At 40.2% G+C, this 58118-nt stretch overlaps 5 protein-coding genes across 10 annotated transcripts in view; 1 reads left to right on the top strand and 4 right to left on the bottom strand.

The window, feature by feature from the left end:
• On the bottom strand, window positions 3205-7820 carry LOC109849483 (importin subunit beta-3-like). 6 transcript variants are annotated; one of them, XR_002249111.1, is made up of 6 exons: window positions 5479-7820; window positions 5186-5389; window positions 4816-4840; window positions 4067-4130; window positions 3524-3631; window positions 3205-3437 (listed from the first exon to the last, which is right to left on the bottom strand). XR_002249111.1 is itself a non-coding variant. In XM_020419320.1 (6 exons), exons 2-5 carry the CDS (start codon window positions 5560-5562, stop codon window positions 3531-3533), a joined length of 414 nt encoding a protein of 137 aa, XP_020274909.1. In that variant the 5' UTR covers window positions 5563-7146; window positions 7230-7820; the 3' UTR covers window positions 3205-3437; window positions 3524-3530. The 6 variants fall into 6 exon arrangements, 5 of the variants coding, with proteins under 5 accessions (XP_020274909.1, XP_020274910.1, XP_020274911.1 ...); XM_020419320.1 differs by lacking the exon at window positions 4067-4130 and having other exon boundaries at window positions 5479-7146; window positions 7230-7820; XM_020419321.1 differs by lacking the exon at window positions 4067-4130 and having other exon boundaries at window positions 5479-5933; window positions 7230-7820.
• Window positions 17370-18235, bottom strand: LOC109850307. The gene is made up of 2 exons (XM_020420288.1): window positions 17669-18235; window positions 17370-17572 (listed from the first exon to the last, which is right to left on the bottom strand). The coding sequence occupies exons 1-2, from the start codon at window positions 18233-18235 to the stop codon at window positions 17480-17482; spliced, it is 660 nt and encodes a 219-aa protein (XP_020275877.1). The 3' UTR covers window positions 17370-17479.
• Window positions 19561-47339, top strand: LOC109850230 (plasma membrane ATPase-like). The gene is made up of 6 exons (XM_020420193.1): window positions 19561-19626; window positions 19716-19748; window positions 19835-19916; window positions 20035-20195; window positions 20279-20452; window positions 46587-47339. The coding sequence occupies exons 1-6, from the start codon at window positions 19612-19614 to the stop codon at window positions 46590-46592; spliced, it is 471 nt and encodes a 156-aa protein (XP_020275782.1). The 5' UTR covers window positions 19561-19611; the 3' UTR covers window positions 46593-47339.
• Window positions 50202-54960, bottom strand: LOC109846625. Its single transcript, XM_020415872.1, has 5 exons — window positions 54370-54960; window positions 52755-53507; window positions 52089-52171; window positions 50878-51196; window positions 50202-50294 (listed from the first exon to the last, which is right to left on the bottom strand). The coding sequence occupies exons 1-5, from the start codon at window positions 54958-54960 to the stop codon at window positions 50202-50204; spliced, it is 1839 nt and encodes a 612-aa protein (XP_020271461.1).
• The window catches only part of LOC109850028, a 3849-nt gene continuing 1159 nt past the window's right edge, over window positions 55429-58118 (bottom strand). Inside the window, exons 2-3 of the mRNA XM_020419923.1 lie at window positions 56538-57266; window positions 55429-55820 (exon numbers count right to left, since the gene is read on the bottom strand). Of these exons, the coding sequence (XP_020275512.1) occupies window positions 55692-55820; window positions 56538-57266 (858 nt within the window). The 3' untranslated portion in view covers window positions 55429-55691. The remainder of the gene's footprint in view (window positions 55821-56537; window positions 57267-58118) is intronic.

Here is a 58118-nt window from a genome sequence, read left to right as displayed (position 1 = left end):
GGGTGACTGGGATAGGGGAAACATCGTCGGAGGTCGAATAATACTCGCCACGACGCCCGTATACCGCATACGATGGAAAGGCTCCGAAAGGATACTCCACTGAAAACAAGCAATTAAGTGTTTGTTAGTTTCAGATATAAAAGGAAATTGAACTCATCTTACAAATTGGTAAGATAGAGTCATTACCTTATAAAGGGCGAGACGATTTGGCCACATCGTGCATTTATAAGATAGGGTATATCGATAATATATCCCTGCCTTATAAGGCACAATGCAGCGTCAAAACGCCCCCTTTATTTATTTTGAGATATGGTTTTGACCAAGCAAAACCCATCTTTAAAGCGTCGATCCTCACCAAGGAGAATCAAGGCTTTTCCCGATCGCCTCACCAAGGAGAGCAAAATGGGGTAAAAGGACTAATTTGCAAATTCTCAGAAGAAGAGGGTTAATTTGCAAAATTTCCATAAAGCGTCAATCCTCACCAAGGAGAATCAAGGCTCTTCCCGATTGCCTCGCCAAGGAGAACAACGTGGGGTTTAAAAAAGGGTCAATTTACAAATTTATAAGAAAAAAGGGTTTATTTGCAAAAAGTAGCTCACCAGCATAAGAGGGAGGCGCGCCATCAACCGACATGGCAGGGGAACGACCTCTCGAGGCGCGAGACATGACGGCCTGCAAAATAACTACCTACAAAGAAAATCAAGAGGTTAGATCTAGAAAAAATCACATTTTTACCCCCTGAAAGATAAGCTCGAGGCGACGAATCATAATCCTAACCCTCGCACGCAACCCCACGAGTTCATAAATTAAATTAAGCATAAAAAAATGCTAAAATTATGGAGATATACCTGAGGGGAAGCTCGAAGATCCAATAAAGATTAGATCTTGAAAAGTGCTCGAACCACGCGCTCGAGGGACCTGAGAGAAATTTCAAAAATGGCAGTTTCGAAGGATTTTTCAGTCAAGGATCAAAACGGAATTCGAATCAAGACAAATACAAGTTTTAGGAGAAAAAGATTGTGAGTAGAAAATCAAAAGAAGGAGGGGTGGCCGGCTAGGAAAGAGGGAGGAAAAAGAAAAAAAAAAATAAAAGCACGCTTTTATAGCCTTGAACCAGATCTGGCTGAACCAGACCAGACCGGGCTGAACCAGACCAAGTCAGAATGGACCAGAATGGACCAGAATGAGCCAGATTGACCCAGAATGAGCCAGATATGAGGCAGATTGAGCTGGACAGGACCAGACGAAACCAGAATGAGCCGTAATTGAACCAAATGATAGCCAGTTTGGCCAAATGCCAACATTGACCAAATTGAACCAGAATTCAAATTGAAGCCTGAATTAAGCATGGAACGACTTTTGATCAACCTACGGTTCATTCCTTCACCTATTTACCCCTCTACCATATATTTGGAAGAGTCGAGAGATTTTTGAACCCAAATACTGCCTTTTTGGCACATTTTTTTGAGCCGGTTGCAGATTATTCGAACCTAAAGAGATCCAATAAGGTATATGAGTATAACCTTTCCCTAATTTTAGTTGAGAAGTTCTGGAGAATATTTTCTAAAAATATTCTTTAAGATAAACTCAACAACACTACGCCGGACAACGCGTTGCAAATAAAGACGCGACAACAATCGATGTTTAGCTAAAAGTCAAGAATCAACCCAAGTTTAAAATTCCGACAACCGTCAGACAATAAATGCAGCACCGGAACTCTTACAGATATTCGACAAAGCACCGAATAGCCTGGGAAGATTGAAGGAATCAAGAACGGAGATCATTCCAAGTCCCGTTACACCGACTGAAGTGGACGATCATATCCAAAGTATCCAGACTCTTCTATTAAAGAACGAGACTGAAATACCTTTGGAGGGTATCTGTAGGCATATAAACATGCTTATAGGTCCCTAGCATAGCTCGCACAAACCGACGAACCAACGAGGCGACGAGATCGACGAATCCCACGCAAGCGACGGAATGCATCCATACGCATTCGGAATCAAGCCAAGTGTTAAAGAGTCACGATCATCAACGAGAGCGCGACTCGACGAATCACGATCGAAATCAAGATCAGTTTCGGCGACTCGAACTCAGAAGCGGGTTTACTGCCAAATCAGGAATCAGACTTACTACCAAATCAGATCAACAAATCGAAACAGAACCGAATCACAGAAAAAAACCGCGAAACAACGAAAAACAACAAACCCACCACCTAAGCGGCTCGGCCGAAGCCGAGCCAACTTCAGGTGGCTCGGCCCAAGCCGAGCCACCTCAAGGTGGCTCGGCAAAGGCCGAGCCACCTCAAGGTGGCTCGGCAAAGGCCGAGCCACCTCAAGGTGGCTCGGCCCAGAGCCGAGCCACCCTGAGGTGGCCGGCCCAGATCTGTGCCTAGGCACAGATCTGGGTGCCTATAAATAGGCCAAGGGGTTGTTCATTTGAGGGGTTGGAATTTCAAGAGCCAAAACTCTGCCGGATTGAAGAGTGAACTCAGAGCTTTGAAGACTTGAAGACTTGCACGTACAGATCTGATCCTCGGCGAGCACCTACGTCAGAAAAGGCAGGATTTCGAGAGGAGGCAAAGAACAGATCTGAGATCTACACGATATCACACTCCGGATCTAAGCTTGGTCTTAGATCCCGAGATCTGGACGATTGTTTCCTTCACTACAACACCTGAAATCTACCATAGCGGTCGAAAAACGCTATGGTATTATTTCATAGCGTTTTAATCAACGCTGTGTCAGAACCCGCTATAGTAGGTCTGTGGCTTTACATAGCGTTTCCCCAAACGCTATCAAAAAGTTTCCAACCATAGCGTTTTTATGTAGCTATAAAAGAGTATTCAATAGCGTTTCTATATTGCTATGACAAATATCTTTCATAGCGGTTGAAAAACGCTATTAGTTAGTTTCCAACCATAGCGTTTTTATGTAGCTATAAAAGAGTATTCAATAGCGTTTCTATATTGCTATGACAAATATCTTTCATAGCGGTTGAAAAACGCTATTAGTTAGTTTTCATTCATAGCATTTCTACGCTGCTATTGTCTTACATTTAATAGTGTTTGAGTTACTACAATGGCGTTTTAATGAATGTTGTCTTTCTTCTTTTAATAGCATTTCAGTAATTGTTTTCACTTCTTATAGCATTTCAGTTGTGCCTATAAACCTTTGAGGTTGAACTAGAAATAACTTCCAATTGTGACAACCATAAAAGCAAATATTTCATTTAAACGTTCAAACTGATACATAACCAAGTTGTAGCATACAGGAAGAGTCAACACAAACGTGCCAAAAAACAAATACTAGTCTTTGGATAATCCAACATGGAGTACAAGAAATTAACCATAGTACACAGAACAACAAAAACTAACTTTGTTGCATTACATATGACTTGGGAGACTCATCATCTTCAGAAATTGAGTACTAGTACTGCTGCAAAAACAGAAATTAACACCAAAATTACAACTATAACAAACATGATAAAGTAAAAACACACGATTGCAAGATGTATAACTTACCAGCTTTTCAAAGCATAACAACTTTGTAACTGGTCCATCTTGGGGAGCTTCTTGACTGACTTGCGTAAGGCCTTCCATGGCATTCACATCCCTCGCATAATTCTCCACCTAGAAGAAGTAGGTACTCCAATTAAACTGTCATTAATTAAGCTTTCATGAATTATGAAATTAAGTTCTACAAAGAATACCTTATCGGTTTATCGAGTGCCTGATGCAAATAAATGATTGATGCACATGTACCGAGATTAAAATTATCCTTAATTAATGGTTGTTTCATATGTTGAGGACTGAGTTGGCATTTCATTTTATATTAATTCGTTAAGTGGTTTTGGCTAAACATAAGTAATTACAACCAAATTGTATGACATTTATCTAAAAATCAAAATACTTGTCTAATTCCTAAGGAGTAGGAAACATACAAAAGAACACGATGAAACAACAAGATTAAGAGGAGAAACGTAAAAAATAGAACAAATATAGAAAACTAAAATAACAAAAAGCAGAAAAGGATAATACAGGTATATGACCGTGCGATAACTATACCATAATACTGTTCTTCCTTTTACGCTGACCTATCTTTGTAGTCTCACCAACCATCCTCGTTTATCTGACTTAGAAAAAATAAAGGTAAGTATCTATATAGTTAAACCTGGTTTCATATGTGAAACAAATTATACATATATCAAAATCACAAATAAACACGCGCAAAATGTAAACTCAAAAGAAACTGCTACCAGTACTAAACCTGAGATGCAACATGAATAAACGAGGATGGTTGGTGTCACTTTATTTTTATTGTGCTACTACATCAGTGAACTGATCAAAGTTAGCTGACTCGAATATTTTGGTGTCTTATCTTATCACAGTTTTTTTTTTGTTCAGGTTGAAGTAGCACAATAAAAAACAAAAGGATACACATTACATACGCTAAAGAAATTTGATGTTAAAAACTAAATTAGAAGAGAATGCTTCTGGATTGTGAGAAAAATATAACTTGGACCTCGTTAATACTTGATCCAGATCAACTTGAATTTGATGAATAAAGTCATTCTTGGATCATGGAATTCTTTGTTTAAGCAAGGCATAAACTCCCAAAAGGTTTAGCCTGAACTTGGATTTGAAGAACCATAAATTCCTCCATTAAAGCATGGAATCCAGAATGATTATCTTTGTAACAAAGTTTTGGAATTCATGCTTCCTCTCCCTAAAGTTTTTCTATTATGAAGGAAAGTCAACTAATGCAATCTGGAGTAGTAATTATTTAATATTAATAAATAGCAGTATTAACTTACATGCTTGTTCTTCATGAGATGTTTCCTGCATTTAAAAAAAGATTGATAAGGAAGAAGACATCATTTCATAAACATGTGCATTTAAACTAGGACATGTTATAGCTCACTTTATAAACTGAAATGAAATATGTGATGTTAGTTGTATTTGTATAACCCAAAGTATTGACAATTTAAATTCATGCTAGGGGTCTTATTGTCTCTCCCTCTAATTTTGGGTCATCCTAATTTATCTATGCTTTTGATAAAATATTGTTAAAGCTATGAACCATTTCATTGGGCTCTTTGGCATAAATCAGAAAAGAACTATGGCTTCACAATGTAATTACAAACATCTTTTCATAAGATTTCATAACAATATGAATTTACTTGCCTGCACACGAGGGTTCTGGAAATCATCCATCGCAGATGCCAAAGCAGGTAGCACCCTCTGGTGGTACTGCACTTGCAAATCCGGACCCAAATCCGTAGAAAGCTGTCCAATGGCATTAATCGCTGCCCATCTCACTCTTGGATGTGGATCTTGAAATGAGTTCAAGACCATGTGCACCACTTGCTCCAAATTCTTAATCGTGACCTACATAACAGACACAGCATAAACTATATACTATGTTTACAAAGAAGCACCAAGTTCTCAATCAATAATCAATTTAAACTTCCAGTTACCTTTGAACAACCTTCTGCAATCTGTGCAAGTGTAATCAAAGCAGCATGATGTTTCTGCCACTCGGGAGCTGCAATATAAGCCATCTATCTGCAACACACTAGAACTTGACGGATAGTGATCTCAAATTGGCGATAGCATATAGAGTTTACCCTGCAATCAATCCTATAAAATTTGACGGAGGGTAGCATGGCAGAGGGCTGAAAGGAGTCTTCTGCTATCGGCTCTTAAACCAATGAAAGCTGCAGGCTTGTTAAAGTCTCTTTAACTCATTAAAAAACATCCACACAAGTAATTAAGAAAAGTTATCTTTAAACCAATCATCAAGTCAGCAGCCAGAACAGAAGAAATCCAAACCCATGCTACAATGATCAACAGAAGCTTGCGTTCATCCAATATGTGTATCGAACTTCAAAGCAGTCATAATCATTCGCCTGATTCATCCTCTCATATTTCACTTGTAAAATTATCCAAGAGCAGTGCAAGAATTAGAATCCAAACTAAGACTAGGAATTAAAGGATTTTTTTTCCCATAGAAAAGGGCACTCTAGAAAACTTTAAGAGGATCTACTGACCATTTTCAGGCGTATACAAGGACATCTAGAACAAGTCCTATAAAGCTTCACATGCATCGTCAAGTGGTGTGAACCAATGATACTGAAGTAAGTTGGAGACATAAAAGCCGGCAACCCTCAAAAGGGATTAAAGTTTATGTACTGAAAAGTTCTAATCCTTTTTGTGAAAGAAAAGGTTGAAAAAAAAACGGAGGAAAAACAATATTATTAAAGATATGGTCCATAAACTAGCCACATCTAACCAAACTCATATATTACAGTCAAACGGCATAATGTCATTTGAGGATTTATGAGTAGGTAGGCATGCGCATTGAGATGAGGGTTTCTCTTATATTGATGAGGTTATATTGATGAATTATATACCAGCAAATAAATGACTCGTACAACAAGGTCAAGAACAGCAACAATAAACACTTTACCTCCAACAATTCCGGTGTCTCTACGTGGATGCCTTTCTTCTTATTACAACCATTCCGAATAGTAATTCCAATAAAGAAGAGCTAGAACCATGATAAACCAAGATTTTAAAGCTGTCTTAACATAAAATAGCAGTCACTTTTATTGTTTTTTCGAGGTTTGTGATTGGATAAGCAAAATGAACAAGATCACAATGGGGTTTAAGAAGTGCAAGGGAAAATGGAGGTTATATTGGAATCACTATCAATTATTTCCATCTAAAGAACAGAACTAGATATCCTATCAAGTCAAACTCCCAATGCCTTGTAATAATCACCAAATATCATCTCCATTAATCCCATTATTAGGGGGGGAAACAAACAAGGACCCAAAAAAAAACAGATGGTCAACAGCCAGTTCCTAACGTACAAAGTTAATCCAAGAAACAATTTTATCGAATGAGCTAAGTTTCATGCGAGGTTCTGTGAAAGCGCCCAGTAATCTACCTCAATCGAAACAACAATATTCTAATATGCGTTAACAGATTGCGTGCCTTTGTCATGTATCGAAACATGGATTCGTGCTGCAGCATTTATTTTGAATTCTGCTTTAAATTCATGTATCTGGTGGCATTTGAACATTAAAATCCTTCCCCAATGCGCCGCATCTCAGAGGAAAGATCAACTAATGCCGCGGCATCTTTTCCATTATTCAAACATAATTAACAAAAATATCCTCTACAAATCAAATTATACCCAGAATTCGAAGAATTTATTTATTACCTTTCTTGGCCAGCGGTGCCCCAAATCTGGGCCTTGACGGTCTTGTGATCAATCGCGAGGGTTCAAGTCTGAAACTCAACCCCAATGGTGGCTTTCGAATCCAGACTGAACTCGTTTCTAGAGAATCGAGCCAAGATTGAACTCCACCAACTCCCTCAACGAATCCCCGGCTCTCCCCGGATCCCCCGCAAAAGCCGAGAGCCCAGGCCTCACCTTCATCTCCGCCGTCGAGTCGAGATCAATCTCAAAAGGGATCGCAGATCTGGGTCGGGCCTTGTACCCGAACACGTGGATTCGGGTCCCGGTGCTGCCGGCGTCGATGACGATGGAGAATTTTGGGGAGGGTGAGAGGGGAAGAGGAGGAGGAATGGGGGGCCCCCAAGTGGGGGGCCCTGTTCGCAGAACCGGGGGAACCGCCTCAGCGGCGCCCCTGGATCTCGGATAGAGAGATCTGAGAGGAGAGATAGACGAGAGAGAGAGAGAGAGGGAGAGGGGGGCGTCTGAGGGAGCAGATTAAGGGCAGCGGAATTTTTTGGGGTTAGGGTTTTTTTTTCTCGGGGCGGGACCAATGAAATTGGGGGGAGGGAGGAGACGAATGAAGCCTGTTTTAATTTTCAGTCTCCCGCTTAAGTTTTCAAGCCGTCCGAACAAAAAAAATTGCCTACTATTACTCATAGGGGTGAGCACGGTTCGGTTCGGGTCGGTTTTTAGCAAAATTTGAACAACCGAACCGAACCACTTATAATTCAAAACCGAACCGAACCGTTGCAAATCGGTTCGGTGAGGTTCGGTTCGGTTTGTTCGGTTCTAACTTTCATCAAATATAACAATCAAAGGCACAACTATTGCTTGTCCCAAGAGATAATTTGTATATATTTGTTTTCATATGCGCCCAGATGCAAACCTCCGAGTCGTCGGAAGACTTGGACTTCTTGATGCAGTTGAAGGAGAACTCCTAACGCTCGTCGCCGAAGGGGCCGCCACGCTTGTGGGAGGGGGAGGGGGAGATGGGCATTTCGGGAAGAGGAGGTGAGAGTAAGGGGTCTTGGAAGAAGAGAGAGAGCGAGAGAGAGGGATTGAGGCCGAGGGAAATGGGAAATTGGGAATGAGTAGCGGCGGCTGTGATTTGGGAATGAGAGGAAATGAAGTTAGGGTTGAGGGTTTGGGACGGGTCGGGTAAACACAAACGAGTTTGAAAGTTTTGGGAATATATTCGGTCGGTTCGGGTCGGTTCGGTTTAAAAAGTTGTCAACCCGACCCGAACCGTCTTACTTTTAAAACCGTTTTTTTCGGGTCGGTTCGGTCGGTTTTTTCGGTTTGAACCGAACCATGCTCAGCCCTAATTACTCATAGCGTTTAAAAATTTCCAAACGCTATCAAAAAATAAGGTATATACCATCTATAGCACTTACAATATAAACGCTATCATTCAATGCTATAAAAAAACAGTTTTGTTGTAGTGCTTGGTGAACCAATCCTCCCCGGCTATTATTCCCTTCGTGGAATAATACCCGTATAATCGTGTAGATCCGACCGGACCTAGATCGCGCGGTGGTCCACGGATTAACCCCGACGCAGGCAAAGAAACCACAAAGCGAGCGACCGCAAAACAGGAGCTCGCGATTTGTTCGACAAATAAGGAAACAAAGTTGTAATTTTTCATTTCTTTTTATTTGATTTTCGTTGTAACCGGATCTTATAAAAAGACCGGATCTTTGTAATCGATAAACTATTACAAGAGTGTACAATGGAATCATTAATGAAGAAAGCAACGAATTTTCCCGCGAACACATACAACAAAAGTTGCATTAATAGATATATGGAAGGGAAGGATCATTAGGACTAATAGAATTAATATTAGTAGACAGAAGAAAAAAGTAGCGGGAATGTCTGAAGGCGCAGGTTAGAGGGCGATTTTTGTCCCGCTAACGTGCACCCCCGCTTTGAAAGGAAAAAAGGGGAAAATGGGGAAAAAATTCTTGAAATTGGAGTGCGAGCTTCGAATCCTAGCTCTTCTTCACTTGTTAATTCTTCTGATACTGTTTTCTTTGAAGATGAAGATGAATCTGATGTTGATCTGATGGGATCTACGGGTCCAATTGGTGAGAAGAAGAAGGTTCTACTGTCGGATTTATTGAACTCTGCTCCTGATCCAGTTCCTTTCTCCTCAAGATCCAATGGTTTTCAATCTCGATATCTTCAAGGTGAGTCTTCTAGTCCTGCTTGTAGTTCTGCTAAAGTTTCTTGGGCTGAAGAGGTTGATTCTTTGCCTCGGCATCAAGAGACGGGATCTGTTAGGAATCTCGACAATAATTTTGATCTTAAGTCTAGCTCTTCTGAACTGAAAACTAAGGGAATTCTTGATGCTAAATCTGATCTGGATTCTGTTGCTGACCTGAATGGAGTCAAAAATAAATTTGCAAATCAAGATCCTGTTACTGAGTCTCCCATGGAGAATTTGGTTTTAAAATCTTCAAAATCAAATTTAGTTGATGTTCCTCAATTGGAAACCAAAACTGAATGCCAAAATCCAGCTAAGAGTTGGGCTAGTCTTTTCACAGACAATGGGAAATCTGGTTCAGGAATGAGTTTAAATTTTGTTTCACCTGCATCCAATGATACTGTGATTTTTTATGAGGACGAATGGAATAAGGGAAATTCAATGTGGCAGTTCTCCTTAATTGGTCAAGTGTTGGGCCTAAATGCAAAGTTTAAAGTCATGGAAAATTTTATTCATAAAGTCTGGGCTCGTTGGGTAATTCCAGAGATTTGCATTCTTAAGCCAGGCATTTTCCTGTTCAAGTTCAAGAATAAGGATGAAATGAATGATATTCTTGTTAATGGACCATGGTTCTTTGGATCAAGACCTCTGTTATTAAAAACATGGACGAGTGGAGATGAAATTGAGAGATTAAATGATTATATTTATCCTATGTGGATTCAATTTCCTGCTCTTAGACTTAATCTTTGGAACTCAAAAAGCCTTAGTAAAATTGCAAGTCTAATTGGAAGACCTATAGCTACAGATAAACTCACAGCTAGCAGACAGAGGCTATCGTATGCTAGGGTTCTTATTGAAGTTCATATGCCAGCCCCTCTTCCTGATCAAGTCTCAATTCATGGCCCTAATGGTGTGATGATAAAACAAAAGGTGTTATATGAATTGAAACCAAAATGGTGTGATAACTGCAAGATTGTAGGGCATGACACAATGTTCTGCAGAAGATTTCCAAAGACTCAAAGATGGGTTCCAAAAAATGCACAGAATGCACAGAATGTTTGCAATCATGATAAGCAAGATGTTTCTGGAATTTGTGTTCAAGGCAACACTAATTCACTGAATCCTAGTTCAGAATCCACTCCTCATAACTCAGGAAATTTAAGAGAACATAGGCTTGAGCATAAGCCTGGGAATAGTGGACTAGTTGCTGACCAAATGCATATATCTGATACTCAGGATGTACACATTGTGGATAATCAGGGGTCAAAACAGGTATTCATATCTGATGTGCAGGTTACTCCAAATATTCCTGTGCATGTGGTGCATATGCAAAATCTGTTTTATGGGAGTGTGGATACTAGAAACAAAGGTCTTCAAGATGTAAATGCTTGGTCACAAGTGCAAAACAGTAAAGTTAGGAGAGGTTTCTCCCCAGGAACTCAAGATCCCTCTACAGTTGATAGAGGGGGGATGAGAAAATTATGAATTGGTACTTTTGGAATGTTAGAGGATTAAATAAATCCTCTAAGCAACACTTGGTGAAACATTACATCCTTTTATAGGTCTGATTGAAGTAAAGATTAAAGAAAATATGTTGCCAATAATTGCCAGGAAAATAGCACATAATTGGAGATGGGAGGCTAATGTAAGAGATACTAGTAAAGCTAGAATAATGATCCTTTGGGACCCAAATCTTCTGAATATTCAAATGATGAATCATATAACTTGTTCTGTCAAATCTCTGGATGGGAGGATCAATTGTGTAACTACAACAATTTATGGATATAATCAAGCAGAAGCAAGGAAGGAGCTGTGGTCAGAATTAAAACATATTCAACAAGCTATTGGTGATATTCCTTGGCTTATCAGTGGTGATTTCAATGCTATGGTCAATAATGATGAAAAGCTTGGGGGATCTACTTTATCTGAGGGTGACATAAAAGATCTCAGGGATTTTATAAGTGATAGTCACCTAAATCATCTTAAGACAGTTGGGTGTTTTTTCACTTGGAATAATAAACAAGACTCTAGTTCAAGAGTGTGGAGTAGACTAGATAGATCCTTGGTGAATGACTCATGGTTGCATGAGTATAATTCTAGTCAAGTAGAATATTTGCTACCTGGCTTTTCTGACCATTCTCCAGGCTTAATCTCCATTTGGGATGACCTTAAGCTGGGAAAGAGGCCTTTCAAATTTTTCAATATGTGGATTAAACATGAAAATTTCCTGCCTACAGTATCCAGCATATGGCACAATGAAGTTAAAGGATATAAAATGTTCTCAGTTTGGTCAAAATTGAAGCTGCTGAGAGGTTCTCTCAAGGAATTAAACAGGAATCATTTCAACAATATAAGTCAACAAGTCCAGAGAACAAAATTAGCTCTAGAAGAAGTCCAGAAAGATCTTCAAAGCAACCTTATTTGTCCTGTTCTCATTAACAGAGAAAAAGAATGCTTAGCTTTATATAACAAACTGCTGGATTGTGAACTATCTTTCTATCATCAAAAGTCCAGAATTGCTTGGAGTATCAAGGGAGACAGATGTACAGATTTATTTCACAAAGTCTTGAAGTCTAACAGGCATCACAATAGAGTTTTAGCTCTTTATAAGAATTCTGGAGAAAGGATGACTGATAGTGATGAAATTGCAAAGGAATTTGTGTTATACTACAAAAATCTAATGGGGAGAGCTACTGATACTATAATTCCTGATATGAATGTGATTAAATCAGGCCCATGTTTAAGTGATTCTCAAGATAATTTCTTGCAGAGAACTGTTTCCAAAGAAGAGATTAAAGAAGCTATTTTCTCAATGTCAGATAATAGTGCTCCTGGACCTGATGGGTATGGTGCATGTTTTTACAAATCATCTTGGTCGATTGTGGGTGATGAAATCACACAAGCAGTGGAGGAATTCTTCACTTCAGGAAAACTCTTGGGTACATTAAACTCAACCTCTATTACTCTTATACCTAAGATACATTGCCCTAAAACACCTTCAGATTTTAGAACAATCTCATGCTGTAATAGTCTTTACAAATTTCTTTCTAAAATCCTGGCAAATAGAGTCAAATCTGTTTTAGGATACTTGGTGAATGAGGCTCAAAGTGCTTTCATTAAGGGTAGGCAAATAACAAGCAATACTTTGTTGGCTCATGAGCTTAACATTGATATCAAGAAGGCATTTGATACCATAAGTTGGAAATTTTTGCAAGAAATGCTCAAGGGGCTTGGTTTTCCAAAAAGGATTATTGACTGGATCATGGTGTGTATATCTACACCCAAATATTCCATCTCCCTAAATGGTACACTGCATGGTTATTTCAAGGGAGAAAGGGGTTTGAGGCAAGGTGATCCACTCTCACCATATCTCTTCATTCTGGGTATGGAGTATTTGTCTAGGAGCTTAGACCTTTTGAAACAAGATAAACAGTTTAAATATCATCCTAGATGTGGCAAAATGAAGATCACCCATTTAATCTTTGCCGGTGATCTATTGCTCTTTGGTAAAGGAGACCTGTATTCAGTCAAGAAACTTTATCAATGTGTCACAGACTTTGGTAATATTTCTGGTCTTGAAGCTAATAAGGAGAAATCCTCTATTTTCTTTGGATGGGTTGATGAATCTGTAAAAGTAGCTATTAAAGCTCAACTATGTTTATCTGAAGGTTGTTTCCCTATTAGATACTTGGGTGTTCCTCTAGTTTGCAAAAGGTTGTCTTATGAAGATTGTAATTCTCTCTTAAACAAGATTACTAGCCAAATACATACATGGCAAAAGCACAGAAAACTCACATATGCTGGCAGATTACAAGTGATCAAGAGTATCATCTTGGGAGACATGGCAAAAGCACAGAAAACTCACATATGCTGGCAGATTACAAGTGATCAAGAGTATCATCTTGGGAGTTCAGATTTATTGGACTTCAAATTACATTTGCTGGCAGATTACAAGTGATCAAGAGTATCATCTTGGGAGTTCAGATTTATTGGACTTCAAATTACATTTTTCCAGTCAAGGTTACACAGAAAATGGATGAAATCTGCAGAAACTATTTGTGGGGGAGTTCAGATCAAACATCCAAAATTCCCTTAGTATCCTGGGACAAAGCTTGTCTGGGTAAAAAACGGGGTAGGCTTGGCATTTTCTCTGCTACAGTTTGGAATCTTGCAGCTGCTTTAAAGAACTTATGGAATATTCATGTTAATAGGGAATTAATGTGGATAAAATGGATTCATGGTACCTATTTGAAGCAAATGGATATCGGGCATGTTAAAGCAAGACCAGGGGACTCTTGGATGTGGAAACAATTACTCAAAGCAAGGGACAAGGCTTTGAATTTCTGTGGAGGAGTTGGTAATCTAATTCAGTTAATTGGTTCTTGTAATAGAGGAGGAAAATTGAAGTTATCAGCTGTGTACCATGCTTTAACTCCAGGCACCAGTAATGTTCAATGGCACAATACTATTTGGGAGAGTTTATGCTATCCTAAACACTCATTCATTAGCTGGTTAGCTATCAATAACAGACTGAATACCCAAGACAGACTGTTAAGAAGAGGAATAATAAATACAAATCATTGCACTTTGTGTTCTGCTACTTTTCAGGAATGCAGAAGTCACATGTTCTTTGAATGTGCTTATTCTAGTGATGTATGGAATTGCATAATGGATTGGCTTCAGTTCTCTTGGAGGTCATGCAATTGGGAGGTTTTGATAAACTGGTTCAGTTCAAGATTGAAAGGAAAAGGTCTTAAACAAAGGGTTAAGAGAATGGCTCTGTCAGCCACCATTTATGCAATCTGGAATGAGAGAAATATGAGAGTTTTTCAGCAAAAGAACAGGCCAGTTGAGCAGCTAGTGAAGGGTATTAAAGTTGATATTATGATAGTTCTTCTAAACTCAAAAATCTCTGCTGATTATGATGCCTGGATTCACTCACTATAGAGCATGCACAAACGTGCACGGATACTGCACACTAGAAATTCAGGCTCAAGTCTTCACTGAGGATTTCTAGAATCTGTTTTTGCATGTACAGATTTCTTGTTTCTGTTTTGTAATTACTGTGTTTTGGCTATAGCTCTGATTTCTTGAGTTTTAGCTACACATTTTCTGTTATCTCTCATATTGAGATCAGTGATGTATATACAACTTTCATATTTGGAGATGAATAAAAATTTTATTTACCAAAAAAAAAAAGAATTAATATTAGTGGACTGATCTCCGTTAAATTTTCTTTAATTTCGAGGATTAATAGATGGTTTAAGTGTTTTTTCACAGAAGTTAAATCTCATTTTAGTGAAATGCTTTGGAGGTTTAATGCCTTACAGTTTCCCCTTAATTTGTGCTTCTTTTAGCTTTTAAATCCTTCGGTGTTTAGATCCCAAGCAGAATGTTCTATTGTTGTTGTTCTATAATGCAATATATTTCCCATGAAAATGGATTATTTGCGGTAGGAAATATTATATTTCTTATTAGGAAAAAATGCTTCCAGCCCCCAAAAGCTAAGGAAACATGCTTCCCACTCCTAAGACTTTGTCAACGGGTGTTTTACCCCTAAAAATAAAGATTCTGTTCTCTGAGCCCCCAAAACACAAAACCCAAGACATTAAAATATGTGAAGATCATAATACTCTTCTCTCTCTCTCTTTCTTTTTTTATTAAAATATGATGAGCATTATTTTATTATTTTCGTTTTCTCTCTCTCTTTATCATGAAATATTGAGATGATAGTTAAAATGATTGATGAGGATTATTTTATTATTTTTATTTTTTATTATTTTGGTTATTTGTATTGGGAGATTGTTAAAGTTACGGGTTAATTGTTAAGGTTACGAATTAATTGTTAATGTTACGGGTCAATTGTTAAGGTTATGAATCTTCTCTCCCTCTCCTTATTTTTTTATTAAAAAATGATGATGATTATTTTATTATTTTTGTTTTTTCTCTCTTTTTATCATGATGTACTAAGATGATAGTTGAAATGATTGATGATGATTATTTTATTATTTTTGTTTTTATTATTTTGGTTGTTTGTATTGGGGAGATTGTTAAAGTTACGGGTTAATTAAGGTTACGGGTTTATTGTTAAGGTTATGGGTTTGTTGTGTAGGTTACGGATTTGTTGTTAAGGTTACAGGCTTAATTCATGATGTTTCTTTGATGATATTGAAATAATTAAAGAGAATTATTATTTTTGTTTTTTATTCTTTTTGTATTTTTAGAATATTCGTTGTTAAGGATAATGGTTGGTTGTAAAGGTTATGCATTGATTGTTAAGGTTACGGTTGGTTGTTAAGATTACGGGTTTATTGTTAAGGTTATGGGTTTGTTGTGTAGGTTACGGATTTGTTGTTAAGGTTACAGGCTTAATTATTAAGGTTACGGGTTTAATTGTTAAGGTTACGGGTTTAATTGTTACGGTTATGGTTTATTAATTGTTAATGTTATGGTTTAATTGTTAAGGTTATGGGTTTAATTGTTAAGGTTACGGGTTTAATTAAGGTTATGAGTTTAATTATTATGGTTACGGGTTTAATTAAGGTTATGAGTTTAATTGTTACGGTTACGGGTTTAATTTTTAAGGTTACGGGTCAATTGTTAAGGTTATGGATCCCTTCTCTCTCTCCCTCGTAACCTTAACAATTAAACCCGTAACCTTAACAATTAATAAATCGTAACCTTAACAATTAAACATGTAACCTTAACAATTAAACACGTAACCTTAACAATTAAACCCGTAACCTTAATAATTAAGCCCGTAACCTTAACAACAAATCTGTAACCTACACAACAAACCCATAACCTTAACAACAAATCCTTAACCTTAACAACCAACCCGTAACATTAACAATCAATGCATAACTTTTACAACCAACCATTATCCTTAACAACGAATATTCTAAAAATACAAAAAGAATAAAAAAAATAATAATTCTCTTTAATCATTTTAATATCATCAAAGAAACATCATGATAAAGAGAGAGAGAGAGAGAGAGAGAGAGATGATTCATAACCTTAACAATTGACCCGTAACATTAACAATTAATTCGTAACCTTAACAATTAACCCGTAACTTTAACAATCTCCCAATACAAATAACCAAAATAATAAAAAACAAAAATAATAAAATAATCCTCATCAATCATTTCAACTATCATCTCAATACTTCATGATAAAGAGAGAGAGAAAACAAAAATAATAAAATAATCCTCATTATATTTTAATAAAAAAGAAGAGGAGAGAGAGAGGATTCATAACCTTAACAATTAACCCATAACATTAACAATTAATTCGTAACCTTAACAATTAACCCGTAACTTTAACAATCTCCCAATACAAAGAATCAAAATAATAAAAAACGAAAATAATAAAATAATCATCATCAATCATTTCAACTATCATCTCAATACTTCATGATAAAGAGAGAGAGAGAAAACAAAAATAATAAAATAATGTTCATCATATTTTAATAAAAAAAGAGAGAGAGAGAAGGATATTATGGTTTTCATATATTTTAATGTCTTGGGTTTTGTGTTTTGGAGGTTCAAAGAACATAATCTTTATTTTTAGGGGTAAAACACCTGTTGACAAAGTCTTGAGGGTGGGAAGCACGTTTCCTTAGCTTTTGGGAGCTGGAAGCATTTTTTCCTTCTTATTAAACCAAAAACCCTACCGTGATGAAACTCAAAAAGAGTTACAATGTTCCTGAATGCCAAAAACCTTGCATGCAATCAAGCTGGCTATATAATCAGTTTTACGAGAAAACTTACCCATTTCACAACTAAATTCGACAAAATTACGGATATAATGAAAATAACGACGATAATGCAACTTTATACTGCAAACAAAACCTAATTAACACTTTCTAATGTCGCAAAACCTAATTAACACTTTCTAATGTCGCAAAGCATCTAGCTAGCGACACACACTCGCTTCCCATTCGCAAAACACAGCCATCGATCACGCATTCCAACATATTAACAGAAAGGTCCCAAAATGGTCGCTGAGCACACTTCTCGCACCAGCATCACCTGGCTTTTTTAGTTGCCGCCTTCCGATCAATGAACACATCGGTCAGAACAGTCTTCGACTGCAGAGAAGCCTTGAGCAGCTTCAGACCCTAACACAAAAAAATCCAATTGAATCGATCAAAAAATGTAGGCAAAAAAATTTAAAGAAAGGAAAAAATTAAAACAAAATTCCATTTCAGGCTCACCTCGCTCATCCCCATATTCACCGTCCGCTCCTCAAGCGATCCGACGTCCTTAACATGGAACTTGCTCAGCAGCGTGATGCATGAGATAGCAGACATCGGCGTAATGGTGAGATCGTCCATCACACTATAAGTCACCATTCCCTTCACTATCCCGGCCGTGGAAACCGTCTCAGTGGTCATCTTACAACCGCAAGAACAGCAAGCACCATAAGCATCGGGATAGCTTGCACAGTTATTAATAGGGCACCTATATGACTTCCGCCCAGCTGTTGGTGCTGGTGTCGAGCTTGTGCCAGTCAAAAACAGAGTATTCTTTGAAATGGGATTTAGGAAACTGGTTTTGTTTTCGTTAGAGGCGAAGTAGGTCTCATCTAAGTTCTCCGCGCTTTTGTAGAGACTACCGACGCAGCCCACCATTTTCTCGTCGGTAATGTGCTTGATAACTGAGCCCAGCGGCAAGGAGAGGAGGCCGAAGAGGAAATCTACCACCTCCTTCCCTGCTTCCGCAAACAAGACTTTGTTGCTTTTTGTGTCTATCAGAAGCTTTAGGCGGAGTTGGGTTGCCATGGGTCTTGTGGGATCTAGCTCTCGCTCTTACGTCTCCTTTTATTTATAGATTTTTTGAAATTTTTTGATCTTGGTCCCAGATTTGACTCGACGCGACGGTTCACCGCTGCTTTCACTTTGGAAATCCAAACTACTAGATTTTGCAAACCTTGCTCCTTGACCCGCAAAACCCCAAAACGAGTTTTTATGTTTTCTGATGCTAGTTTCTATGCACTCGCCCTTAATTATCATAATTATTTATTTTTATTTTATTTCTTTATTAAAATTTTTGCTTACCTGTGCTTCTAAAATTTAATACGGTGGTTATTTATCTTCTTTAATATTTATTTGAATGAACTGCACCCAATTTTAAGTTTCATGTTTATAATTGAATTGACACACGAAACCAAAATGTAACCAATTGGAATATGCATGTTATTTAGATCGACATGAAATGAAGTTTTACCTAAAAAAGTAGGGAAAAATGTGTCCAGGCCCCAAAAACAGAGACTTCATGTGCTGCAGCCCCTTCTAGTTTCCTCCATGTGGTTCAGCCCCTTGAAGTGTGACATTTTGTGCTGCAGCCCCTTTTTAACAATTATTACATGCCAACTAAGCTAAAATCCCCAAAATAACCTTACCCCCTCTCCTCAATCCTTCAAACCCAGTTCTCTCTCTCTCTCTCTTTCTCTCTCCCCTCTCTCTCCCCTCTCTCTCTTTAAAAACAAGGGTTTTCTCAAGCTCGTCGCTCTGGCCCTCGCCCTCCTCGCCGTCGCCACCTCCGCCCAGGCTCCCAAGCCTCCCCCGAGTTCGTCGCCGCCTCCCCTCCTCTCCTCCGCCCGACCTCGTCGCGGTAGCTCGCCGTCGCTCCCCATCTCGCCCTCGACTACGCCGGAGTTCGTCGCTGTGCCTGCACTTTTGAACCCTATAGTATGGTAGGCCGGAGGAGGATGACCAAGAGAAAAGAGTGCATGATGCCCAAGAAAAGTGTAGACAGAATAGAACTAACATTGTAGACAGAATAGAACTAACATTGTAGACAGAATAGAACTAACATTATGCAGATTAGAACTAACAATGTAGACAGAATAGAACTAACATTGTAGACAGAATAGAACTAACATTGTAGACAGAATAGAACTAACATTGTGCAGATTAGAACTAACACTGTAGACAGAATAGAACTAACATTGTAGACAGAATAGAACTAACATTGTGCAGATTAGAACTAACACTGTAGACAGAATAGAACTAACATTCTAGACAGAATAGAACTAATATTATAGCTTAACGCCGTGACATACAATTTTAGAGGTGCTTCTGATATTGTTCTCATTGAACCTGGTCTAAGTGTGATTATAAGTGTTGTTCTTACTAGTAGAGCTATTTTCCAGAGAATGAAGAATTACACCGTGAGTCTAATTGCACGTAACCATATCTACCAATTTGTTAAGTCAATGTACTTCATGGCTAACTCATCTTGCTTTTCACTATTTTGCAGATTTATGCCGTCTCAATTACCATCCGTATTGTGGTATGTACTTCAATAAGTCCTAGAAAATTTTGCTAACTATACTTCATTACCTGTATGGTGATTTTCATACTTCGAAACTATTGCAGCTAGGATTCATGCTTATTGCACTGATATGGAAATTTGATTTCTCCCCTTTCATGGTTTTGATCATTGTCATCCTTAATGATGGTAAGTTTTTCTAGAAACTTAAATGTCAATACCATTAACCATGTGTCCTCTGGTACACGTTCATTTATTGTCGTGATGTTGAAACTGCTTCTCTTGTGTCTCGTGGTCATTGTTTCAGGTACAATCATGACTATTTCAAAGGATCGAGTGAAGCCATCTCCATTACCCGACAGTTGGAAGCTCAAGGAAATTTTTGCTACAGGTGTAGTCCTTGGTAGTTATTTGGCATTGATGACTGTCATCTTCTTCTGGGCTATGAAGGAGACCGACTTCTTCTCTGTAAGGAATCTTTTTCCTTTATTACTAAACTGTGATATGCTTTCCTAATGATGACTAATTTTCATTTTGTTGCCAATCTTCAGGACAAATTCAGTGTGAGATCATTGAGGCACAGGGAAGACGAAATGATGTCTGCTTTATACCTGCAAGTCAGTATTGTGAGCCAAGCTCTCATATTTGTGACTCGATCTCGCAGGTGGTTCTTTGTTGAGCGCCCTGGGCTTCTCTTGGTCAGTGCCTTCATCGTGGCTCAGCTTGTAAGTCTCCTCTCCCGTGCCTACTAATTTTGGACTAATAGTTCATACACTTCTTGAAACTGCCCTCCACTCGCAGGGTTCAATGTCAATAATAGCTCAACATTCCTAGTTCATCTCGCATTGCTTAAATAAAGAAAAGAGTTGATTGACAGACTTGCCATTTTCATTATTTTCTTATTAAAAAAACACAAACCTATCTATTTTCTTATTAAACACTTCCATTAGACCATCTCCAACCCATTGCATCAAAATGGTGCAAATTTTGCATCAAAATGGTGCAAAAGTCACATCAAACAGTAATACATCTCCAACCCATTGCACCATTTTTTGCACCAAAAAAGAATATTCTCAGTATATTCTCACTTTATTCCCTTTTATCTATTTTTATATTAATTGAGAGGTAAAAACAAATATTTAAATTTTTTTAAAAAAAAGTGAACAGTAATGAGGTGGATGAACAGTGCGACGCCATATTTGGTGCAGCACTGTTCATTTGCACCAAAATGGAGCAGAAAATGGGGCTGGATTGGAGAAGGAACAGTGCAACAAAAAGCACTGTTTGCACCAAAATGGAGCTGGGTTGGAGATGCCCTTAGGACTAGATAACAAGATTTTGTTCTATTCTGTCTACAGTGTTAGTTCTAATCTGCACAATGTTAGTTCTATTCTGTCTACAATGTTAGTTCTATTCTGTCTACAGTTCTATTCTGTCTACAATGTTAGTTCTATTCTGTCTACAATGTTAGTTCTATTCTGTCTACAGTGTTAGTTCTAATCTGCACAATGTTAGTTCTATTCTGTCTACAATGTTAGTTCTATTCTGTCTACAGTGTTAGTTCTAATCTGCACAATGTTAGTTCTATTCTGTCTACAGTGTTAGTTCTAATCTGCACAGTGTTAGTTCTATTCTGTAGCGTGTTAGTTCTAAACTTCACAATGTTAGTTCTATTCTATACCATGTTAGTTCTAATTTATACCAAATTAGTTCTAATTTATATCACGTTAGTTCTATTTTACACTGCGTTAGTTCTAATTTATACCACGTTATTTTATTTTATACTACGTTAGTTCTAATTTATACCAAGTTTGTCCTAATTTATACCACGTTAGTTCTATTTTATACCGTGTTAGTTCTAATTTATATCAAGTTAGTTTTATTTTATACCACGTTAGTTCTAATTTTAACCATATTAGTTCTAATTTATAACAAGGTAGTTCTAATTTATAACAAATTAGTTCTAATTTTAACCACGTTAGTTCTAATTTATACCACGTTAGTTCTAATTTATACAATGTTAGTTCTATTTTATACCACGTTAGTTTTATTTTATACCGTGTTAGTTCTAATTTATATCAAGTTAGTTTTATTTTATACCACGTTAGTTCTAATTTTAACCATATTAGTTCTAATTTATAACAAGGTAGTTCTAATTTATAACAAATTAGTTCTAATTTTAACCACGTTAGTTCTAATTTATACCACGTTAGTTCTAATTTATACCAAGTTAGTTCTAATTTATACAATGTTAGTTCTATTTTATTCCAAGTTAGTTCTATTTTATACCACGTTAGTTTTAATTTTAACCATCTTGACTAACAATCTCTTTAACAAGCAGTGGCTTCTCATCAAATTCCAAAAAAAAAGAGTGACCTTGTGCCTGCAGCCCCTTCATTTTTACTTTTCTTGGGCATCATGCACTCTTTTCTCTTGGTCATCCTCCTCCGGCCTACCATACTATAGGGTTCAAAAGTGGCAGGTTGCAGGTCTGCATCTATAAGAAATCCAAATTATTTTGCCGGCGTAGTCGAGGGCGAGACGGGGAGCGACGGCGAGCTACCGCGACGAGGTCGGGCGGAGGAGAGGAGAGGAGGCGGCGACGAACTCGGGGGAGGCTTGGGAGTCTGGGCGGAGGTGGCGACGGCAAGGAGGGCGAGGGCCAGAGCGACGAGCTTGAGAAAACCCTTGTTTTTAAAGAGAGAGAGAGGAGAGAGAGGGGAGAGAGAAAGAGAGAGAGAGAACTGGGTTTGAAGGATTGAGGAGAGGGGGTAAGGTTATTTTGGGGATTTTAGCTTAGTTGGCATGTAATAATTGTTAAAAAGGGGCTGCAGCACAAAATGTCACACTTCAAGGGGCTGAACCACATGGGGGAAACTAGAAGGGGCTGCAGCACATGAAGTCTCTGTTTTTGGGGCCTGGACACATTTTTCCCAAAAAAGTATAGTGTTGTAAACTTAAAAAATACCTAAAAATAGCATTATAATAGCAAGAGGAATAATTAAAGCTAATAAGCATAGACGATTGATTAGAAGTGACTAAAATAACACAAAAGATAATACGAATCTTATCCCTAATTATTGATAGACTTTATTAAAAACCATAAACTAAACATTAATGCTAATTCTAATATAATTTTATATGATAAAAGCATCCACAAAATAAGTATATAAAAATATTTAAATTTTGTGAAAATCTCTCCCAAATATTTCTAATTTTACTCAAAAATTTAGGTTGTCCTATAAAATATTAAGACAATGTTGTCTTTTGTTCTTTCCATTTCAATTTTTCTAGAGCTAAGATCAAGCCTTTTTCACTTTTTCACGAATGTGACCGCTGGCCGGGCAGCTCGGGCCCGACCCTGACCCGGCCCGGTCCGAACAGCCATAACGGCCATTTTGCGCTTGTGACCAAAATATGACTAAAACGGTCCAAAAAAGGCCAAATTTTGAGGGTATTTTGGTCATTTGGCTAGGGGCTGCATCTATAAATAGAGAGTTTTCATTTATTTTTCTCATCCAAAACTCATCTACTTCTCTCTAATATTCTCTAATACTTTCTTATTCTCGCTTTTGCTCTCTCTAAGTCTTCAATCAAATGGCTTTCTCCTCTGATTATGAAGAGCAAATCCCAACTCCCGACGTTGAAACGAGTCCTAATACTCCTACTACAGGAGCTACAATTACTCCTCCTATCAATATTGATCATGAATCCGGTGGCGATGATTCTGCACTTAGAGCTCCTAAAAGGCTGAGATCCGATAGGTGGAACTTCTTCAAGAAGATAGAAGTCACAAGGGATCAATACGGTAGGCTTTAAGCCTTGAATTTTAATTTCAAGAAAAACTCAATGTTGTGGAGCCTGTTTCAATCTTATAAGCTCTTCTTGAGCCTACGCATCATCTCTTCATTTCCTTCCTCAATGAAGCCAACAAGTTGCTTTATGTAGATTTCTTCATCCAAGTCGTCATGAAGAAATGCAGTCTTCATATCTAGCTGTTCAAGGTAGAGATTTTTAGCAGCTACTAAGCTCAACACCACTGTGTTGGCCTTCTTGTTTTGATGATGTTCAACAAACAATTTACCACTAATGTTATTTGTCTAGTATTTGTGTTTTCTTATTTATTATAGACAAACAACGTAGTTGGAGGATGGATGGAATAGAGCTTCAACGATCATATCCAAAGGAGGTTGGCGGAATGTCGGTGAAGCCTTGCTATTCAAAGTGCAAGATCCAAGTTAAAGCTTCATCCGAGAGATTACCTAGAAGAGCTTATTGAAGATCAAGATTGCTTGGGTAATTTAGTTTAGGGTTTATATTATGTGTGTTATATACTCTAAGCTTAATATTATATTCACACACACATTTATTAGTTTCTTAGTATATATATATATATAGTTATATACATATACATCTTGGTTTTTAGTTTTATCCACAAACAAAGTTTTTACAAATAAATTCCAAAAAATTATGTATACATGCTTGTTTTCTATGTGGATAAGTTGTTTTGGTTTAATTTCATAGATATGAAACAAATATATTTTCATATACATACTCATACGTTTTACTTTCTATTGTATTTGTGAAAATATTGTTTCCTTGGTTTATAGACTTAACAATAATCATATACATCTCTTATTAAGTCTACAAAATCATTTTGTAATGTTTCAAAACATGGTTAAGCTAAAATGTCAAGATTCATATGTTTACATTTTCATGTTTTGGACTATTTTGCAAAATGATGATATTTCTCATTTGGGAAGTCTTTTTAGAAAACCAGTTTTTGTAGCATGTGTATTATCATGTCTAAAATCATTTCCCAAAGTTTTATATTTTTCTGAATTTATTTGATATTTTTAAACAGTGTTTTAAAATCAGCTTTGTTTTTCTGGGATGTCAGTTTTCGGTCGACCGGTACGGTCGACCGGTCAAATGATCATTTCTCAGTAGTTTTCCAGAGAGTCGTCGGTCGACCGGTACGGTCGACCGGTCAAATGATCTTTTCTCAGTAGTTTTCCAGAGAGTCGTCGGTCGACCGGTACGGTCGACCGAAATTTCGATTTCTATATCGGTCGACCGCGTCGGTCGACCGATGATGGCTCCGCTTGTTTTCTGGATTTTCAAGGTTGTTCGCGGTTCGCGGTCGACCGGATTTTCGGGTCGGTCGACCGAATCATTTTTTCGGTCGACCGAATCGCTGTCAGGTCTCCCAACGGCTATTTTTCTAGCCATTGCAGAACTTCTGTTTTGGGCCTTTTGGTCATTTTGTTTGGATTCTTGGCTGAATTCTTGGGAGGCTATATATACCCCATTGCTGATGTCTTTTCAATTGGCTAAGAGAGTTTTAAAACAAGTTTAAGAAAGTTTTTAATCAAGGGTTTAAGTTTTGTTTAAAAGAGTTTAAGAGTTTGTTTGAGTTTGTGAAGCAAATTTCACAAGAGCAAAGAGGAGATCATCCTTTGGTGTTTGGGCATTCAACTCATCTCTCTCTCACTCTTGATCTATAGAGAAGTTTTCCTTAAACTCAATTCTAGCTATTTATTGTTTTGATCTTAATTTCCATAAGCTAGATTTCTATATTGAGTTTAATCGTTTTATTGATACTCTTTGTTCACACACAACCAATTGAGCTTATAGTATTTACATTCATAGTATATTTTGGGTTGTGGGGTTTGTGACTTAGAATTGTGCTTAATTGAGTTCTCACCTTGTTTAGAGAACAATCAATTGATTTATATTGTGCTTAATTGTGAGGATTCACTTGTAATACACTTGTACACCGAGAGAAGTGTGTGGTGAGAGACGGGGTCAAATCCAAGAGGAGTGGCGTCGGTTGACGTGCCTAGGGAGAGGTTGTAACCGAGCACTTGAGGAGGAGGACACGGGCTAGGACCAACACTTAGTGTGTGAGGTGTGATTACATAGTGATTGTATTGTGAGGTGTAAACGTTGTTCGGGTGAACGTAGAAAACCCGGTTGTGATAGTGGAGATCTCCTCGAGGTGAGGAGCGGGGACGTAGGTCGTGGGGACCGAACCTCGTAAACATATCCTTTGTTTGTGATTGCATTGGCGCACTTGTTTTCATATTCATATCTTACATCGCCATTGTGTATTGCTTGTTGATCATTTTACCCTATCATATTTGTAGTTAATTTGTTTACCCCTTTTGTTAGTTTTATATCCTTGCACATATATTGTCTATATCTCTTTGTTAGGATATATCTTATTGTTTATATATATCCTTGCATATATTTCTATCATATAGGATATATCACCTTGTGTATATTGCATATTCTTGCACATAACTCTTTGTATATCTATCTTGCAAGAATATATTTGTTAATTAGTTTTAATTGGCATTTAATCGGATTAGATTAGCATAAGACCCTAATCACCCCCCCTCTAGGGTCTAACACTATGATGGTTGTGAGCTTCACAACGGGAAAAAATATCTCTGTATAATCCACTCCTTCCCGCTGTTGGAACCCCTTTACGACTAATCTGGCCCTGTATCTCTTCCTTCCATCACTCTCCTGCTTGACCCGGTAGACCTGTAGGTGTCAAAAAATGCTTACGGACATCTAAATACTGCCCAAGGCAAAGAGAAGATGATAAACGTCATTTTCTTAGTCAGAGGGGATCATTCAAATGAAGCGAAACAACATAGAAGAACAACGTACACACCAACAAGCAGCCCATAGTGACGCGCCTTAGGTGCGACAGTCCATGGTGTCGCGCCTTAGGCACGGCAGTACATGGTGACGCGATGCGCGCCAGCCTATGGTGACGCGCCTATGGCGCGCCAATACATAGTGGCGCGGCTATTACAGGGAGCTACCACGACAGTTAAAAAAGGTAGTTATACGATGATTTTCAAAGTCCACGTGATGGCATATCAGAAAAAGAACGTGTGCTGACGTGGACAAGCGGTTAAATCACAAAAAAAGTGGTTAAAAATCGTGAGAGGACAGTTTCAAACACGATGGGAACGTGGCTGTAACGGCCTCTTTGGCCGCGCTAGTCTACACTAGCGCGCCAACGATGGGAACGTGGCTGTAACGGCCTCTTTGGCCGCGCTAGTCTACACTAGCGCGCCAATAGCCGCGACAGTGTAGACTAACGCGCCCAAAGAGCAGTCACTTGGTCAGTTATTTCGTCCCCGTTTCCACTGTTGTCTACTCCTATCCCTATAAATACCTTCCTAGATACGAAATAAAGGAGAGAGCAGATTGGAGCAGATAGACTTAGGCTTTTGATAATTTTGAGGAAGAGAAAGAGAATTTTTACCTTTCATAAACAACGTTTGGTGATTCCTAGAGATCTAAGCTCAGACTTGATCTTTAGAAGAGTGATCGTCTTACTTTGATAAGATATTCACTTTAAATTCCTACTTCGATAAACGAAGGAAGAATCTCTAAACCCTTCACAATCTGTGATTTGGTGGTCCACGAGTCAACGCACTCCCGGCACAGGCAAAGTCCCACAAAACAAGAGTCAATAAACGATTTCTGTGTTATTTTCTCGAGAATTGTAATTTTCTTATTTTTCATTATAATTCTCTATAAACGATCGAAGTTTAATGGAATCATTAATAAAACTAATTTTTGATGAAAACAAACTGACGAGCACAGTGGGAGCCAACGGTCTCGCTGTCGAGACCATTGTGTCGCAGCCGATCAAGATACCGATTGAATCCACGGTCGAGTACGAATTTGACCAAGCAAAGTTTGAGGAGTATTTATCATCCTCATCTGCAAAATCTTCCTCTCCTTGCAAATACAGAAAGATTTCGTCTTCTAAGAAGGTTTACAAATTTTTAACTCCGTCGAATGCTACGGGTGAAGACTCTCGCCTAATTGTTGCTGAGGATTCCATTCGCAACCTCTCTGCTCATAATGACTCTTCTCCAATTAAAGAGTCATTGAATCAAAGCCCGCCGGCACTAACGAAAAGAGCTCGTCAGAGACAACGTCAGCGCCGCGCTCGCCAAATCGCTAAGGCCTTGAAACAAACCGACGGGGTTCGTTATTACGCTAACCTAGATTCGAGGAAGCATCAACTGGTCCAGTCGTCCCAACTCTCACCTCTCTGCACAACTCAAGATGGAGGAATGGACTCTTGTCAAAAGAACTCGTTCGACTCTCAAAGAACGTATATAAAAGCGTTGTGCAAACGCTGCTCATGCTTGTGCTCTCTTACAACAAAGTCGAGAAAGGAAGAAGGAAACGATGGCCAAAGGATCACCAAAACTCTACAAAGTTTGGATTCTAAAATCTGGAGTTGTGCAAAATCAGCATTCGGAGCCTGTTAAGACTCCACACCCGCAAGGGGGTGGTTCAAACGTGTGACTCTTGACATAAGGCAACAATAAGTTATCCTGAAAATACCAACAAGGCTTTACACCCACAGAAGAAGACGTGTTTGTCAAAAGACATCGTTATACCAGGGAGGTCATACCAACAGATGATAGGATTTTTCGGCAATCATACCGATGAATCGTACTATCAAGTTGTGGGTGTGAATAAATTTCGAAAGAGAATTATTCGAGAATGTAGGCAATAAAAATTGCCTTTAATCCTTATCAGAGAAGTTCAGAACAAAACTGCTAAAACCTCGCCCGAAATAGCAGAAAAAGGGGAAAACGCAGATATCTCCCAAACCGTAAGGAATTTGGCGAAACGGAGGAAGCGAACCGAAGCCTTCGGCTGGGTTCGAATGGCCCCATCTCGTCGAGATAGGCGATTTTCATATATAATTCGTCCAATTCCGACTTACGGTTTGAAAGTTACGGCCTATTCTTCGATCCATGCTATAGAGCTCGCCTAACGGCTTGAAGATCGCCTGCAGTATCAAATCCGCCTGCAGACCCAAGTCTGCCTGCCTGCAGTCCCAAATCCGCCTGCAGACCCTGCCTGCTAGCTCGCCTGCAGACCCAAGTCCGCCTGCAGTCCCAAACTCACCTGCAGACCCAGTTCGCCTGCAAGCTCGCCTGCAGACCCAAGCTGCAGACTCGCCAGCTCACTGTCAACTGCCCACTTGGAGTATGGGAACAGTTACATCAGTGGTCAAATCCCACAAATCAAGGGAGAGGGCACAATACTCCAGGCCCGTCAGATGGCCGTCCACAGTACGAATGAGCGGACAGGCGCCGAAACAGCCTGCACCCTCATAAATGCGGCTCACCTCAGTTGTCCAGGTGAAGGGACGAGAGCCGCCAACGCTCGGTGGTTGGTCAGATCCACGCAAGCATCTGACAGCCGTTGTCACGCATACGAGGAGGGGCTTTCCCACTCCTATGTAGCGTGATGCAGAGCACAGCTCTTCGAATGACCATTGACGGTACGAATGAACAGCAGGACGTCTCCGAACAACGTGTGGTCACATCCCATAATTCAAGGAGCAGTCAAGCTATCTCCCTCACCTCTATTAGTGGTCAAATCCCATGAATCAAGGGATAGCCCATGCCATCCCTTGCCTGTTAAAACCCATCTTCAGCAGCATGAAGAAGGGGGATTGGCCGTTGCATATTCTGCTGGCTAATCTCCCAAAGGTTGAACCTGGACCTTTGCCAAAGGCTCCCTCATTTGAGAACCGAAGCTCCGGCAGCAACTTCGATCGGATCGTCCAAGGGAAGCAGACTCGGCACGAGCACCGAGCGAGGCATCCTATCGCCACCTAAAGTCCCCACACAAAACAAAGAGGGCCTTCCCTCTGCTTCTGTTGTAAACATTTGATTTGTTAGTTTGTAATAAGCTTTCTTATAAATACAAACGAAACTCCTTTCTTCGGAAGAATCAAATTTTCACCCTACAGAAGATGGCGACCACAGTGGGAGAATCCGTTCATTCAGATGAATTGGTGGTGGCGCAGTCTGACGAAGTTGCTGCAGGGACTACTGTTGAGTCCCTTGTGATCAAATTCGAAGGGTACTTACAACCAAGGGAAGCAGACTCTGCACGAGCACCGAGCGAGGCATCCTATCGCCACCGAGGAACCCACGTTAAACAAGGAGGGCCTTCCCTCTGCTTCTGTTGTAAACATTTGATTTATTAGTTTGTAATAAGCCTTTTTATCAATACAAACGAAGCTCCATGTTTCCGGGAGATCAAAATTTACACCTACAGAAGATGGCGACCACAGTGGGAGAATCCGTTCATTCAGATGAATTGGTGGTGGCGCAGTCCGACGAAGTTGCTGCAGGGACTACGGTTGAGTCCCTTGTGATCAAATTCGAGGGGTACTTACAATCGTCCTCTTCTGGCGGCAATACATCTCGCGATGACTGCAGAGTCGTGCGGGTGGCCCAGCCCCAAGAGGCCGAGGCAACCAAGCCTGAGGGATCTACCCAAGCCGAGGCAGGGGGTTCTTTCCCCCCCAAACCAGTGGAGGCCGAGCCAAGATTCGAGAATGCGGGTCTAGGAGCTGCTGGGTGGGTCGATGAACGATCCTCGCAGATCCCTGTGCAAAAGGAATCAACCATTCGTGTCGACGCAGAATACGCCTCCGCCGTCGACATGAACGCTCCTCGTTCAAAGAGATCCAAACAGCGGCGACGAAAAGCTCTCGCTCGTTTCGAGGCACAATCCCTCATCCCCCACGACAGCCTGAATTATTATTCAGGCTTGAAAGGAATCAACCCCTTGAGCCAGGTTCCCAGTGCGGGCGAACCGCTCAAATCGGGCAAGTCTATCAGTTTAGGCGAACCCATCTCTTCGAGCCAGGTTCCCAGTTTCGGCGAACCGCTCAATTCAGGCGAGCCTAACGGTTTAGGCGAGCCCCACGCTTAACAGTTGAGGCGAGCTCATCTCTTTGAGCCAGGTTCCCAGTTTCGGCGAACCGCTCAAATCAGGCGAGCTTAACAGTTGAGGCGAGCTCATCTCTTTGAGCCAGGTTCCCAGTTTCGGCGAACCGCTCAAATCAGGCGAGCTTAACAGTTGAGGCGAGCTCATCTCTTTGAGCCAGGTTCCCAGTTTCGGCGAACCGCTCAAATCAGGCGAGCTTAACAGTTGAGGCGAGCTCATCTCTTTGAGCCAGGTTCCCAGTTTCGGCGAACCGCTCAAATCAGGCGAGCTTAACAGTTGAGGCGAGCTCATCTCTTTGAGCCAGGTTCCCAGTTTCGGCGAACCGCTCAAATCAGGCGAGCTTAACAGTTGAGGCGAGCTCATCTCTTTGAGCCAGGTTCCCAGTTTCGGCGAACCGCTCAAATCAGGCGAGCTTAACAGTTGAGGCGAGCTCATCTCTTTGAGCCAGGTTCCCAGTTTCGGCGAACCGCTCAAATCAGGCGAGCTTAACAGTTGAGGCGAGCTCATCTCTTTGAGCCAGGTTCCCAGTTTCGGCGAACCGCTCAAATCAGGCGAGCTTAACAGTTGAGGCGAGCTCATCTCTTTGAGCCAGGTTCCCAGTTTCGGCGAACCGCTCAAATCAGGCGAGCTTAACAGTTGAGGCGAGCTCATCTCTTTGAGCCAGGTTCCCAGTTTCGGCGAACCGCTCAAATCAGGCGAGCTTAACAGTTGAGGCGAGCTCATCTCTTTGAGCCAGGTTCCCAGTTTCGGCGAACCGCTCAAATCAGGCGAGCTTAACAGTTGAGGCGAGCTCATCTCTTTGAGCCAGGTTCCCAGTTTCGGCGAACCGCTCAAATCAGGCGAGCTTAACAGTTGAGGCGAGCTCATCTCTTTGAGCCAGGTTCCCAGTTTCGGCGAACCGCTCAAATCAGGCGAGCTTAACAGTTGAGGCGAGCTCATCTCTTTGAGCCAGGTTCCCAGTTTCGGCGAACCGCTCAAATCAGGCGAGCTTAACAGTTGAGGCGAGCTCATCTCTTTGAGCCAGGTTCCCAGTTTCGGCGAACCGCTCAAATCAGGCGAGCTTAACAGTTGAGGCGAGCTCATCTCTTTGAGCCAGGTTCCCAGTTTCGGCGAACCGCTCAAATCAGGCGAGCTTAACAGTTGAGGCGAGCTCATCTCTTTGAGCCAGGTTCCCAGTTTCGGCGAACCGCTCAAATCAGGCGAGCTTAACAGTTGAGGCGAGCTCATCTCTTTGAGCCAGGTTCCCAGTTTCGGCGAACCGCTCAAATCAGGCGAGCTTAACAGTTGAGGCGAGCTCATCTCTTTGAGCCAGGTTCCCAGTTTCGGCGAACCGCTCAAATCAGGCGAGCTTAACAGTTGAGGCGAGCTCATCTCTTTGAGCCAGGTTCCCAGTTTCGGCGAACCGCTCAAATCAGGCGAGCTTAACAGTTGAGGCGAGCTCATCTCTTTGAGCCAGGTTCCCAGTTTCGGCGAACCGCTCAAATCAGGCGAGCTTAACAGTTGAGGCGAGCTCATCTCTTTGAGCCAGGTTCCCAGTTTCGGCGAACCGCTCAAATCAGGCGAGCTTAACAGTTGAGGCGAGCTCATCTCTTTGAGCCAGGTTCCCAGTTTCGGCGAACCGCTCAAATCAGGCGAGCTTAACAGTTGAGGCGAGCTCATCTCTTTGAGCCAGGTTCCCAGTTTCGGCGAACCGCTCAAATCAGGCGAGCTTAACAGTTGAGGCGAGCTCATCTCTTTGAGCCAGGTTCCCAGTTTCGGCGAACCGCTCAAATCAGGCGAGCTTAACAGCTTAGGCGAGCCCCATCTCTTTGAGCCAGGTTCCCAGTTTCGGCGAACCGCTCAAATCAGGCGAGCTTAACAGCTTAGGCGAGCCCCATCTCTTTGAGCCAGGTTCCCAGTTTCGGCGAACCGCTCAAATCAGGCGAGCTTAACAGTTTAGGCGAGCCCATCTCTTTGAGCCAGGTTCCCAGTTTCGGCGAACCGCTCAAATCAGGCGAGCTTAACAGTTTAGGCGAGCCCATCTCTTTGAGCCAGGTTCCCAGTTTCGGCGAACCGCTCAAATCAGGCAAGTTTAACAGTTTAGGCGAGCCCCACTTCTTGAGCCAGGTTCCCGGTTATGGCGAACCGCTCAAAACAGGCGAGACTAGCAGTTCAGGTGGGCTGCATCAAACTCCCACTTGGTCAAACCTTCAGATAGTTAGGACCAAAGCCACAATCCCCCGCCAATCCTCTTCAATAGGATGGCGGGACCCCCACTGTCATGTTAACGGTCACCTCTGACAAATCAACTTACCAATCCTCTTCAAAAGGATGGTAGGTCCTCAAAGTCGCTCCGATCGCGGCAATCCCTATCATGTTAACGATTACCTCTGATAGCCGACACCATCATTCCCGCAAATGATGTTGTCCAATCAATCGTCACACTCATACGTCCCTGAACGATTTGATTCTCCCAGCACCGTCTTTCCCATAAAAGGCGTTGTTGTTTGATAGTGGCCTACTATGCGATGTGCTGCTATTTCAGGGTTCGTCTTTGCCCCAAGAGAAGACAAATCAGGGTTCGTCTTCATCTTTGCCCTAAGATAAGCTTCCCCCCTAGACTCCAACTGGTGCATGAGTCTAAACTGCCCCCTTACACTCCAACTGGTGCATGAGTCTAAACTGCTCCTACCCTCCGACTGGTATACGAGGTTAAACTGCTCCCTTAAATCCAAACGCCTCGAAAGGCTAAGGATAGAGGAGAAATTTTAGCATTGAGCCTAAGAGAGACTCCTCGACAACTTACCATGCTAAGGGCAAGAGCATGGCTAGTCCAACTCAAACGGCAGTTGGTAAAGACAAATCAAGTCCGTTGATAGCTGAGGGTTTGCTCAAAATCCTAGAAGGCGATCATCAGCTGCGAGTGAAGAGCAGGGATCACTTTACGGGACTTCATATCCAAAGTGTTCCAGACCCCATGCGGCCTGATTCAGGTCTGAAAACTTTGGAGGGGGTTTTGTAGGCAATAAAAATTGCCTTTAAATCCTTATCAGAGAAGTTCAGAACAAAACTGCTAAAACCTCACCCGAAATAGCGAAAAAGGGGAAAACGCAGATATCTCCCAAACCGTAAGGAATTTGGCAAAACGGAGGAAGCGAATCGGCTTGGTTCGGATGGCTCCATCTCGTCGAGATAGGCGATTTTCATATATAATTCGTCCAATTCCGACTTACGGTTTGAAAGTTACGGCCTATTCTTCAATCCATGCTCAGGAGCTCGCCTGCAACTCAAATTCGCCTGCAGTCCCAAATCCGCCTGCAGACCCAAGTCTGCCTGCGCACCTGAGCTCGCCTGCAAACCCAGTTCGCCTGCTAGCTCGCCTGCAGACCCAAGTCCGCCTGCAGTCCCAAACTCACCTGCAGACCCAGTTCGCCTGCAAGCTCGCCTGCAGACCCAAGTCTGCCTGCAGTCCTAAGCTCGCCTGCAGACCCAAGCTGCAGACTCGCCAGCTCACTGTCAACTGCCCACTTGGAGTATGGGAACAGTTACATCAGTGGTCAAATCCCACAAATCAAGGGAGAGGGCACAATACTCCAGGCCCGTCAGATGGCCGTCCACAGTACGAATGAGCGGACAGGCGCCGAAACAGCCTGCACCCTCATAAATGCGGCTCACCTCAGTTGTCCAGGTGAAGGGACGAGAGCCGCCAACGCTCGGTGGTTGGTCAGATCCACGCAAGCATCTGACAGCCGTTGTCACGCATACGAGGAGGGGCTTTCCCACTCCTATGTAGCGTGATGCAGAGCACAGCTCTTCGAATGACCATTGACGGTACGAATGAACAGCAGGACGTCTCCGAACAACGTGTGGTCACATCCCATAATTCAAGGAGCAGTCAAGCTATCTCCCTCACCTCTATTAGTGGTCAAATCCCATGAATCAAGGGAGAGCCCATGCCATCCCTTGCCTGTTAAAACCCATCTTCAGCAGCATGAAGATGGGGGATTGGCCGTTGCATATTCTGCTGGCTAATCTCCCAAAGGTTGAACCTGGACCTTTGCCAAAGGCTCCCTCATTTGAGAACCGAAGCTCCGGCTCCGGCAGCAACTTCGATCGGATCGTCCAAGGGAAGAAGACTCGGCACGAGCACCGAGCGAGGCATCCTATCGCCACCGAGGAACCCACGTTAAATAAGGAGGGCCTTCCCTCCGCTTCTGTTGTAAACATTTGATTTATTAGTTTGTAATAAGCCTTCTTATCAATACAAACGAAGCTCCCTGTTTCCGGGAGATCAAAATTTACACCTACAGAGAAATAAGCTCTCATTGTTCCTGTGCGCGACTTATAAGAGCAGTATTGTTGGAATATGACTACTCCAAACGAGAAGCCATCCCGTAAAAGTCTCAGTGTTTTAGAGGCTTTTTACCGAAATATCAAAGTCCAAGCCGAGATATTTCCGTAAGAAGCTTGCTGTTTAAGAGGATGAATTCCCTGAAGTCACCATCAACATGGCTGATAAAGGAAAATCTAAATGGCATTCAAATGAATCAAATCTCGACTATTCCCCGGGAGGAAAAGTCAATTCAAGAATTGCTCAACGGATGTCTCGACTCCGGTTAGGAGCCATCATACATAGGGACTACAAGAGAATGCATGAAGGAATATCTTCGAAGGATGAACTCTCGGACACTTGTTCTGCGATCGCTTCTGATGATACAATGTCTAGTATGGGACAAACCAAAGAAGTGTTCACAATCACTTCTGATCAGTTTGCTCAAATGCTTCAAGAAGCTCTAGCCAAGCAACGTGAAGAAATTAGAGCTGGGATGAAGACAGAGATGGAGTTGGCTATCCAACAAATGAGAGAATTACTAGCTCAACGGCCTCAACCTCCTGAGTCCAGTCAGCGAGCTGAATCCAGCCGCCACACTCAGAATGTTATAGATGATAGTGATCCAGAAGTGGATGAAGTCATTATGGCTGATACACCTCCTAATAACAATAACACTGGTGGTGGTTCAACGGATCCTCCCAACAACGATATTAGGGGTAGTTCAATTGCACCTCTTAATAATACTGAGGGTGGCCTAATTATTTCTCCTCAATATCACTCAAAAAGAGATGAAGATGAGGATAAGAAAATGCAAGACCTTGAAAACAAAGTCAATACTTTGATGTCCGCTCAGAAAGTAAGAAGACGGGTATTCCGTGTCCCTATCCAAGAGAATGGATTCAATATCGTACCCGATAAAATTCAATCTGATTAACTTCACACCATTTGACGGGAAGGGCTCACCTACTCAGCACTTAATTTATTTCAAGTCTCACTTAGGGGTGATCTCTGAAAACGAGGCTTTGATGGTCCGGTCATTCGTCAGCACCCTTCGTGGGCCCGCCTTCGATTGGTACCGACGTCTCAAGCCAAGGAGCATTAATTACTAAGATGACATGAAAAGTTTATTCCTCAGCAATTTCTTCGATGATGACACCGAAGTATCAATCAGAACCCTTCTGGATGAGAAGCAAAAAGACGGAGAGTCAATTGACAATTTCGTCAAGCGCTTCCGTAACAAGGCACTGAATTGCAGAGATCATGTTACAGAGAAATTCATCCTGTAAACATGCCACAATAATCTCTCCATCGATGTCCTGGAAGCCCTAGGGGTTGTACCTTCCAAAACTTAGAAGGATTTAAAAATACGCGGTGAACAAGCTGAACACTTTCTTAAAAGAAAGAAAGTTGAGAGAAGCCAACCGACGACATCCGCAATCACTGTGAGCGCGAATCTTGATCTGAAGTTCCAAAAGAAGTATTCTTTCAAAGATGATGAAGCTTCAGCCATCTTGAAATACCTCCTCGCCAATGACAAAATTGAACTGCCACCTATTAAAGATCAGGAGGGAGCTAAAAGAACTACGGATCCAAACTATTGTGCCTACCACAGAAGGGTTCTTCATCCCACTAAGGTTTGCTTTAGACTCAAAAACAAAATCCAAACCTTAATTGACTCCGGCGTCATAACGGCGAAACAAGCCAAATAAAGATGACCCCTTACTCCATTGGGTACACGAGTATAAACTGTTTTCCCTAACTCCAAAGAGTATACGAGTATAAACTACTTCTTCATGTAACTCCAAAGAGTATAAGAATATAAACTGCTTCTTCCTTTCCTTCGACAGGTATACGAGGTTAACCTACTTCCCTTATTTTCAATAACGGGAAGTTCCTAGAGAATATTACTCCTAATATTCTTAAGGATAACCCAACAATGTGGCCGAATATAATTGGATTTAGGTTCGCTAAAGAGCTGGGGGTGGAATACCTCAATTCATTCTAATGGAAAGTTCCTAGAGAATATTACTCCTAATATTCTTAAGGATAACCCAACAATGTGGCCGAATATAATTGGATTTAGATTCGCCAAAGAGCTGGGGGTAGAATACCTCAATTCATTCCAATGGAAAGTTCCTGGAGAATACTACACATGGTATTTTTAAGGATAACCCAAAACCGGTTAATTATTCAAGGTGAAAACCAATCATCAGAATAATTTATTCTTAATTATGATTAAGAACCTCCCACTGTGGCTATTTAATCATTTCCAAGATGATTAAAACCTTTCTACAGTGACTTTCGAAACATTCTTTCGTTGAGATGAGATTCAATGACTTCATCGGGTCAATCTTCCCTCACGAAACTCCCACGGAGTAATTGTGGAGTGCTTAATGATTCACGGTCCTCCACCACAAAATCCCTCACTGATCAAATTAGAGCACTCTTTCGTTGAGATGAGATTCAATGACTTTATCGGGTCAATTTTCCCTCACGAAACTCCCACGGAGTAATTGTGGAGTGCTTAATGATTCACGGTCCTCCACCACAAAATCCCTCACTGATCAAATTAATTGACGGTGGGTCCACCAAAATTCTTCACCGTTGAATCCATTCAAACCCTCACTGTGCCTAAGCCTTTAACACTCCCACTGTTGAAGTCCTGACACGACATCCAAAATTTCAATCAGCTGATCCATAGCGATTATCAAACCCCTTCGTGTTAAGTCCTTATCGCTTGACACCAAAAACTCCCACCAGGTGTTGTGTACAAGTTAACATTCCCATCGTTATTTGTACCTCGCTCCCACTTCTTATTTGGTCAAACCTTCCTACAGTTAGAACCAAAGCCAAAATCCCCTCTCGATTCCTTCCATGAACGAGAGGTCCACAAATTGGATGATCAAACCTTTAAATAGTTAGGATCGTCTCGAATTCTCATTTGGTCAAACCTTTAAACAGTTAGGACCAAAACCAAAATCCCCTTTCGATTCCTTCCATGAACGAGAGGTCCACAAACTGAACAATAAAACCTTTAAACAGTTAGGATCGTCTCAAATTCCCATTTGGTCAAACCTTTAAACAGTTAGGATCAAAGCCAAAATCTCCTCTCGATTCTTTCCATGAACGAGAGGTTCACATATTGAACGATCAAATCTTTAAACAGTTAGGATTGTCTCGAATTTTTATTTGGTCAAACCTTTAAACAGTTAGGACCAAAACCAAAATCCCCTTTCGATTCCTTCCATGAATGAGAGGTCCACAAATTGAACGATCAAACCTTTAAACAGTTAGGATCGTCTCGAATTCCCATTTGGTCAAACATTTAGACAGTTAGGACTAAAGCCAAAATCCTCTCTCGATTCTTTCCATGAACGGAAGGTCAACATATTGAACGATCAAACCTTTAAACAGTTAGGATCGTCTCGAATTCTCATTTGGTCAAACCTTTAAACAGTTAGGACCAAAGCCAAAATCTCCTCTCGATTCCTTCCATGAACGAGAGGTCCACAAATTGAATGATCAAACCTTTAAACATATATGATCGTCTCAAACTCCCATTTGGTCAAACCTTTAAACAGTTAGGACCAAAATCGGAATCACCTCTCAATAAATAAAAGGTTTTCACACATTCCTCACTCGGTCAAACCTTTAAACAATTAGGACCAAAGTTGGAATTCCATCTCGATAAATGAGATATCCACTTTTAGATTGGATAATCAATCCTTTTAACAGTTAGGGTTATCTAAATCTTCTCGATTCTCGGAGTGAAGATCCCACTCTTAGTTTTACCCTTCAGATTCTCGAAATGGAGATCCTACTTTGAGTTTCTTTTGCAGCAGGAGATAGAATATAAAATTCTTCATCTCCAGCATCGGGTTCATCTCTACCAACAAAAAAGAGACCAGGAGATAGAATATAAAATTCTTCCTCTCCATCATTGGGTTCATCTCTACCAATAAAAAAAGAGACTAAGAGATAGAATATAAAATTCTTCCTCTCCATCATCGGGTTCATCTCTACTAACAAAAAAGAGACCAGGAGATAGAATATAAAATTCTTCCTCTCTATCATCGGGTTCATCTCTACCAACAAAAAAAAGACCAGCAGATAGAATATAAAATTCTTCCTCTCCATCATCGGGTTCATCTCTACCAACAAAAAAGAGACCAAGAGATAGAATATAAAAATTCTTCCTCTTTATCATTGGGTTCATTTCTACCAACAAAAAAGAGACTAGGAGATAGAATATAAAATTCTCCCTCTCGAGTGTCGGGTTCATCTTTTCACCAAAAAGACGCAACCCATCAACATTTTCAAATCCATGTTTTATACGTAAGGGACGTTATCTCAGTCCCTTATTAGAGATAAGTCTACGTATAACACACAGTGTCGGGTTGTACGTTCCCGTAAAAATGACCAAACCTATGTATTCAACATCATAGTATAAAGTCTAAGAGAGTTTATTCTCTTAGCACAACGTTACATGCAGAACGGACTTAAACAATCTGCATGCTAGTCCGATTCAAACGGTAATCGGTAAAGGCTTATCAAATCCGTTGATGGCTGAGGATTTGTGTTTGGTGGAAAATTTGCAGTAAAAAGACAATGAAGGAAAATTGATCTGTATTCATTTAATCTCAATTACAATTGGATTTCCTGATTATAAAAGAGAGGAGAATGAATTTGAATCTCCCCTTTGTTTAAATCTGGGTTCTTCACGGTAGCGATGGAGTGCCTCCCTCGAATGCTCGCGTCGGGTTTGCTCTCCGTTGACGATCCGACGTTTTGATTCACTGGAATAATATCTCCTCCTCACGATTTGACGTTGTGGAGAACTTGCGTGGCAAGTTTGAAACTCTTGATGAGTTGATTGATCTTAACCGTAATTGGTTAGACAAGCCAAGGATCTCTTCTGTTGCTGCTAAGAAGTTCTAACAGACCGAACTCATGAACTGAATTGATTTTCAGTTATTTATAGGGGATTAAGAGGCGTAACCACCTCCTAAGTGGGGCTAATGGGATGTAACCGCCCCCTTAAACACTCCTGAGTGGAGTTGTGATCCCCTCAGATCGTGGGAAACGGTTTTGAAACCGTTCAGCTCGTGTTTGAACGAGTCAAACGTAAATCCTGTATTCTGGAATGAAATCTGTGCTTGAACGCAGCGTCTGGAGGCTCGGACGCAGCGTCTTGTTGGAAGCTGTGTTGGCAGTTTGTTGGAAGCTGCGTTTGCGGCCGAACATGAGCTGCGTTGGCGGCCGAATCTGAGCTGCGTTTGCAGCTTTTGGAGCTGCGTTTGCGGCGTTAGAAGCTGCATCTGAGCTGCGTTTGCAATGATTTGGAAGCTGCGTTGGCAGCTGGATCTGAGCTGCGTTTGTGGCCGAACATGAGCTGCGTTGACAGCTGGATCTGAGCTGCGTTTAGAGCTGAATGTGAGCTGCGTTTGGCAGCAGATGGAAGCTGCGTTGGCAGCTTTCGGAGGCTGCGTCTGAGCTGCGTTCGTGGCTATGAACGCGGTGCGTCTTGATGCTGGTACGCGGGGAGGACTTCCACGTCTTGGTTTGAAGAGACCGTCGATTTGTAGTCTTTTTCTGTCAGAGTGTTACAAAGATCGTCATCTTATAATCTTTGCTTTAGCTCTCTGATATGTGAGAGTCGTCAGATTGTAACTCCCGATGTTGATTGTGTAGGCTATTGATTAGAGCTTTCATTAATTGTTGTGAAGGTCGTCAGATTGTAACCTTCATCGATCCATGTGAAAGTCTTCAAATTGTAGCCTTCTGGAAGTCGTCAGATTGTAACTTTCATCATTGGTGTTTGATGGGGATCAGCTATCTATTGTGATTTAGATTGTAACTTTCATCATTGGTGTTTGATGGGGATCAGCTATCTATTGTGATTTTTAGACAGCCTACAGTTTACCAAAAATCCTATAAGTATTTATTCTGAGTAGGATACGCAATTATAATAAAGTTTAAGCTCTGCCAAACTTAAGGAAGACACAAATTCAGCCTGAAGACCACCTTTCTTCAAGCAGGACAATTGAACCCACCTCAGACACACAATGTAAGGTATACTGTCTCGCGCACACAAGACATCATCAAAAAAGCCTCTCCAGTGATTGTGGTCGTATCAGCTCCAATGACTGGTCCTACAATCAAAATCCCTCGGAGATTAAGTAAAAAACCGACAAATGTATAACGGTCCACGCCAGGAGAAATTTCGTACAGGCAGATGAATCGACATCAACACTTGGTCTTACATTCTCTACACTTGGGCTTGCCATGTCCTAATGTCAGTCAATACATTACAACGAAAGTCTACTCTAGCCAACGCGTCGATAATTCCGTCGAAACAAGGCTCAGGATGAAACGTCAGTTTAAGGAATTAATTCAGAGAGTTCAATCATGACTCAGATACAAACTCCTGACGAAGGTGATTAGTTCAACATCAACCTAACGATACGAGCTAATTCAAAAATTAACATACCAGCTTTAGTTTAAGATTTTGATAACGGTCAAGCGATAAACGCAACACCGGAAAAATTTTAGCTATCCGACAAAAATACTGAATAGACTAAAAGTTGAAGAAGTCAACGAATTAACAGCCAGACGTATCATATCCAAAGTATTTCAGTCTCTTTTATAAAAGAATAAGACTGAAACACTTTGGAGGGGGTATCTGTAGGCATAAAAAATTGCCTATAGGTTCTCGCACATAGCTCGAGATGAAAAAAAGATGATGAATGTTACTATCCGAGTCAAGAAGGATCATCTGAGTCAAAGGAGATCATCTGATATTGTAGAGAAGATAAAAAGCACATGAAATAAGTCGGCGAAGCGTACGAGTCTGTGAACATGCTAAACGATAAAGGAACAACTCAACCAGGAGTTGTGCTTTACCCACAAAAGGGTAAAGTACCATGTGTGTCTCGTCTACTCCATGAGTGTCTTGCCTATGGGAGGTTATAGAGATCTTTGTAAGCTTTCCAATGCATCTTGGATCACCTTATTCTGAGATCGGATGAGGAAGTTAGAGCCAAGATACCCGAGATAACACAAACTGTCTCGGAAGTGCGAGATAGTCATAACTGTCTTGGAATGCGAGACAGTCATGACTGTCTCGCACAAAATCTAAAGAAGGTCAAAAGATAAAAGTTGTAGATCTCTTCATCATCTTTCCAATGCATCTTGGATCATCTCATTCCAAGATCGGACGAGGGAGTTAGAGCCAAAATACCCGAGACAACACAAACTATCTCGGAAGTGCGAGACAGTCATAACTATCTCGGAATGTGAGATAGTCATGACTGTCTCGCACCAAATCTAAAGAAGGTCAAAAGACAAAAATTGTAGATCTCTTCGTCAGATTTTCAACGCATCTTGGATCATCTCATTCCGATATCGGACGAGGAAGTTAGAGCCAAAATACCCGAGATAGTACAAACTGTCTCGGAAGTGCGAGACACACAACCCTGTCTCGGCCATAGAGTTGGTTACAATACGTTTTTTGACGGTTTTTTGGCTTCATAACTACTTGAGATCAACCATAAACGTGGGGAGATAGTTACAAACTAAAAATAGGCCCACTAACCTCATAAAAAGATGATATTTAAGTAGTGGGACGGCGGTTACAAAAGGGGGAGAGCATTTTTAGAGCAATTCGAAGAAGATCGAGCAAATTGGATCAGATCTGAGCATAGAGAGCAGAGAGAAAACAACAAGAATTGAGTTCCTCGTGTGATTCCTTGAGATTCTGAGCATAGAGAGCAGAGAGAAAACAACAAGAATTGAGTTCCTCGTGTGATTCCTTGAGATTCGAGCTTTGACTTGATCTTAAGAAGAGTGATCGTCTTACTTTGATAAGATATTCACTTCAAATTCCTACTTCGATAAACGAAGGAAGAATCTCTAAACCCCTCACAATCTGTGATTTGGTGATCCACGAGTCAAAGCACTCCTGGCATAGGCAAAGTCCCACAAAACAAGAATCGATAAATGATTTTTGTGTTATTTTCTCGAAAGTTGTAATTTTCTTAATTTTTCATTGTAATTCATTGTAAACGACCGAAGTTCAATAGAATCATCAATGAAAAAAAATTCGACGAAAACAAGACCCACTTATTATGTAAGGCTTTCTTCTGTGCTAGTAGCGGGGCTAACTCCCATGTCTCGTTCGAGTGGAGAAAATTCATCTCTTCCTGCATTGCATGCTCCCACTGTCGAGATTCGCTCACTTGCATAGCCTCCTCATAGCATTCTGATTATTCGCTATCTGTTAAAAGTAGGTAGTCTAGTGATAAGACATACATGGGATTCGGTTTGGCTACTCTGGATGACCTCCTAGGCTCCTCGCCATAGGTATAGTCGGTTCTGTACCTGAAATCTCCTCCGTTCTTTGGTCAGAATTAATTGTATCCCATATCTGGAAGTTCCTCTAAATTCATGTACTCGGATGCGTCCGCATCCATAGTACTGCTCCCACTGCTTTGGCCCGCCTTGGCATTATCCATGTCTTTGTACATCACTTCCTCATTGAATATGATGTCTCAGCTTCTGATGATCTTCATATTCTTCTCATCCCAAAGACGATACCCGAACTCATCAATGTCATACCCAATGAATGTACACTTCGGTGACTTAGCTTCTAGCTTTTCCTTGACATGATCACTGATAAGGACGTATGACGTACAACCAAAGACTCTCAAGTGTGAGAGATTAAACTTCAAACCTCTTCCAGAATCCCAAAGTCCAATAGAACTGATGGCCCGTGATTTATCAAGTATGCTGCTGTATGCACCGCGTCCGCCCAAAAAGTTTTTGGTAGACCTGCGTGTAGACGCATGCTCCTCGCATGCTCTGCCAGCGTTCTGTTCATTCTTTCTGCTATATCGTTCTGTTGCAGCGTCCCTAGAGTAGTCCTCTCTAAACAAATCTCGTTTAGACCACAGAACTTCTTGAACTCCTCCAATTCATATTCTCCATCATTGTCTGATCTCAGACACTTTACTTTTAGATCTGTCTTATTCTCTACCATGGCTTTTCACTTCTTGAAGATGCTGAATACCTATGACTTGTGCTTCATGAAGTATACACACATCTTCATCGAGTGATCGTCGATAAAGGTGACGTAGTACGTTGAACCGTCAAGAGAAGACACACTAGCTGGACCACATACATCTGTATGAATAAGCTCTAGCTTGTGAGCTTTAGATGGCCTTCCACCCTTCAGAAAACTACTTCTCTTCTACTTCCCGAAGATGCAGTCTTCGCAAACATCGATTTTCACCGAATCAATGCCTGATAATTTCCTTCTGAGTGTAGAATCTTTATACCATTCTCATTCATGTGTCACAGCCTATTATGCTACAGATCTGCACTCTCATTTCCTGTAGTAATCGCGAGAGTGTCACTCACGTGTGAAGTTAGATAGAGGATACTGATCTTGTTGCCACGGGTAACCATCATTGTACTGTTGGAGATTTTTTACGAATCTCCGGTAAATGTTGTAACATAGCCTTCTGCTCCAAGCTGACCAACCGAAATAAGATTCCTCTTCAACTTCGGTACGTGTCTGACATTCTTTAGAGACCACTTGGAACCCTTTAACTGTATTTGCACGTCGACTCTTCCAATGACACTACAGGATTCATTATCCCCCAAGTATACTTTTCCAAAGTCTCATGCTACATAGTTCTTAAATAGCCTTCTATTAGCAGTGGCGTGGAAAGAGGCTCCCGAATAAATAACCCATGAGTCGGAATCGTTATCCATAGCGAGAATCAATGCATCTTGCACAATATGAGCCTCCTGCTCATTTTTATCCTTCTTCGGTACTTTACAGGTTGAAGACATATTACCCTCCTTACCGTAGTTCCAACATTTTCCTTTGATAGGTCCCACCTTCAAGTTCGACCTTTTCTTCTTCGACTTCGATCGATTCCTGTTTTAGATCCCCCTATTATGGCTTCTGCCTCTCTGCTCGAGACTTAGGGCTAAACTTGAATCTTCTAATTTATTCAATTTTCTTCTAACCTCCTCGGATAGAATCATATCTACCACATCGTTCAGCTTCAACTTCTCCTTCCCTACAGAGTTGCTGATTATGGTCACGTAACCTGCCCAACTATCCGGCAACTACGATAGTATCAGTAGGGCATGCACTTCGTCATCAAACATGATGTCGACTGAGACGAGTTGATCAACAATTGTGTTGAACTCGCTGAGATGCATCGTGAATGAATATCCTTCTGCCATCTTGAGGTTGAATAGCGTTTTGACGAGATGTACCTTATTTGTAGCTGACATCGTTGCGAACACTTCCATAAGCCCCACAGTCGTCTTCTTCTTTAATATATTATGTACTACAGGTTTTGCGAGGCAAAATCGGACCTGCCCCAAGGCTTTTCGATCTAATATTTCCCAGTCCTCGTCAGATTCTTCTTTCTTTTGTCCTTTTGCTTTACCCATCAGCGGATGGTAAAGATCTTTCTGGTACAGATAGTCTTCCATCTGTAACTTTCAGTAGGTGAAGTCTGACCCGTCAAACTTCTCAATTTTAGATTTGCCTTCTTCTGCCATTTCTTATACACAGATCTGAACATGGGCTCTGATACCAGTTGTTAGGAAATATCAGATACGTTCTGATACCCATTGTTGGGGATTCAAACTACCAAACGTTGGTACAACTGCTCCTTAGATCCTCAACCACCTGTCAAATATGAACCCTCTGCGAAATTTGCCCTATCGGATCTTATGTTAAGCAATGGAAAAAAAAATTACAGCAAATTAAAATAATTGCAAGAAAGGAGAACACCGAGTTTAAATGAGGTTCGGCAACTTGCCTACGTCCTCGGAAGCCACACAAATAATTTCATTTATATTGAAGAAGATTACAAAGCTTGTAAAAGAGTAGATCTCAACTTGAGATCTTTCAAAAGAAGCAAACAGAAAAACTATATGTTGCTCTTACAAAGACATGAGATTTTACAACAGTAAAATCTCCTCTCTCCCAAATGTCGCTACAGGAATTAATCCTCTCCAATAACTGAGATTTTTAACTTGAAAATCTCGTGCTCAGCCGTCGCCAAGAAGTCGCTGAGAAGAAAAAATCGGAGAGAGAGAGAGAGAGAGAGCACCTTTTCTCTCGTGCTTAAATAGGGAAACCCTAGGGCCAAAGCAAATGGGATCATACTGGATCCAACTCAGGCGCAGGCGAAAGGGGGAAAAAGATCGAGCTCGCCCTTCGCTCGCGACCTCGTCTGCACTTGGAGTTCGAGCCCGCCTGCATCAAAGCAACATCGAGCTCGCCTGTATCGACCCATAGCAATCTGCCTGCAAGAGGACCGCTCGAACTCGCCTGTCGAAACCCCAAACTTGCCTGTAGCCCTTCGCGAGCTCGCCTGCTTGCTCCAACTTCGCTTGTAGGTCACCGACCGATCTCGCATGAAGTCGCCAAGGACCTCGCCTGCAACTAGCAATGTCAACTTCGAGCTCGCCTTCGCTGTTCGACCTCGTCGGAGCTCGCCGTCGGCCTCAAGTTCGCCGCTGACAGTTATGGATCTACACCCATTTCCAACAGTTTCCAAGTCTAGAGACTCAACCACCACCCTTTTCATCTCTGCCCTAAAAATTCTTCAAAAGAGACATTTCATATAGATTTATTATTGCCCTCTCATTGCTAATTCTCTCTTCTCTCTTCATAGCGTTGCATGATTTATTAATCTGGCTGGCTCTTTGTTCAGGCATAGACATATTGCCCGAACCACGTAAAAATTCTGAGGAGAGATAACATGAAAAGGAAATGGCAGGCGATGATGAATCCCAAATCTCAGCTTGAAGCTCCACGTGGATGTTCGTCTCAAAAAAGTTCTCTTCGCAGAGGCTGATAAAGACTTCATTGGTTTCCTGTTCGGCCTCCTCGTTTTCTACCAGTAGGCTCAGTCATCAAACTGATCTCTCGTAAATCAATGACCAGCTGCATCGCCAAGATTTATCAGAGCATCGAGAAGTTACGCGAGACCTATCTGCAGCCAAACATGATCAAAGAGTCTCTTCTTCAACCCGAGAGTTTGTCTGCTGATGCAATGAGCCCCCTTTTGTTGGGCGATGCAACTGTTGCTGCCTCTCTAACTATCATATCAATGTGGAATTTACAATGATACAGTTAGAAATATAGGATGTCCTAGTTTTGGGATTGTGATGAAGAATGGGGTCTAAGTTTATAACGCCAACTGTTTCTTCTTACGCTGTAACTGCTGCTGCTTCTGCTTCAGCTGAAGGTGGGGGTTATGTTAAGGGAGTAGTTACTTATATGGTGAAGTTACACTAATGTCTGCGATAACGAGCATATGTTTGATTAATGGAGTGAAGAGGGATGATGTTGAATTGGAGGAGAAGTTGGTTTAGTATGGAATTAAAAGATAAGTTGATAGTTTGTCTTTATATATTTTAATGTCAGATTTGATTAATCATTTGATGTTTTTATTTTATTTTTATTTTATTTTATTTCATTTCCCTTCAGGGTATTGCTCCGATGAGAGCTCCCCTTGGCTCAAATACTGCTCTTACTGATGTATACTGTGGAAATCCAAGCCCTTCTGCTTAAGCTATGTTATTGTTTGACTTGTTGATGTTCTATCTTTAGTTTAGCATATGAGGTCTGTTTTCTGACTTTCCTTTGTTAGATTCATGAATGCTGCTCTGATCATTTTGTTTCAAAATCTAAGTGAATAAGATGGACTTTCTGTTTTCTGAATTTGATCAATTGCGTTAAAACTATTTTATGATGAACAATCAAATTGTTGATCATATTCCTTTCTGGTTACTTACTATTATAAAACAAAGGAAATTGGGATTTCTTATGTCTCAGGTATCAGTTAGGTTAATGCTCAGAAAGGAGATATGGAAGACAAAAGCAAAAGTTGACAATATTATTCACACCATAGTTCTTTTCTGAGAAAAGTAGTGAACTGCCAATAGATCTTATGAGAATCTGATTTTATAAATGCATGAATTTCATTTTGGTTTCTAAAATTCAATGGCTGAACCTTCAACTCATCAGGTTTTGTGCTTCATACTAAGAACTGTAGTATGTATGCTTGATAACTGTTGCAAATTTAAGTTGCCTTTAGCTAGAAAAAAGAGGATGATACTCGTCATAAGAACTTCGCAAACAAGCTTGGTCATCAAACTTTATTACCTCATACCTGATTGCTTCACATGCGATGCCTATTTTCAAAAAATTTACCTTAAAATGACCTCACAGTAAGAAGAATGTCTTATTTGAAAAATTCGGTGCCTTGAATTTTAATTTCAAGAAATTATCAACTTCAAGCCTTTCTCATATTTTGATGAGCATCACCTCAAGTAATTAAAATACCTCATCAATTGAAAACTCATGGGGGGGAATCCAAATCCAAACAGGGTCAAAAGCCTGAGTACAGCTGAAAACATAAAATTCTAAGGACCTGCACTATAAACTTAAGCTGACGGTGCCTTTTTTGGTGCCTTTGGAGCAAAGACATTGTTCAGTGCATTGTGAGATATTAGACATGCTTTCAACAAGTTTAAAGCCTGCAGCATAGAAAATAATTCAATAAATTTCAATTAGCAACATGAATATTTATATATTTACCAAAAAGTCCCAACAATCACAACACACGCGAGCACATGCAGACAGACATGCACACAAGCATGCACAAGCGTAGACATAATAACTTGTTTTTGTAGTTTCCATCTATCATTCATTAATTTCTCTATAGGCTATTGAGAAGATTTTTCCTAATTCAGAAAAGAACAGGAACCGAGGACAGCAAAGAAGGTAACCTTTTGCTTATTTGTTTTTTTGGTGAAAAACAAGGCAGGTCATTTTGCTAAAAAGCAGATGCATAAACATAAAAAGTAAACATTTGCCTGCTTTTTAGCTATAAGAGTGCATGGCTACCGCAACAGATAATTCATCAGATCATATGGAAGGAAAAACCTTCGTGTTATTATAATGTGACGTTTCGCTGGTTTGTCTAATTTTCCCCTGAATTACTCATGTGGAGACTGATATAAGCAATTAAGCAGGTTAACCTATTTTTCTTGATTTCGGAGATGCTCTACACGTATTAAACGAAATAGAAGACTAGAAGGATAACCAAAACAGAATTACCTCTGCTTCTCCAATTGAAACCTCTTTGTCCACCAAAAGTCCAACGGGCGCTTTCAATTCCTTAATCACATCAACTCCGTATACTGGAGAAAACGGAACAACAACCATCTCATGAGTCACCATGAACTTTACCGATGCCTTTGCATAACCTCCTCCTTGATCTTTCCCTGGCTTCATCAGCTTCGGATTTATTTCAGTTAATTCCAAAACATTTGCTTCATGCTTGCATTTGTTAAGCTGACTACCATTCCAGCAAGTTACACATTCCTTCACAGTATACTTAAGGGAATTCTGTTCTTCGATCCTCATTATCTGATTGCTACAAGTAAAGTGAGGATAAAGCATTGGAGCCAATAACATGTTTTGGGTCTCTTGATGTTCGATTCGATCATTTCCACCAACGCCCATGATTTCTGATCATTTTGTTTCAAAATCTAAGTGAATAAGATGGACTCTGTTTTCTGAATTTGATCAATTGCGTTAAAACTATTTTATGATGAACAATCAAATTGTTGGTCATATTCCTTTCTGGTTACTTACTATTAAAAAACAAAGGAAATTGGGATTTCTTATGTCTCAGGTATCAGTTAGGTTAATGCTCAGAAAGAAAATATGGAAGACAAAAGCAAAAGTTGACAATATTATTCACACCATAGTTCTTTTCTGAGAAAAGTAGTGAACTGCCAATAGATCTTATGAGAATCTGATTTTATAAATGCATGAATTTCATTTTGGTTTCTAAAATTCAATGGCTGAACCTTCAACTCATCAGGTTTTGTGCTTCATACTAAGAACTGTAGTATCTATGCTTGATAACTGTTGCAAATTTAAGTTGCCTTGGCTAGAAAAAAGAGGATGATACTAGTCATAAGAACTTCGCAAACAAGCTCAGTCATCAAACTTTATTATCTCATACCTGAATACCTGATTGCTTCACATGCGATGCCTATTTTCAAAAAAAAAATTACCTTAAAATGACCTCACAATAAGAAGAATGTCTTATTTGAAAATTTCGGTGCCTTGAATTTTAATTTCAAAAACTTCTCAGCTTCAAGCCTTTCTCATATTTTGATGAGCATCGCCTCAAGTAATTAAAATACCTCATCAATTGAAAACTCATGGGGGGGAATCCAAATCCAAACAGAGTCAAAAGCCTGAGTACAGCTGAAAACATAAAATTCTAAGGACCTGCACTATAAACTTAAGCTGACGGTGCCTTTTTTGGCGCCTTTGGAGCAAAGACATTGTTCAGTGCATTGCGAGATATCAGACATGCTTTCAACAAGTTTAAAGCCTGCAGAGAAGAAAATAATTCAATAAATTTCAATTAGCAACATGAATATTTATATATTTACCAAAAAGTCCCAACAATCACAACACACGCGAGCACATGCAGACAGACATGCACACAAGCATGCACAAGCGTAGACATAATAACTTGTTTTTGTAGTTTCCATCTATCATTCATTAATTTCTCTATAGGCTATTGAGAAGATTTTTCCTAATTCAGAAAAGAACAGGAACCGAGGACAGCAAAGAAGGTAACCTTTTGCTTATTTGTTTTTTTGGTGAAAAACAAGGCAGGTCATTTTGCTAAAAAGCAGATGCATAAACATAAAAAGTAAACATTTGCCTGCTTTTTAGCTATAAGAGTGCATGGCTACCGCAACAGATAATTCATCAGATCATATGGAAGGAAAAACCTTCGTGTTATTATAATGTGACGTTTCGCTGGTTTGTCTAATTTTCCCCTGAATTACTCATGTGGAGACTGATATAAGCAATTAAGCAGGTTAACCTATTTTTCTTGATTTCGGAGATGCTCTACACGTATTAAACGAAATAGAAGACTAGAAGGATAACCAAAACAGAATTACCTCTGCTTCTCCAATTGAAACCTCTTTGTCCACCAAAAGTCCAACGGGCGCTTTCAATTCCTTAATCACATCAACTCCGTATACTGGAGAAAACGGAACAACAACCATCTCATGAGTCACCATGAACTTTACCGATGCCTTTGCATAACCTCCTCCTTGATCTTTCCCTGGCTTCATCAGCTTCGGATTTATTTCAGTTAATTCCAAAACATTTGCTTCATGCTTGCATTTGTTAAGCTGACTACCATTCCAGCAAGTTACACATTCCTTCACAGTATACTTAAGGGAATTCTGTTCTTCGATCCTCATTATCTGATTGCTACAAGTAAAGTGAGGATAAAGCATTGGAGCCAATAACATGTTTTGGGTCTCTTGATGTTCGATTCGATCATTTCCACCAACGCCCATGATTTCTGATCATTTTGTTTCAAAATCTAAGTGAATAAGATGGACTCTGTTTTCTGAATTTGATCAATTGCGTTAAAACTATTTTATGATGAACAATCAAATTGTTGGTCATATTCCTTTCTGGTTACTTACTATTAAAAAACAAAGGAAATTGGGATTTCTTATGTCTCAGGTATCAGTTAGGTTAATGCTCAGAAAGAAAATATGGAAGACAAAAGCAAAAGTTGACAATATTATTCACACCATAGTTCTTTTCTGAGAAAAGTAGTGAACTGCCAATAGATCTTATGAGAATCTGATTTTATAAATGCATGAATTTCATTTTGGTTTCTAAAATTCAATGGCTGAACCTTCAACTCATCAGGTTTTGTGCTTCATACTAAGAACTGTAGTATCTATGCTTGATAACTGTTGCAAATTTAAGTTGCCTTGGCTAGAAAAAAGAGGATGATACTAGTCATAAGAACTTCGCAAACAAGCTCAGTCATCAAACTTTATTATCTCATACCTGAATACCTGATTGCTTCACATGCGATGCCTATTTTCAAAAAAAAAATTACCTTAAAATGACCTCACAATAAGAAGAATGTCTTATTTGAAAATTTCGGTGCCTTGAATTTTAATTTCAAAAACTTCTCAGCTTCAAGCCTTTCTCATATTTTGATGAGCATCGCCTCAAGTAATTAAAATACCTCATCAATTGAAAACTCATGGGGGGGAATCCAAATCCAAACAGAGTCAAAAGCCTGAGTACAGCTGAAAACATAAAATTCTAAGGACCTGCACTATAAACTTAAGCTGACGGTGCCTTTTTTGGCGCCTTTGGAGCAAAGACATTGTTCAGTGCATTGCGAGATATCAGACATGCTTTCAACAAGTTTAAAGCCTGCAGAGAAGAAAATAATTCAATAAATTTCAATTAGCAACATGAATATTTATATATTTACCATAAAGTCCCAACAATCACAACGCACACGAGCACATGCAGACAGACAGGCACACAAACAAGCACAAGCGTAGACATAATAACTTGTTTATGTAGTTTCCATCTATCATTCATTAATTTCTCTATAGGCTATTGAGAATATTTTTCCTAATTCAGAAAAGAACAGGAACAGAGGACAGCAAAGAAGGTAACCTTTTGCTTATTTGTTTTTTTGGTGAAAAACAAGGCAGGTCATTTTGCTAAAAAGCAGATGCATAAACATAAAAAGTAAACATTTGCCTGCTTTTTAGCTATAAGAATGCATGGATACTGCGACAGATCATTCATCAGATTATATGGAAGGAAAAACCTTCGTGTTATTATAATGTTACCTTTCGCTGGTTTGTCTAATTTTCCCCTGAATTACTCATGTGGAGACTGAAATAAGCAATTAAGCAGGTTAACCTATTTTTCTTGATTTCGGAGATGCTCTACACGTATTAAACGAAATAAAAGACTAGAAGGATAACCAAAACAGAATTACCTCTGCTTCTCCAATTGAAACCTCTTTGTCCACCAAAAGTCCAACGGGCGCTTTCAATTCCTTAATCACATCAACTCCATAGACTGGAGAAAACGGAACAACAACCATCTCATGAGTCACCATGAACTTTACCGATGCCTTTGCATAACCTCCTCCCTGATCTTTCCCTGGCTTCCTCAGCTTCGGATTTATTTCAGTTAATTCCAAAACATTTGCTTCATGCTTGCATTTGTTCAGCTGATTACCATTCCAGCAAGTTTCACATTTCTTCACAGTATACTTAAGGGAATTCTGTTCTTCAATCCTCATTATCTGATTGCTACAAGTAAAGTGAGGATAAAGCATTGGAGCCAATAACATGTTTTGGGTCTCTTGATGTTCGATTCGATCATTTCCACCAACGCCCATGATTTCTACACTCTCATACAAGTTATCAATGCATCGGATTAGCGAATGCTTGTTCAAGAGCTTCACTATGGATCCTAAAGGAAAAGTGAGGAAACTGAAGAGGATATCGACCAAGTCTTGGCCTGCTTCGGCGTAGATAATCTCATGGGTTACCCTGTTTTGGAGAAGTTTTATGCTTATCGTCTTGGTTTGATCAGTAGACTCACTTTCATCCCCCAGGTTGATTTGGGTTGCATCTGAAACCTTAGCCTCTTGTTTGTCTCTACTGAATAAAGTTGGTTCTCTCAGGAAAACATCTGAAAGTGGAGTCTTGGACTGAAATGACCTCTTCAGTAATGCCAATACCTGTAAACTCAGACAAACGTATCTCTAACATGATTTCTAAGAACCTTTAATCAATTATAAGTGAATAGGATATTGATATTAGACCTTCAAAATTTTGAAATAGCTACTTAGTTTCCAAAAGCTATGCATTACTCCGAATTAGTCGCTCCGTTAGCCTCTCGCTCAATTGATTATCCTAGCTGGATTAGTGATTAATCAAAGTAGAAGACTACCTACATATCCGCGAAACTTCTTCCAAAATCTCTCTCATTTCATTTTCAGCTGCAGTTTGAAGAAGTTATAAATTTTGGGTTTGGGTTTGCTTTGGTTTTTGTTTTGGGTTTGGGTTTGGGTTTGGAATCAGGTATGAGTTCGAATGGTTTAACTTTGAAAGTTAAAAGTATAATGGGAAGATAATGTTGAACTGTTAAGATTAATGGTATAATGTGCACATTGCTAAATAGCAATTTCAAATTTTAAGCGATTACTATCAAAATAGTAAAGATTTCGGTTGACATGATCTAAGAAATTTCACTCAGAAATAAACACATCTAGGAAATCCCTGAATAAAAATGGCTAATTGCACATTTTCCCCTGTAGTGCCCTTGTTTTGAACTTGCTGCCCCAATCTTTTTATTCTCGCAGATAGACCCAGTTTTTTTTTTTTTTTTTTTTTCTCGTTTTTTTTTTTTTTTTTTTTGACTCTTTAGCCTTAGATAGACTCAAAATTTCACCCCATGGTAGTATCCGCCAGAAAAAAAGAAGGAAAAAAATAAAGAACCAAGGTATCTCTCTGCAACAATGAAACTATTACCTCAAGACAACGATACTAACAGGGTCTACGTACAATTAATCCCAAATAAAATTCTAATTTTTTTCTTACCTCGTCTCTGCAAACGTCGACGACCCGTTTCTCGAGATTATCTGCGTCTTTGATCTCCAGCTTTTGAAGCAGAGAGAGGGTAGAATCAATGCTAGCGGTGGACACATGAAGATCATCACTGATAATATATTTGCCTTCTCCTTTGAGAAACACATCACCCTTCTGTTTCAAATAACACTGAAGCAACTTATCCATCAATTTTCCACAAGAACACCTCGCTCCACTTACCGAACTATAATGTCTATAATTTTTAGCGCAATCAAAACTTTGGCACGTATAAATACGCCAAGGCTTCGAGTCGTCGACATTGATGAGCAAATCTTCACATAGACTTTCTGCTGAGCATCTGGGCTGAAGGAGCATTGACTTGCAGGCTTCAGTCTCGAGGTTCTTCGTTTCGAGGGTTTCAACGCTTTCGTATAACTTGTCCAAGGATCCGAGTGAGGACTGTTTGTTGAGGACTCGGATGATGGTGCCCGTCGGCAGTGTTAAGAAGCCGAAGAGGATGTCGACGAAATCCTTATCGGATTCAGCGAACACGACACGATTCTTTTCCTTGTCGATGAGGAGTTTGATGGTGATGGTGGCCATGGTGAGAATATGTTGGGAGGCACTTCACAAAATTTTGTCAGGCTCTGAGATGTGTTGTACGAGGAGGGATCAATATATGGAGAGGATTACATATCGATCGGAGGAGATTAGTATCAAATCACGTAGAAAGAGATAACAGAACGTGACTTCTTAGGTGCGGAGAATTCAAGGGAGTTGTCTTTGTGAATCGTAACTGATTATAACAGACTAATATGGCGATAATTCGTTTTCCAGTGTAGAAATACTTCATAAAATCACTCGCAAGTCATGTACAGTAAAAAAAGACAACAGCTACGTACTCAAAATACATGCACACATTTCTTGATTCATTTGCATAAATGATTTGGAGGGGGGGGAAACACTAGAAAGATATAACCGAAGCGTATGTAGAATTCATAATTGAAGAAGCATTTAAGCCAAGAATTGTAGGTTTCCGTTGAGCTAACACCACAGCACAGGGGAACAAAATCCGAGAAAACAAACATTTTGCAATTTAGTAAGTATATCACACAATAAATTAAGCATTGATCACAATTTTCAAGACACCTAAAATATGTACTTCCATCCAGCTTCTGTAGACATATCCATAATTTTAATGAAAACAGAATAATACTGGTTACTCCACTCAAGCATATGCAGGCTATTTTACATACAAATTTTAGAGAAATAGAGAGAAGTAGCAGATACTTGATATAAGCATACACAGGTCATTTTACTGTGACCTAGTTAAGCTAGAAACCGTCAATCTTTCTAGGCAATCGCCCACACCAATTTTGTTCAAGTAGTGTCAGTGTATAAGGTGAGAAGACATCGCTCAGCACCGTGTTTGAGATGAGACAAGCTTTCAACAGATTCAAAGCCTGCAAGCATTAAGATGAATATTTCAATATGCAAATTAAATCAATCAAACTTTTCAATAACATGTACAGCTTTTAGTCAGTTTAAGCAATGGATAAACTGCAGAATCTTTCTCGAAACATGTTTGTAAAATGAATCACAAACAGGAATTGGGACCCGTGATTGTCGACATTTTCGCTGAAACCTATGGGGGGGAAAGGGATTAAGACGTAAAAGAAAATGAACATGAACTAGCCCAGAACTAAAAGCTCAATTGGAATTAACCAAGCTCTCTGTCACTATCAATTAGTTGGTTTGTGAAAATAACAACTCTATGAACATTTTAGGAGTTCGAAGTCTGATCAGTCCTTGTCTAAATAACCCCTATGTTTTTATATTTTTGCGTATCAGCCTTCAGCTTTTCACTCCTTTCTTGAACCATGACCGTGAAACCTTAAACAGGGCAGGGGATATTGTCGTCATATTCTAATGTTTCCATGGACGGAAACTCTCCTCTATCCCTCCAAATTCCCTATGTTTTACTTCAATTGACAATTGTACCCTCGTCAGACCCGAGAAGCACACATGTCCTCTAATGTTCACGGCCTTAGTTGCACCATCAGCCATAACCGTAGAAGTCTTGTAGAGCATTTTGCTAAATAACAAACCTATTTAGATGACACATAAAAGGATGATGTCTATAATAATGCTAGCTAATAATTATTGTAATTGATTTTTACCTCTGTTTCTCCAAGGCTGGCCTCTGCCTCCTCTAAACTGCTGATAGGAACCATCAACTTTTTGATGATGTGAAAGCCAGAAATGGGCGATAAAGGTGTCACCTTCATTTCATCGGTCACCATGAACTTCATCATCCCCCTAGCATAGCCTTCTCCATTTCCCAAACTTGAGTTATCCTGCTTCGGGTTTATTTCATCATATATTTGGCCCATACCATGAACACATTGCCCACGGATTTTAGTTTTGCATGCGCAGGTTGTAATCTTTTGTGGAAAAACTTCCTCAATACTAAGTAAATTGTGTTGGCAGCCAAAATGGGGAGGGAGCATAGGAGCCAAGAGCATGTCCCTCAACTCCTCAGACTTCATGTAGCCAAAATCTTTGCTTAAAAGCTCGACACTTTTGTATAGATTGTCAATGCTCCCCATCGAAGAATTCTTTTCCAAGAGTTTTACTACAGCTCCAAGCGGGAAGGTAAGGAAGCTGAATAATAGGTCAGCAAAGTCGTCTCCTGCTTCTGCATAAACCACCTTGTCACTATCGGCATCTAGGTAGAGCTTCACATGTATCCTTTTGGAATCAGTGGCTATCTTTTTTTGCTTGCCTCTAGATTGTGTTATGTCTGCTACCATTAATTTCTCTTCCACAACAACCCCGTCTGGCTCTTGCAGGAAGACATCTGTCAGTGGCATCTTAGAGACCAGTGATCTCTTGAGCAAGGTCGAGATCTGTAATAAGTCAAGAAAGATAATTTATCATGATAAATTCTGGAAGATTTACGCAAGGCAATTAAACATTCTGAAAATTTGAACACCTAAATGGCCCTTGATATGACTGGAGAAAACCTTTGACTCAAAAGAACAAACCACAATGTTGGTTGTAGCTTGGACCTCAGATTTATGTCCTTCAATGCTAAGACTCTTTTTATGCAGGATTAGCCAACCACCTTAGAAGTCTACCCTTAAAAGCATAATAATGCTAAAGACTTTTTACTTATAACACTACATCATCTATAGCAACTATCTGGCTGTTATACATGGCACCATCCTATGGCCATGAATGAACTCAATTTTGGTCTCACCCAATGTTGTGGTTAACTACACATGAACTATCAATGAGATATAAAATACAAAGATAATCATGTTTTTAATCTTGGCACAACAACAACAACAAAGCCTTTATCCCAAATATTTGGGATCGGCTACATGAATCTTCTTCTCCTATTCAGTTCTGTTCAGTTCAGGGCTATGTCCACAAAGTTAAGCATTATCATCTCTTTAGTCATGGCACACAAGGTTGTGAATTAGTGTTCATTTTAACTGCCAAACAACAGAGGCTTTCCATATTTAGATTCTATCAAAAGATAAAAATAATGGGATATAAATCAAAAATACAACTCAAGCAACCCTAATACTCAACATGAGGGAAGACCTCTAGGACCCTTTGATTCCATGTTGTCACTTCCTACGAAGTGTTGGGCATCAAATTTCCTGCTTTGTCATGTCATCACATATTTACAATTTTTTAATTTGTTACGAATTGGTGTTATGTCCCCACAACTTAGATGCCGGTTTTCCAGA

This window comes from Asparagus officinalis, chromosome 7 (assembly GCF_001876935.1).
Source record: "Asparagus officinalis chromosome 7, Aspof.V1, whole genome shotgun sequence".
NCBI lineage: Eukaryota > Viridiplantae > Streptophyta > Magnoliopsida > Asparagales > Asparagaceae > Asparagus > Asparagus officinalis.
This window is presented reverse-complemented; position numbering and strand designations above follow the sequence as displayed.

Excerpts from the sequence above, each read along its gene's own strand:
- LOC109849483 (XM_020419319.1), bottom strand. The coding sequence starts at position 5,562 with ATGGCTTATATTGCAGCTCCCGAGTGGCAGAAACATCATGCTGCTTTG. Across the intron at positions 4,841-5,185 it reads TCCAGAACCCTCGTGTGCAG|GAAACATCTCATGAAGAACA; the intron begins GCAAGTAAATTC and ends TTTTAAATGCAG. Across the intron at positions 3,632-4,815 it reads ATCTCATGAAGAACAAGCAT|GTGGAGAATTATGCGAGGGA; the intron begins GTAAGTTAATAC and ends TACTTCTTCTAG.
- LOC109850307 (XM_020420288.1), bottom strand. The coding sequence starts at position 18,235 with ATGGCAACCCAACTCCGCCTAAAGCTTCTGATAGACACAAAAAGCAAC. Across the intron at positions 17,573-17,668 it reads TGAATATGGGGATGAGCGAG|GGTCTGAAGCTGCTCAAGGC; the intron begins GTGAGCCTGAAA and ends TTTTTGTGTTAG.
- LOC109850230 (XM_020420193.1), top strand. Across the intron at positions 19,749-19,834 it reads CAATTACCATCCGTATTGTG|CTAGGATTCATGCTTATTGC; the intron begins GTATGTACTTCA and ends AAACTATTGCAG. Across the intron at positions 19,917-20,034 it reads CATTGTCATCCTTAATGATG|GTACAATCATGACTATTTCA; the intron begins GTAAGTTTTTCT and ends TCATTGTTTCAG.
- LOC109846625 (XM_020415872.1), bottom strand. The coding sequence starts at position 54,960 with ATGGCCACCATCACCATCAAACTCCTCATCGACAAGGAAAAGAATCGT. Across the intron at positions 53,508-54,369 it reads TCGACGTTTGCAGAGACGAG|GTATTGGCATTACTGAAGAG; the intron begins GTAAGAAAAAAA and ends CTGAGTTTACAG. Across the intron at positions 51,197-52,088 it reads AAGGCGCCAAAAAAGGCACC|CAATCAGATAATGAGGATCG; the intron begins GTCAGCTTAAGT and ends CTTTACTTGTAG.